Genomic DNA, 50,569 nt, shown 5'->3' with positions numbered 1-50,569 from the left:
AGCTGTCATTTAAGTATTAGTTCTTGCAAAAACTTTCATAAGCATGTAATGAAAAGCAACACATACAACATACATTCATCACACACACTAATCCGTCCAATTTTCTCCACATCTGGGGGTTGGAATTATGTAGGGTTGCCAGATATAGTATTTTATTTTTCGCCATAAAACCTTTTAAATGAGGGGGAAAAACCTGAATTTTTATTAGCTATTACGTGAATTACGTCATGAAAAGTAAATTCTTATTATGAACTTATTTTAGTGAAGATTGGTGTATATTTTTATAAATTAAAGGTTAAAAAACTAAATCAAATAGTAGTCAAAACTTTGCTTAAGTTTCAGTGCTACCACAATTTAATACGAAGAAATGTATTAATTGAAGGGTTTTTTATGCTTTCAAAAATAAATTTCATAGGTAACTAAAAGCTGACGAATATGGTTTTGGAGTTTCTAAATTTCAACAGTATTTCTATCACGTGATAAATTTTTGGCACTGTTGTTACGTCTTGCCAAACTTAGGATAAAGATTTATCTACCAAAGCTACCGCAATCTGATTCTTAAGAGTCAAAAATCAAGAAAGACCTTATATTTTAAAAGTTATTAAGTCCTCCACTATTTTACACAAACAAATATTATATTTACAATGTTAGGTGGATCATACTTCCATTAGTATATTGTGTGAAACATGTGTTGGGCAAATAAAAATGAGACTGTCAGTATCCGCTATATAACTATTGACCTTTATCGGAAAAATATTGTCTTCGATAAATAAAAACAAAGGATTAAAGATGGAATTCACTAGACTTTCCTCTTAGTTAAGCGGTGTGACACTTTAAAAATAGTACTTTTTCGTTTTAAAAATTATCTACAATATTATACAAATTACATTGAATGCGGTTTATAGTGTTTTTCTGATAATAAAAAACAGTAAATTACCGTTAAAACCAAACTAAAATGACCGAGGATTTATTATTATGTCAATAAAAAAGATATCCACTGCTGTTACGGCCCTAAGTCACGGATAATTATTTAAAAATGGCAACTCGAGCAATGAAGACATTCCTCATGTAGAGAGTACGTATCAAGACGGATTATGAAGTATGACATTGTTTGCCTATCCGCCTGCCTCGACTTGAATATTGTATGCAAACTATAATACTATATAGCTTTTAGAATTGTATAACACATAGAATGTTAAATGTTTCTTGTATTACATTCTCGAAGAGCTTCCTACGGAAAATAAATTGTCTAGATTCTAAATAAAAACAGACGTTTTTAATGGAAAATTACAAAACGGAAAAAGTAGGTTACCGCGATTTAATAAAATTATAATTAATGTATTGTTAATAGTCAATTGGAGCAGTGAGGTCGTTCCGTGAAGCCGGTGAAGTACCCAGGTAACTTATGTGCTTCTGGAAGGAGCCAGGCTAAATTAGCGAGGACTTTACGCACAACGGACCAATTATGAGTCTAAGTGCGGAAACTGAGTCCACCAACCTATACCTTGTTGATAATGTGCACAATTTCGTGTCAAGCGTAAGTTTAGATTAATGTTTATTGTACGTTATAATAGAGAGGATTAGTATGAACAGACCATAATTGCCTAATTAGCCTATATTGGCATCGCGTGTCACCTGATATTTCACAAATGTGACATACTGCCTTTCTTTGCGTCGACACACTCGCGTAATTGACGCATTATAGACACAAAATTACACCATAATTTAATCTAAATATAAATGAAATTGAAAATCATTGAATATGCGTAATGCGCTTACATTAAAGCTAAGTTGAATACAATTAACCCAAAGAGTTGTATAACAACATTTTTTTTAGTATTCCTCTGTTTTAGAATTGTGTTATTAAAGACCAATACATCAGTGAACTAAAACCGACATATTTTAGTATGTTTATTATATTTTGTATTATGTTTGTTTGTTATTACGTAATTTTGGTTAGACACCTCTATTGGAGCCAATTTCTCATCGAAATGTTTTCGCCAAGCGATGCGTAAAATAATTTTGGGTAACGAGTTTTTTATTTCGTCGAATTGAAGGCTTCGCTGACCTTGCGGGGTTTTTTCGTTAGTTTTACTAAAGACAAAAGGGTAGCTTCAATTAAAGGTACTCGGACCACAATTTGGTTCACCGTACTGACTCTGAGCGTAGTTTAAGTATGTATAAGCTATTTTAGGGAAAATACATTTGAGAATTTTCATTATGCCACTCACTTTTATTTAAAAATTATCCATAACTATCCGGAGCGGGAACACATGTGTCGCCGTTCCCGCTCTAAACTACGCTCAGAGTTAGTACGGTGAACCAAATTGTGGTCCGAGTGCAAAGCATGAATTTTCAAGATTAATGTCACAAACATTATTTTATCAATATAATAACTCCGATCGAAGCATGTGTTTCAAACGATGTTCATTTTTCTTACATCCTCTTTGACGACACTTGAAGCACGCGTTCTATCAATGCTAGGTCAAACGCTATTGGGTTACATGAAAACGTTTGAATTGTAAAAGCGCTATGCACTGAAAAAAATAGTTATCGTAACAATAGTCATGATTACTTAATAAGTATTCTTAAATTTTCTAATTTTCCGCTCTATTTTCTTATTTTTTTCTGTCATAAGAACCTTCTCCTGACAATAACAAACACAAAAAATTGAAATAGGGATTCATTTATATATATATTTGAAATCACATTATATCATAACTTATTTGTAGTAGTTCTTGTTGCCTACAAAGACCTAAAAGAACTTGATAATGGGTATTACGACGTCTAGCAGTCTCTGCTGAATTGTAATTCAATGTGCATTATTTATTATATTTAAAAAAAATTAACTGTTATCAGGTTTTTACGACACTGATAAATGTACAAATAAGCTGTCAGAAACAATGGGTTTCTGTTTGTATTCCCCTTTGGCAATTCGCAAATTGGTAAACGTCTATTTTACCTGAACTTATGTTTGATTTATAGTATTATTGAATAGGATTCCTGTACTAGAAACCCTATAGCTACTTTGATTTTCTCCAATTCACTATACTTCCGAAAGGAAATATAAAACAAAAGTTTAAACGATGCCGTGTTTTGTTTTATGATGATTAGACTACGACATTTCAAGTATATTAGACATACAAAACGATATGTTTAACTAATTAAAGTATCCGCCTTGATATCTGTTAATACTTACTTAAATATCCTAAACTTTATAGAACGAATATATATAACTATTACAAATATCTATAGTCTATAGCAAAATATTAAACATTTAAAGTAAATGATAAAAATATCACGTCCCATTAAAGGTATTCACAATGTTAGTAAAAATTATAACAAGCGCCCTTCAGTTCTCGTTATAATTAGCAGTTTCAAAAACAGTGTATTCACAAAAGTTGGTCGTGTGCCAGATTTGTGTTACATGAATGGCTCGAGTTTAAACTTTATCATTGTCCCTTATTGGGAAGTTATTATGTACTTTCCCCGATTATGGAGAAAGTATTATTTTTACGTTAATTAGTATTACAGTCAAAGAGTTTGATTTGTCAGACACGCTGGAGATTCTTGATCAACCAAACTGGGGCGTGGCTATAGCGCCTCGATAATTGTTTTATTATAGTCGTCGAGTAGTCCACCGATAATATGATAAAGAATAGGAGTGACGCCTGACAAAAGGTCATAAGCTGACTCGGAGATTAAAAGTAACTCTCGGTATACTGATGAAGCTAAAACAAATTATGAATAGGAAAATTGAAACAAATGTGAGAACTAAATAACTTTTATTGTCTAATTAATATTCGTACTATGAAATGTGTACCTACAATTCGTATACCAACATTAAACTATACAACCACAAAGCACAGCGCCAACGTAGATTTATATAAAATTTGAAATACATTTAATGACAGCAATAAACTCGCCGATAGCAGGTGCTAAATTAAATCAATTAACACTAATATAATTAATGTACGTGTGATGAACTAATCTTATTACATAATTATATAGATCTATAACAGCTCATCATTTAGACAATTGATATATAGGTATAGTACCAGGAGATCTAAATTGAATTGGGATATTACAGGAGTTCACCTTAATTAAGATTGTTATAATACACGTAGCAGAACACTAAGTAGTGGTTTTAGGATGACATACCTATATGAGTATATACCTGTGGCTTCAGAAGCAACGCAAGTTTTTTTTTGGATAGATAAAAGCTTGCCAGCGCTCTGCACACTGATACATAGGTTAAAAAATCACAATGTACAATTGTTAATGTGACAAACACTTTTAGTTATAGTTTAGTAGTTAGAAGAGATAGTTTAGAAATACATGTTATATGTATAGAATAAGCATAATTAGATTAAGTAAACGTTAGTTAGTGTTATCTCAGGATTTAAATACACATTGTTCATGGCCGAGGGACTCGTGACTTCTACGGATGATCGCGTGGCGGGATGCCGACGGGCGCCGTGCGTTGTGGAGTTTTAGTGGGTTTGCACAGAAATAAGTCCTACAAAACCCTCCACCACAAAAAATACTGCCGCGGGAGGGTATGAATGTATGAGGGTACCCGCAGAAAAATAAGAAGATTCGATTAACCAGTACTTATGGGCAAATTTTGAAAGATGTTTGTATATTTTTTTTTACCTTGTTGTCTTAATTTAAAGTTATTTTAACGAGTGCATACTTGTAAGCGTATAGTTATTAACTTTTTGCCGTTTTATGGCACGATGAAATAAAATAGCTATCGTAGAGTGGATAGTTTTGGTCATAAGGTTTCCGGCTAAATTTCGGAAATGGCCAGAAGTAACTAAATTTATACTAACTTGTTACACAAAGTGGATTTTAAAGTTTACTTCAGATATGACGACAAAAATAATATTAAACAGCGTACTACCCACTCAAAGGCAGGGAACGCACCCAACTTTAAGCCCTTTTTAGGCAACCCGTAGGCTCGTTAGCCACCTAATAATAATATAAATATAATATATTTATAAACGTATTTATTACGTCTGAATATAGGTTGTGAAGAAACTCTTTAAAGTAAAAATATATTAAAGGCAGAGCTTCAGAATATAAATTATTATAAATTCTACTCCTCCGATCTTTGCCAGTAGAATTATGTTAATGTTTACTTGTGACAATAGTTAACGTGTAAGTTTGTTCTGATAATATATTCTAATGTATGCGAGGTAAATACGAGCACTTGTGTTTGTATGAGAAATATTATGTAGAGGGTGTTACCTGAGTGAATTGTCTAAATCTCCAAAGGGAACAGTGACGCCACGCTCAATAACACTCAAGCGTTAGGCAAACAATTCGAAACTATATCGATAAAACACATACTAAATTTGTTATCAATGCACACAGAATTTCATCTAAATTTAGATGAAATGTTTTTAATTAATGCTTAGTGATTCGGCCAATAACGGTACGGACGAGTTGACAACCGGTTTCGGTTCGCGCCAACCTGGTTTCCGAGATCGTTCACACGTCAAAGTTTAAAATAACTTAAACGTAGAATAATCTCTTTATCTCAACTGGGCTCTAACTCAACTTTTTGTCATACAATCCCTCATGAATCATTTAATCATGCTACATATGTATAATTTGTATTTACAATTTTCATAAACTACAAAGTAATAATAAAAATTAAATGAAACAAATTTAAAAAGTTTGGCCTCTGTGGCAGTGTACCTTTAACGCTGGCAGCATTTCCTCGCTGTATTGCGATACTAATTCGTTGAGCCAGGAAAGCACTAGCAGGGGTCACTGGTACTATCTACCAGGCGCCAACTTAAATCTTTAATAGGTGCCTGTGCACTAGAATGTCTCAATAGTGACTCTTATGTTGGTGCCTTTTTTTATTTTCCACCTGCTCTGCGACTGCCCCAGATTTTTTGCTTGTAGGAGATGTGACGGGGCAAACTTATCCACACAAATATATAAAATATAATCCCTTAGATTTTAAAGTGAATCAAAAAGTTGTTTGATGAATTTAGTCTAGATTTAAATCTGATTCCTTTAAAATTTAGAATAACTTTTTAAATAAAAATATGCAAAATTATTTTATTTAATAATAAATTAACACGGCCTGTATACACCTGGTAACTTAGCAGTGTTTAAATAACGCACGTGTGGCAAGGTAACGCCTATTTACATTTTATAATGCTTATACAGGGTGCTTCGCATTGTACTGAGATGTATACTATAACAAAAGGAAAATAAAAATATATTAAGTCCTGACTTAATATATCGAATCAAATGTATATACGTAGATACGTCATAAAGTATATCTGCTGATTTTCTTATGACATTATTTGTATTAATCATACCGAGAGACGTTGTCCTGTCTTAACTAATTATGAATATGGATTTCAAATTGGTATAATTAACTAAAAACATTCTTTGTTTGTTTTTCTGGCGCGTACATAAATAGTGTTGTTTGTATTCGGACGTGGGACATATAATTGGCCATGTGAAAGACATGGATCTTGAAGATGCACAAACAATTAGCGACTGTAATTATTTTACATGTATTTTTATATATATTAGCTCCAATCAAAGCATTTGTTTTAAACGATATTTATTTTTCTTACATCCTCTTTGACGATATTAGCGGCATGCATTCTGTCAATGTTATGTCAAAGGCCACAAGGTAACATGAAAAAAGTTTGAATTGTAAAACCGGCACTGAAAAAAAAATCTATCGTAACAAGTCAAGACAAGTATTCTCAAATTTTCTATTTTTCCGCGCTATTTTCTTCTTTCATAAGAACCTTCTCCTGATAATAACAAAGACAGCAAAAAGAGAATTAGCAAAATCAGTCCAGCCGTTCACGCGTTATGCCATGATCAAGGGAAATAGGGATTTATATATATATATTCATTCATGTATAGCCCTGGTAAGAACGCAAGACCTCAATTGACAATGACACACTTAATACGTCCTTATGGAAATAAATTGTACAGTTGTGACTAAAGTTCTCATCAGTTTCAGCGACAACGCAATTTGAAAGAAAAAGGCGAAACACAAATACGTCGAAATCCAATACGTTTTTGACATATGAGAGTAATACTTAGTAATAGAGTCTCGACTTATCCTTCCCCTTATGCTAACACTGTTCATTCAATGTTTGTGTTGGATAAACTCAAAACTATTTAACTGATATCAGTAAATACTCGCTTTTAATATTTTAAGTATTGAAGATATTATCAGTGAGTAACATACGTTATATTTATTATCAAGTAAATCGATATTATTAAATTAATTCAAAAGCTTATATTGTTGAAATTAACCCTAAATTATTTAGTGTTTTAAAAAAGTCAGTACAACATTAAGACTTAGTTATTTAGAATTCCTTTACATAAATTGGGGTAAGTTAAGTTCTTTGATATTTAACCTAACGTGCGTTAACCTCTTAGGGTGAGATTCAGAAACGTAATGAAAATGACGCCCGTATGTCAAATTTTTAAATAGGGAGTTAGACTTAGCGCTGTTCTGAATCTTCTTCTTCTTCTGAATCGCTTCGCGATGTGAGAGCGATGTAGGGCTATGAGGAGCAGTGTTGGCCTAGTGGCTTGAGCATGTGACCCTCATACCTATGGCCCATCCCCGGCTGTGTACGAATGGGCTCACCGTCTTTGTTTAATATTCTTCTCCTTCAGTGGAACCCTGTATGCCATACACCCAACAAAATCGACGGCTTGTGTCGGGCACAGAAGATTTATGTGTGAAATAATCACGAAACAAATACAGAAATCTGAGGCCCATACCGAAAAGGCTTTTTGAATTCCTAACATTTATCAGCTTATTATTATCAGATATTTCACTGTCTTATACTTTGAAACGGACGTTAACTAATCGGAAATTCAGATCAGTTATATAGAAGCTTAAATTATGAATTGCGTTGTACCATTAGAGATAATGTAATCAACGACTAGAACGGCTACGTACAGCTGTTTGACCGCCGCGCTTTTAGAAAATTAGAAAGAGAACTTCCAAAATTACCTTTTTCTGATGCTGACAACACTGTTGCGGCTTTATAGGCCATCTTATTAATACTTAATATATATAAACTGATAAGCAAAATAACGGGCACTTCAAAAAATTTACGAACAATGTTCGATTTCAGTTATTTAAATTAAATATTATTGTCTGACGTACTCTGTATTCTTTTAATCGTGTAAATTAATACGTGTGAAGTGTACTCTTGGAATGTTTTTTCAATTTTTTATTAATTCCTTAAAACCGTATATGGGTTAATGGCCAAATAAAAATAAGTGGTCGTTAATAAATACATTTTTTTTTATTAAATAAAATTACAAATGTAAATACCTAGTAACCTGCGTGTGACGACCTCTCGCTAAAATCATAGCTTTGTTCTATTAACGTTGTGAGGAATACCTTCACAACCTTTAGCAATTACTAAGGCAAGTAGCCTTATCTTACTTGTCTCTTTAAAACTCCCAGACATGCACAATTTCGGTTGCGGTCAGGACTTCAAGCTGGCAAATCTAAACGATCCCAAGTTCTTGCATACGCTTCCGCGTCGCCAGAAACGGTGCGGTCAAGCATTCTCGTCCATAAAAATGGAATCTTCCTCAAGCGTTATCAATGTGCGTCACTAGTATAGAGAATGTAGATATAGTCACTGTACTTGAAAATAAATTGTTATCAAAGATGTCAAAATGGTATCGCGGACTAATCGCGAACATAAAACCATCAAAACTTAACCCTTCTGTCACAAATCAAATAGTTTTATTTCAAACTTGAACTTTAAAGTGGACATTTTTCAAGCATAACGACAAAAGCGGACACAGATAAATGGCGGGAAAGAGTAATGGGCTGGCGTTTATTTCGGAGACGAATTAATGTTCCGCCCTTATCGGTGACGTCACAACCCTTCAAGTATAATCTGTGCTCTCGAACTAGAATTGTTCTAGGAAATGCAGAGAATCTTCTGAACTTTTTGCTTTTTAATTTTAGAAACATATTTTAAATATATTCAGCAAATAGAATATAACTGACGTACACTTATATACAATAAGCTACCAAATTGTAGACTTATAAATATATGAAAATAATTAATAGTTAAATTTACATAATTGACTTGGTTTGAGTGCTAAACCAAGGTCGTACAAAGGATTGATTCTGCAAGAGCTGCATAAAAAATAAAAATAAAAAACTAATGCCAAACTCTCAAACAATGAGTCCCTTAAAATGTATAAAATTTACAGAATTTCCTAACCATTATTTTTCTAATTATATTGTAAACATTTGAAGCCTTAACAAATAATATAAGATCTTTTTACCTCATAAGCCTCATTTTACGATAATCTAAAAACATTCGCAATATAAAAGGGGGAAAATCAGCAGAAAAACCCCGAAGCGTTAAATAAAAAGCTGGCAACAATGGGAAATGGTACAACAAATACCACTTACGTTCTTTTGTCGCTAACCGTACTCACATAAGCCCTTTATATGGCAACCTTTATGCTGTATGCAAGATAAAAATATTGCTAATTTCTGCAGGCGGTTTCCCTCGCAGAACGTAAAATTGCCGATATTGTTAACTTTGGTCAGAATTTACTTACTTATAAAGTATAAAATTATTTTGTTATTATAATACTTTATAACTGCTTCTTGTTCTAGCTAGAATCAGTTTTAAAGTATAAGTTAGTTAAACTTAAATGCCACCTAAGAGTTTTGTTTTAAATATACGTATATATACCATAAGGGACTTTTATTTTATTGGTACCCACAATGGTGCATCACAAATTGTGAAACAAAAATCTTAAAATTCACAATTAATTTTGGTTCATATCATCCTATTTGGATTTGGATTTCTTATTTAGAGATCACATCGAATCCTGCAAGAAAAGAACTAAAACTTTGGGATTCGAATATGTTATTTAAACCAAACAACATTTGAGCAAAATTATTACAAAATAGATTACAGCGCGGTTGAATCGAAAGTCAATTAACTCGATTCAGTCAATCGTGACCTGTGGTCGTTCAACGTTCATTCATTCCTCATTCTTCATTCACCTATGCCCTAGGAATATACCTCATAATATTTTAATTATTCTTCCGGGTGTATCACCCTAATATTTAATTGTAGACTTACACAAAATGTTTAGTTCAATGATTTTAAGTATACGCAGATATTCGTGGTTAATAGCTTTAGAAGCTTATAAATATTTAAAACTTTTTTAAATAATAGCTTAAACGATGTTTTACTTTCATTGTAGACAAGTTATCTGCTACAGATGTATCAACAACATCGGATAGTAATTGGGAAGATAAAGTGAAATTAAAAATCAAAAAGTAGTAGTAAAACCAAAGTTATTTATCAAGTTACAGAAAAACTCAACGTAATAAATAAAATATGAGAGCTGAGCAGATAATACAAATATTTAATAGGATAACACAGATTTCAAAGCTACCACGAGATTTTCCCAAAATTCTTAAGCAATGAATTTCCTCGAACACAATATTATTCTTATAAATGGAATAATCAAAAAAAAAATATGTCGCGCTTTGAAAAGATGATGGATTTTCGAAATCCCTGTGAATACACATTATACACATTTTATGTGCTTGATTTAGTAAATGTTCATACATTATTAATCGTAAATATACGTTAAAATGGCAATGTCTTATATAGTTACGGCATAATCAATGTATGAAGATTTTTTTCAAATAAAAGTAAGAAAGATAAACTGGATATATGCCTAATGCATTAAAGAACTTTATTTACAAGTAAGGTTTAATCTCATGAAGGTATATAGTCACATGAATCTACAAGTATACATTAACATAGAAACCTAGGAACACAAGAATATGTAAAAGACGATAGAAAAAGTTAATTTTGTTGAAAAGTTCACCTAAATAAAAATACAATAAATTTATTATTTTAACTACCACTTTCGCTTAGACTTCCAAATATTCCAATTCTAAGTTTGACACTTATTCAGTTGAATATCAATAGCCTTAGTTCATAAAGGCGTAGAGCAATAACCTGTTAATCAAAGTCCATAAAAACTCTTTCATAATGCATCCATAAATAATGGAAATAAAAATAAACTCTGACATTTAGTGGTTCTCTGCTCCCGCCGCATCCGCGGCGAAATGACAGTTGACAGCTGTTGAAAAAATGTTTTACTAGAAAATATGCGCAATTACCACCGTGGAAGATGATTAACATGTTACGCAAAAAGGAATTTATTTTTTATTTCAAAATAAAAATATATACGCCCAATAAAATCTAGTCAGATGGATGGATTGCTATATTTTTATTTGAAAATAAGATAATAGTTTATGCCGTCTTTATTTATGTTTGTTCAACTTAGCCTGTATTTTTTTTAATTTGTTCTTATTTCAGAACCAATAAATATAAGGACCACCGCCACCAAATTCACCTTAGGAAACAAAACGTTGCCGTCTTACTAAATAATTCTAGTTAAGTAAGTACTAAGTTCTAGTTATTCTTAATAAGTTTGATATAAGGGGAAAGAGGAAAATAAATTTTGTAAATCAAGAATCCTGGTACCATGTACAAAGAAAATCCTCACGGATTACCCCTAAAGTCAGGTTAGTTGCACGGTTAACAATATTACCTTCTTAACCTTTATCTGTAATACCTTACACAATTACAAAGATATATAATAATAATAGATAAACGTATTACTCGTTGACAAAAATTTATTTTATTCTAAATCAATAGAAACCGTAAAAATCTGTGATTTTTATTATATAATATTTTACCTGAAATTCTATAAACCAATTTAATCAGACGCCTTCTAAAATATATCCCCAAGTATTCTTACAATTCTCACAATACTAACCACTTGAAATCCCAATGCAAATATCTAGAATTCCCAAGCTGAAACTAGTCCAAACTTCCTTATTAATTACCGCGGCCGACACTGTACTGACTTCTATTGAAATTCACTCTAAGAAAGAATGGCTTCCAAGTTTATTTGAACAGGGTTGGATCTGCTCCATATTATACTTAAGCCTCTTTGATTTATATTATTTTAATAGTAGAATCAGCATTTTTGTCACAATATTAGATAACCTTAAAATTGTTGAGATCTTTTTTACCGATATAAAGAGGAAGTATTAGGGGAACATTTTTTTAGGATCATATAAGGAGTAAGATTCTAAGTAATAATAAGGTAAAACTAAGTAGAATTATTAAGGAAAATCTTTCATTAAAAACTTATCAAACAAGCAAAAAACATAGATAATATATATGACAGAATACCTAGCTCATTAAAAACTAAAGTAGTAAACTAAACTATAGAAATACTGTATACTGTCACACCACTGATTACTGTTTAAGTTTTCGTCAACTCTTGAATCCGTGTCTGTCAGATTTTATTTCTTTTTTACTCCTCCCAGTTAAAATTGGCAAATAGATTTAAACCGACTAACAACTGATTAAAGCAATTCCAATTAGTAAACAACTCCTCCATATTAATTAATTAGTGTAATGAAAGTACCTTTGTGAGATAAAATTTTTAAATTATCGTGCTAGGGTTTGTGTATTACAGCCATAGAGAAAGAATTTGATTTTTTTCCTGACATAAATTACAATGTACCGAATTCTATTCTATTTCAAATGTATTCTGTTTACATATATTTAGATTTTTTGTAATTCTCGCAATGTTAAAGACAGCAGAAGGCAGATTGAATTTTACGAGAAAATTAAAATAAAACGAAAGCTAATAAAGGATGCCTTCAACAGATCGATTCGAGATAATGCCATGATAGTTATATTAAATTGACATTTCTGTTTATTTTGATTACAATAACTTTAAATGTTATAAATTAATAAATTATATAATTCGATTTTATACATGTTATGAAATAAACATTTGTTTTTTTATCAAAAGGGTCGTTTATATATTATAGTACATAATTTTTGAGTAAAATAAACTAATATTAGTGCCGTAGTTTTATGATAGTTGAAGTGGTTTAATACTAACCATAAAAATCAATTATAATATTTCATCAATTTTTATTACTATGTAGGTTGAGAATGTTGTAAATACTCTATATTTGTGTGTAAATATAAATTTAAATGAAGCTCATGGTTGTAATATATAAATGTTGGTTGGTTTGTGTTACTTATGGCCCATTTAGACGGAGAGAAATCGTACGCGATCGCCAGCAATAATCGCCATAGCATTATCATATCAAAATGTTTACATACAGGCAAGAACTAAATTCTCGCCTACGATTGTGTCATACGAGAATCGCCAGTGATTTAACGCTAGGCGATAATATCCTGCGTCATGTGGACACATCGACATTTTAGTAAGAAGATTCTTACTTACGAGAAACTCAACTAGTATTAACACGATCTCGTAGGACATTTTTTTATGTTCATACGAGTATCGTTCAAATCGGTTTGAACCGTTTTGAGTGCGAGATATTTCTTTCGAGTTTAGTGATTACTAGGCTATTGATCTCAAAAATGACACAAAAATCCTTAAATTTTGGCGCTGCCGATAATATTAAGTTCATTGAAGTTTATAGAAGTTGCGAGTGTTTGTGGAACACGGAAAATAAAAAGTATAAAAACCGTGATGCAAGAAATACAGCTCTTAATGCAAATAGGAGAGAATTGTGTGTTCAGGGATTTACTCCCAAATAAATGAGTGCAATAATTAAAAATAGAAGAAGTCAGTATTTATAAGAAATAAAAAAGTAAAACCATCTTTGAGGCTGGAGCTGGGGCCGAAGTAAAATTATTTTGACTAATTTTTAATAAATACTTCAGAATTTCGTACCAAAATTGTTTCTCCTAACCAACATTTTTTAAATATAATTAAAACACACTCACATACTGTACGCATGGTAACAACTGGCATAAAACCTTGAAATATGATTATTACTTTTGAAATTCTGTTTACACGGACATAATAAATTTTCCATTGCGAGGCAATTGTCGCGAAAGAGGAAGAGCGAGAGGTGTGAATGTTTAGACGAAGAAACTTTTTTATATTCTTTCGATAATCATACAACCAACACGAGAAACTTCTTAAAAATCCTTTCCATCTGCAGCTGCAAGAGATCTTATACAAATATTTTACGCAGACAAGGCAACCCCAAATCCATGGAAAAGCTTGTGAAAGCAAAGTATACCATTTACTTAATTGCAGAGCTAAAAAAGTTGAGGACATCGAGTACTGAAAATAGCCCGAATAACATTTAGTGTTGCGGTCTATTTCTGTTTTATATTTGAATGGGAGCTTTGTTGTAAACAGACGAGCGTGCTTCAAATTTGACGAGATGCTCGAGTGGCCTATGTAGATAATTCACAACTATTTTACAAAGAGAAAATAGCCATGGCGCCCGCTTCATGTCTAAGTATTTTTACAGTGATATTTTAGTATAACATTTAGCTTCATATACAGGACAGTGACGACGAAACAAAAGATTAAAGTTTGCGATAAACTAGTATCTAATATATAAACACATGAACGACATACCACCACCTTGTAAAGCCTTTAATTTTTTTTAGGAATGGGTACTTTAAGCCTATGTGTTTCCTAAAATTTTACTTACATGTCTACTTATTCAGAGTTTCTTAAAAAAAACAATACCGTTACAACCTTCTAGGTCTGGGCATCATATTGCTGTATCTGTTTCGTGATCATTTATTTTATTTCATATAGCCCAGTAGGCGGTCAACCTTCTATGCCCGGCGACTTTCTGTATATAAGGCATGCCGGATGCTCACGATGCTTAAAATAACGAGCGAGCACGACCTCAGAGATGAGAGTCGCAGGCTGTTTTCACTAGAACATCACTGCTCTAAGCAACACATTTCTACAAGTGTAAGCTTCAAACTTTCTTACAATTGGCACTGCCTTACGAGTTTTAATAAAAATTTAACTTTATTTTCATAAAGCACTAAATACTCATAAGACTCATAAAAATATTCTCGTTCAGTGATATTTTTAATTATTTTCAGTGCTATGAAACAATTTTAATTAGAAAAGTACAGTCGGTACGTAGAAGTTTTAGTCTTCGTTGGGGACATTATTAAAACTTTCCCCACAGTTTTATAATTAAAAAAAACGATCGCCCTCTACGACAAGACTTTGATTTATTGCTTCTTTCTAGCCTACTGCCCTTAAAATGTTCTGTTTTGTTTCTTACTGAAACAGTTTGTTGTTGTCTAGTAAATATAGCTGGCTAGTTTTATGTTAGAAAGTTGTTTTGAAGCCCCATTTCTCACATTCATATCCGGGCATTTTTCGTTGAACATTTTTAAAGTAAAAGATGATCGAACTCAAGTGTCTATTACTGAAAATAATAATGATAGAATTGAATCCAGATCTATTGGTGTTATATATTATCAACTGAAATAATACAAACATAGTATTTTAATGTAGTTCTTTTTTCATTGTGGAGGAAGGCATCCACAATCAATGCTATTTTTACAATTGTTTGTTCTGCTTTAACGAGTCCTTCGCGATTTGTACTTGTATATAGAAAAATATGAAATTGGTTGTAATGTAGTTTAAGATCTATTCAATGTGATAGTTGAAATATATTAACCAAAACTAAAATTATGACAAATTAACAACTATATGTTAATAGCATCTGTATTTTAATTTAAAAATAATTAAATAATTCTCTCCAAGTTTATGATTTTAAAAAATCCAACACACCATGAGCGAGTTCGCTTATCTTGCCGAAGCCGCCTACAAATTATTTCAAGTCTATGAGGGTGTGCAATTATTTAATCAATTACCGTATAAATTTCGTAATATAGGTATTTTACCAATCTAAAAGGACATTAAAGATATATATCAGAACTAGCCTAGTAGACTAAATTTGGGTCGTCTGATGTCGATGTGTATCTCGTTCGAATATACATATTCTATCTTAATATAAATACATTTGTTGGAATGAGAAATAAAGTTCTTTAAACATGTATAAAAAAACACGTAATTTCGCATTTTCATGTATTAAGGTGTAAATAATTACTTTTCAATAGATTGAAGAAGGTCAGCTCGTCTATTCTTTATGGTATAAAAGAAAAAGGCGAGTTTGTGAATATACCTTACGTAGAAATGTTTTAGTAATCTTGCATTGTACTTGAAATACAAGGCACTAGGCAGGAGATTTAGGAAATATATTTGGAGCTAAGCTGTCTACAATTGGTGCAATCATTCATATGACATCTTTAGTCGACGGAACAGTGCACACGAAATAATAGTGGAAATAACGTAAATATAACTAAAGTAGTACAATCTCTCAGTATATAAAGATTAAACTTTATTTTGGAAAAAGACTCCTACTGATAAGTATAGTTTAACCAATTATTTTGCCTCCAAAAATAGAAAACTGGTACTATTTTATAAGATTGTGACAGGTTCAATGTTAAAAATCTTAAAAGTGTTCTGAAAATTAAATTAATTAAAATTTACTTACACAGTAATAATAAAAGTAATAAAAAAGAATCAAAATCGAAATGTGATCTAATAAGTAAAAAACACTTAAAATTGTAGTTGTTAGTTGAATATACATTCAATCGAGTATTTGCGTTAAATGGCCACGAATAAGTTGATAGCATGAAAAATCCCACGGCATTTCTCAGTACGTATAAAACACTGAACATTAATATAAAAGCAAATTATTTCAGCGCGCACAGTTCACAATTTGAAACGGAATAAACAAGAACAAAAAAATGTAAACAGCCGCTCTGTTTAAAACCGTTAAAGTAGGAATGTTTCATATACGCCAACTTTGTTTGTGCCCGTTTTTGTGAAACTTTTTCAAAGTGAAAACTTTGGGGCCATTTAATAAATAAGTTTCGAGTTTCGCTCACGCTTAACTTGTTTTGTTAATTTTAAGTGGTGTGTCGAAGAAACTGTCTGTCAACAGGTAATTTGTATATGTAAAATAGCATAGTTCTAGAATATCTAATAACTTTGCCAGCATGATACATTTGTATGTATCGCTGTATTAATGTCTTTGATCATCTATCATTATTTTTAATCTGGGGATCCGTCAAAAGATCAATGTTTCAAATTATATCAAAAAACAGATTGGTTTATCCGGGACGGACCGGGCTTAAATATAAAGATACGAAATAATGACCTAAGCGACCGGGTCAGTGGTCATAAAGATCGTCGTGTAGTACGAGATATGCTATAGATAATTTGAATTAACCTAATCTAAATGTAATTCATACTCTAGACAGCACACTGCCTCATTACATAACGTATATTAAAAGTAAAAACTACATTAGATTATGTGTTATATCATAAAAAATCCATTCAAAACAATTTATATTTTTAATACTTCACGTAGCATACATATAGTTTTAAAGGGCATTCCTGTGATATTTTAATGTATATATTTGAACTCTTTTGATTTATTTGTATCTTGGCCATAGCTTGAGTGTGATGCTCATTCCTTAGGGCGCAGCCTAAAATGGATGACCGCGGTCCAGGGTAAATAAATCTGGATTAGTCTAAGTGCATGAGATACTGCTGCTATCGTTACTAATCACTTTACTCCACATTGATGTTGAAAATATAAGCTACATACCTCAAGGTATATATATATATATATATATATATATATATATATATTGATGATATTGTTTTGTTTTTACTATAATATGATACTATTTTGCCTTCTGATAAGCGTTAGTTTCTTTCTTGTTAAGAAATTTCGTCTAGGAAATGGAAGTAAATGTTAACTTCGTTTTTAAAGTGTACTTAGTTACCAATATGAATAAAGAAATGTTGATTTGCTATTTAAAAGCTGAAGAGGGCCAGCGTCTATCTTGCCTCTCTATATTGCCAATCACGGCGCTTATAAAACTAAGTATTACTCGAAACTACAAGAACTTCTGCGTAATTATACTTTATTTAGAACTAGCTGACCCGGCGAACTTTGTTCCGCCTTAGAAGCAATAAATGATAAGATTTTTTATTTTAAGTACATTTTTTTATTAGTAATGTGTGTCATAAAATCATGTGCTTTAATGATTACTTTATAGCTAAGTATTTTAATGCATACTTGGTGCACTCTTCAGTGAAGCACCTTGTGATAGATGAATTTTTTTGTTTTATTTTCACGCGACAAATTTTTCCTTTGTTGCGTTTTGTAATACCACGTCACGTCCCACGGAAACAGGAAAAAAGTATCTAATTTCGTCTCCTGGTTATAAGCACTAATTTCCAAATCGATTCAGCTATTCTTCAGAATTAAATAGTATAACTAACATGACTTTATTTTATACAAAGATAACACGGTTTATGTCGTGTGTACAAATAATGATTGTAAATTGTTTACTTGAAAAATTTAATTTTTACATTTTGTAATCTGAACCTTATTAAACCAATTGCAAGCTATAAACTGATAGAATTATATCAAGTATGGCTGTAAAGAAGCAATATATCTCACTTGGGATTCGCTATAAAAAACAAAGATACAGAACAAACATAAAGAAACATAACCATAAAATGTTTTGTCCAAATTAATATGATGTGAGGATATTAAACCTGGGTAAATTATAGCACATTAGATTAGGTATATTACCCAAGTTGAAACATCAAAGTTATAACAGGTAATTGGGACTAAGTACTAGGTATGGGTACCGGTATTTAGTGACGTTCAATTGACATCGATAAACACATATCATAATGTTTTGTTAGTTACCTATTTTTTGACTATGCGAAAATATTTCAGTCACATACCATAAACATAGTTTTTATTATGTAATGAAAGAACTGCAAAGACATGTTTAAGTATGTCATAGTGTATGTTAAATAAATATTTAATTGTTATATGCATATTGCATTTGTATGCAGATGTACATCAACCCAAATTAATTTTTTTTTTCAAAACTTTTATAAGAAATAAACTTAAAAACGAAAGTTGAAAGGAATAAAATGTAGATCAAAGTCCGAAGTCTTTATCTCTGAAATGAAGTAAATCATTAAAATTCTAAGACGAACATCGTGAATTTTTCAATTCTGCAAAAAACTTTGTGAGTTGTAAACTTTTAACTTCGCCTCTTTGAACTTAAATCGCTTGGAATAATTTCTCTTGTTTGATCTAAAATATCGATATCTGGGCGCTGCACTAGCATTTTCCACATATCCCAAAAGTTTAACAAGTTGAGTGTTACAAGGGTCGAACTTTGTAACGTTCTTAAACAAAAAATGGTTAAATTTTGATAATTTATCTCAAGTTACTTCATAGTCATATAAGTTTATTTGTTTAGAAACCTCATCTTTAATCTCATACTTGAGGGCTTATTATACCCCTTACTTTGTACGACTTTATAGACCTCATTTTCTTAGTAATACCAACTAAGATAAGATATATTTTACTAGAACAACAATATATGTGTTATATTTATAGTTATTTTAAACCAAGAACGACAAACACAATTTTCTCATTATTGTTACGCATTTTTTATTACTAATTTTCATACTTTTTTATAGTAATTAACCTTGCAATAAGTTCGTTATTGTAATTCTTAATTAACTGAACATAAATTGCGAAATAAAAACGTTAAGGATCGTTAAAATTTAATGAATATCTTACGTTAAAACTTTTTTACGCAGCATTAAAACTTACAAAACTGCAATCAACAGTTTATAGTTACTCGAATCTGCTAAAAGTCTGTAACCAAAGAAGTTTCGACCCCGTAAGTTTGATAACACAATCATATCAACACGCAAACCTGCTTTTATTTTTACAAATTGCCTGTGCACAAAGATACAATTTTACATTACGATTTAGCCTAACTTAACTTAACTAACTTACCTTAAGACGAATAAGTAATTTAAAACTTGTATTATCTTTGGTTAACATAGCTTTTACACATTGAAAGAAAACAATTTTTTTACCAGATTAAAGCTATCCTAATTTATTAAAAAGGATATTAAACCTAAGAAAGTGCCCAATAACACTACATACAAATTATATAGAGGGAAAGACCTCTGTTCTTGAGTAAAAATCATTTTATTTGAATAGTAAGTCCAAAACATTTATGTATATCTAAATAATGGTTAAGACAAGGCATTATTGCCATGTCTCGTAATGAACCTGAATGTAATACAAATTATAGTTATCATTTGCCTAGAAGATCTTATCAATTTCCAAAGATACAATTATTCTAGTCGACTATACAATTATTAAACTATTCAATAATTGTTAAATTAAAATGTCTAAACGATAACTATTCAACAGCGTTCTGAGTATGTATTTCAATTTCTGAGTCCAAAAAAGAATTATATGATAAGCCTAATAAAATATTCTCAATTTTTTTTTTTTGTAAATTCGGTACTGGGGTCTCTGTCAAGATGCCTTAACCTGTGTATGTAAAAAGTCGAAAACTGGGGCTAAGCCCTCCGATTTAATAATGTACTTTTACTAAGCAATCGTCAAAATCATTTTCATAATGCAAATCAATTGGGAAACAGTAAGATTTTTAATAACAATATTAACAGCACGACCTAATAATAATCATAAATAATTCAGTGACGCTTAACCCATACATTGCATCCGTTTCTTTGATCATTTTCATTTCAAAGACAAGTATGTTATCAGCCTTCTGTCTGACACGTGTCATCGATTTTTGGATTTGAGACATGCCGGATTCCTCACGCTGTTTTCCTTTAAGGTACGAGCGAGGGCGCAACTAGTAATATTATTGTTCGAGCAATCCTTTATTACATTACCATAGTTCACACCATGAAGTTTTCTTACTCTGTGGTAGCAAACTCACGTTTCATCACAGATAAGAGTATTCACGTTCGTAAATTACGCACGTAAAGGTAAGTTTACCGTGACGCGGTAATTATTTATTGCTATCGCTAAACCGTCTTATCCGCTACCGGTCGTATACCACTCATTATATCTACAAGGTCTTACCAGATTTTTCTTATTTAGGTACGAAATACGGATAGATTGATTAGATTATGTTTTAGTCTGATTTTTACTTTACATGCTATATATTTAAACAATTAGCAAGTTTATAAGAACAGTAGCACAGTTAATTAAAGTGGTACAGATTTCAAAATATATCTATTTATACCCATATTTGACGGATCTTTAATCGTTTCAGTTTAGACTGCTAATTATTTGTATGTTAGTTGAGTTGGCGCTAAATCGCTAACAGTGAAAAGGGATGGCGATTGTCAGTTTGCTGTTGACATGCACGAGCTTAGATGTTTGACATTTGACGTGTTAGTGCATAGAATTAGTTATCTATGGAATGAGACATTATAGAGATTTAACCGCGCAAACGTGCCTATTTCGTTGTTTTTTTTTATAATTTACCCACAATTGCATTTTCACTATCTTCCCATATAAGAGAATTATCGGGAACAAGTACACTCGAAAAAGAAACCTAGCATATCGGAAAATGTGTAGCCTTGGAGTAAAACTTATTAAAACCTTATACGACTTAATTTCTGTTAAGTAATTTATACAATAAGAGACTTCAAAATAAAATCAGAAATATGTCTATATTTATTATGAGTCTTCATAATAATACGATAAAGTATAATAAAATCAGAATAGATGCTGACAATGGAGTTTACCTTTTTCTATTAAAAATTCTTGCTACAATATATAACAAACTCTAATCTTATTTAGCTATATAACAAATACCTGCTAGTTCTCTGGAATTCCTTTATCTAAAGATTCTGAGGAATTAATAGTTCTACAATCCAGACGGAGCCTGTCCAATTTGCACTTGTGTACACTTCACTACACGGGTGTATTACACACATTGTGTGGTGTGTTACATATTGAATTGGGGCTTATTGAGAAAGGCATTATGAACAGCATTTAAACCGGTCAGTGCTTATTTATTACTTAAAATTATTATTCGCTCTCTTGTATATGATTGAGAAAAAGTCTTAAATGTAAACCTACGTAATTTACACTCCTTTAAGCGTACTACGGTACGACATATTTGATTATCACATTACAATATTACGTATATCGTTATTTATTTTTGGTAATTGAGGTTTATTATTGAAAAAGATGTAAATAAAATATAAGTAGTTCTAAGATTCCATTTGTTTCTGTGAGTAAGAAAATTAATCTTAATTGAATACTAAACACTTTACACAGAAAATATACAAATAAATTAAAACTTGAACTCAAATTAAAAATAATAAATAAAATATATTTGAATAAAATATTTCATTTCTTTATTTTGAAAAATATTTGCGATGTATATGTTTATTACAGTTTTTAATTATATATGAATACCGTTAGATTATAATTTATCCCGACATATTGTATGACACAGTCTGACGCTCGGTTTTCGATAGATTCTAAGATTTCCGGCAATAAATAAGTTATCTGACAGAAGGCAATGGTTAAAGCTATGAGACAACATAAAAACACAATTTTTTTAATCATCTTTAAAAAGCGTGTAGAGTGAATAACTTGTAAATTATTATTGAGTTATCACACAAAAAATCCATTATTAAAAACATTGATTTCATACGTTGGCCATATAACGCAATACGGTAATATTAGTCAAATCGACGCCATCTTGCCTCGAAGAGCGTTTCGGCGGTTTCTTGAAATTATGCATTTTTTTTACATAACAATTGAATAGCTTCTTTAGTCAGTTATAATCAGTCAGTAATCCGAAATAGTATTTTCAATTTTGTCAAATAGCACATTCTGATTTGTACACAATATCTCGACAGTTTATAATTGTATGGAATATTGTAATGAATATATGTAGTGAAATTTATAGTTCAACGGCGGCATATTATATACAGGCAGTGTGGTACATAAGTGGACGGAATGATGAACCAAACCAACTAAGCATTTACTTGCGTAAATGCTTAGTTGGTTTGGCCATGTAGAACGGATAAATGAAAAGCGGTATACAAGGCAACCGTGGCTAGTGAAATCGGGTGGAATAGGCCTTGTCCTACATACCTGGATCAAATCCAGAAGGTATAGAGAAGAAGAAGTTAAAAGTACTTATAACCAAGGAGTATGCATTATGAATGTCATGGGAGTGGATGAAGCCTCCGTCGATGTCAGGACTGTAGGAAGTACATGTGAAGATCAGTGGTCTCTACATACATAAATAAAAATTATATACACGTACTAACGATTGCAATCACTTCCTTTATGTTTGGGCAAAGCCTTTGGATTGAAAACCCAACCAAACCATATTTGTTTTTCTACTGCGCAAAGCTTACAATTTGCAAAACATCTTTTTTGAACATCCGAGATGTACACAGAGTTAACATATGTATACTCTGTGTCAATACCGCCGGAATATTATTAATACTAAGAGCTTGTAGGAATTAGTGCAATCATGCTTTCACAAGCAATTTGCTCTTGCAAACACACCGAGTGTAATAGCTCAATCAACAATTTCACTATTCACAAGCAAAGTAACTCGGAAAATAAAATTTCTGTTGGATTAGGGATTGTTAAGAAACGTGTATTTTTAGTGCCCCTTTGATCACCACAACACATGACATATAAATGATTTTCTTAGTAACTCATTTATTTAAGTGTTAGAAGCTATTTCGTTTCTCCTGCGTAAGACTGCAATTAAATTAATTGTTGTGCAGATATTATTACTACCACATATTTATTTAAATTTAGTAATAACTAAAAAAACCTGAAGTCGTATCGAAAAAAAGATAATAATCTCGTTCTTAGAAGTGGAAATATCCCTATTGTTTAATTAGGGGTGACAATTATTTCCCTGATTTGTAACTGGAACCAGCAGTATTCCATTGTCTTAACCGATTAAGCCTCACAGGCGATATTTTTAAAATATTCACATCTGTACATTGATAGAACTACTGGCGTCAGCTAATATATAATATTTAAATCAATTTTAGTTAAAGATAGCTCACGAAAGGTCAAGTATAATTTGCTATCCGGTAACGGATTTAATTCTAATGAATGTTTCGTCGCTATCGTTTAGATTTAATGGAGTTGCATGATGAATTTATTCCATTAGCTCTTAATTAAAAACATCAATCAATATAGTTTTGCGTTAAAATAAAAATTTATATTTTTTCCTATAATATTTATTTTGGGTAATTAATTATTATGTTGATTATCGCGTGTTTATGTTTAAGAAATATAAACTTCGTAATTTCTGATCGTGATCTTTAATGTGAGTTGTTTTAATAGTTTACAAAGATTATGTAATAAGGTGATTATGATAGATAATTACTAATAAGATGGTCGATATCGCTACTAAGCGACTTCGATTTTTTCGTCTATGAAAAACATAAAACATATAAACAGAAAGTGCAAAGGTGCATTACCTATATCTTTGACATTTAATGGATTTATTAAATCTTCTGTAGAGTCTTCTCCGGAAAATTTAACGTCTGTAATTTATTAAAAAATAAATAAATCAATGGCGCTACAACCTTTTAGGTCTGGGCCTCAGATTTCTGTATCTGTTTCATGGTCATTTGTCAATCGAATAGGCAAGTAGGTGATCAGCCTTCTGTGCCTGACACACGCCGTCGACTTTTTTGTGTTTTTGATGTTTTTCTTCACCGTTCGAGCTAATGTTAAATGCGTACATAGAAAGAAAATCCATTGGTGCACAGCCGGGGATCGAACCTACGACCTCAGGGATGAGAGGAGAGAGAGTTAACTTACTTACTTTTACATATTATAGAACAAGTTATAACCCGCGGTAATTTGGTCTTAACGTGACATAGTCCAATAAATTCGTCCGAAAACTAACACAAAAAAATTAAACAAAGTGAATCATTTCATACCAGTTCTTGAGATATGCTCGTTAAACCAAACAAACGCCTTCACTATAATTTATAGAATTAAATAATATAGTACTACTACTGTCACTCCGTGATGGCATTAGCGCGCAACTCTCATCTCTGAGATCGTACTTTCGATGTCTGGCTGAGCACCAATGGACTTTCTGTCAATTTGCGCATTCAACACTCGCTCATACGGTGAAGGAACAAAAACCAAAACATCATGAGGAAACCGGCATGTCTCTAATACAAAAATTGACTTGGGTCAGATAGAAGACTCTTACAATTTGTCTTTAAAATAAAATTCAATTTGAGGTCCATACCCATTAAAGATTTAGCGCCTCTGGTTATTATTTTAATATTATTACTGCCACTACTGTATATCATATCGTATTCAGTTATTGAGTACTATTTTTTCATATAAATATTTACAATGTCAATATCGCGGTGTCTTCCTAGGATAAAATAAAAAAATATCGGTATCTGAATTACTAATGCGAATCTCGACAGGCGCTACATTTTAAACCCAAAAATACAACTTACAAAAGAATAATTACCCACATAGCATAAAGCAATATTATTAGGTAATAAAACACGCAAAAATGTGAGACTAGACTAACCAAATGTACCCAACATTTGGTAATTACGAAATTATATGTTCTATCCACTTATACGAAGCTAGAACCCAGTACTAGTAATATTATTCTACTTGCGAAAGGCCGAAGATTTGCAAGGTTCTTATGTGTATACCGATAAACGGTATTATGATTATCGGAAATTATTACTCTCAGGTCGGTTATTCAGATTGATAGTAAGAGTCACTTAAACCATTTAACCCAATTGTATTGTTAGTATGTTCGCTCGTACCAGGTTGTTGGCTTTTTAAACATCACTAAGAGATATGCATTTAGAATTTAGTAGATATTGTTAACCGAAATATTTTGCAATAAACAACTGTCAATATTTGAAGTTCAATTCCGCTCAAACGAAATTGTGTTTTGCATCGCTTATTTCATTGTGTAAAATTAAACTTCCGTTTATATAACATTGCCTATATAAAAATTTGATTTAGTACAAAACCTTTTAGGTTTTAACCCACTTAAGCGTTTATTTTTAATGATATTAACGATTAAATATTTATGAATTGGGAATACACAACGTATTTTTCGTGCTCTAATTTCCATACGAAAAGGAATGTCACTCATAGGGGTTTTATTAATATTTATCAACCAGATAACTTATGAGACATATTTTATATCGGTATTACGTATACAACATTGATCCTTTTTTATTGTAATCGTATACATATATTTTATATTGTAATAAATTAAAAGTCAAAAGATAGAAAAACCATTTAAATCTAGCTTTACACAAAGGTGTATAAAATCTTTTAGATACTTTCTAAACAATTGAAGTAAAACTCACTTATGATACAGTTTTTTATAATTATGTTGTTAAATATTAAAAAGTTATGTTGTTAAATTATTAGGCATAACACAATTTTAATTCGATCCTCCTGTCTTTCTCTTTCTATGGTGTTATACTATAAAGTCACTACTTGAACAAGACGCGATATTGAATTATTTTCTAATCGGATAACTTACCAAAATGTGTCTGCCAAATTAGAGGTTATGAGGCCTATATACAGGAATTCTATTTTATTTTTTAAACAAAAGCAAATATAAACTTAAAGTCCACACAAAAATTCGGATCGGATCCCCAGTAATAAAGGAATGTAATTCATTTTTAATATATCCTGAAATCAATTTAAATTCCTCCAAAATGCATGTTATTTTTTAAAAATATATATCAAATACTCACACGTTTTTGCAGTGTTAATGTTCGAATACACACACAAAACAACACAAGCATGGCCACAATCACGTATTTTTTAATTTATTTTGATTTTAATAACGTATGGAGCGTGGTAAAGCCGTGATCGCGCGACGGTAGCACGTTTACTACTGAAAGTACGGGATCATTGGGTTGGGAGACGGGACGTCTAGGTTGCTATCGTGAAAATTGGGACACCCTATTCAGAAAATTATTTCGCGTACGTATTTATGAGAATTATAATAAGTTTGTTTACTCATTATAATATCTCTACTCTTTTATTAGCGTAAATATAGACAGAATTTTACAACCTCACGTAACCTCATATATTCTGACCGCAACGGTCTATGGCATACAAATACTCGGGAACCTTTCATTAGGGAATTTTTAGGGAAAGATGTTAAATTGATTCAAAATTTACATTTACTACTATTTTGCATATCAATGGCGTAGAGTGGGTTAGAAGAACTGGCAAGAAACTGTCCACCACTCTCTAACCACGAATTTTATATCTAAAATCAGTGCTGGCGTTGGTTTTTATAAGATCACTAATTGAGTGTCAATATTCAGTGTTGGAATTACTTTAAATCTTTTTTCAATAATGCGTAAGGTAAAATGAAACAAAATAACCCTAAATATAGATAACGAAGGCAAATTCTTAAGGGTGGCAACCCAATAATGAGAAAATGGCGGGAAATGGCGCCTGCGTGGACCCGTCCCTCCCTCCGGTGACGAAAACTTACCGCCAATCGACGTGACGAATTAGGCTTGCAGGCTGCATTCACTTTCTATTGCCTCTATTTCGACTCTATTAGTTTCAACTTCGAAAATCAACTTAAACAATTTTTTAAGCTTAAAAATTATATATATCTTCAAAAAAGGTAGATAAAAATATGAAAATATCGCTTAAATAACCATTGCGTTTTTTAACATTTTTATGTAAAGCTAATATAGTATTTTAAGCTCTCTCACTTCTATATACTTGTCCACTAGCTAACCCGCCTGTATTATAATACAATAGATATTTGGAAGCCGTTGCGATTTGTTCCGTTTTTTTAGCTACGCGCCTACCGTAGCACTTACCGAACCGTAGAGCCTACTGTAGCTTAACCGTAGCACATATTTTCCTCGTAGACGCATCGTAGCACCCTTATCGTGCGTAACGAGAACTTATATAGACTGTTTAAAAATATTCCCTCTTACTTCTATACAAATCTTAAATTCTGGTTATACTGGGTTAAAAGTGTTATTTGTGCGTTCTAGGTATCGTAAATAATATAAAATAAACATCCGTCAAACTTATGAGGCGAAAACAAGTAGGGTTTGCAATGCAGTATATACTTAAATATTAAGTAATAAATTTTGCGGGGTAAAGATATTAAATAAGAAATATTTATATATTATTCTAGTTTATCATATTTTGTTTATATATTAGTATAATAGTATGTGTATTTTTATGAATCATCGAAACACTTTTCGTTTTTAACGACTCTGAACACTTGTATTTGGTCTATATTTATACTTTTATTATTCATCGCTTATCTCTTTCTTTAATTAATTGTTAGGCATTAAAGACTTCAGTATAAGTGATTTTATTTAATGTTCAATATACTGAAGAAGCCGATAAAAAGTTTACATCGTAAAAAACCAAGAGTCACAAACTATTGCAAGGAAACAAATCAGAGTTAAGTCACCACTAAGGTAATTATTTTGCTAACGATACACCGGGCTGCGGTCACGGTAACATCAAAACGAAACAATGGTTATGTGTGGTTTTTTTTGCTGACTGTACGAAAGCTCCGCCAGCCGAAATTGTTTCCAGCGAGCACGTATTTCGTGAACTTTTTTGGCTTAGAGAAAAATATTGAACAAAAACTTGACGCGAACAGATTTTATAGTTAGTCTATTCTCTATTATACTCATAGTTATGTTAACAAAGTATAGTCCAATGTCTCATACCACCCCAATAAGGACATAGATACCTTGCATATATGTTTCGTCAGTTTAGATAATAAAATAAAAATGTATGGTAATTGCGGTTTTGGTGTTAATCAAATCTGGATATATTCAGTACTTTACTAACCGACTCAAGGTTTATAATAGATCTTTGCTATACGTATTAAGTAGAAATCTTGAAAAAGACTTATTTAGTTTTTTTACTATTCGGCTACAATGTGATAAATAGCATACATCGTTTTGTGAATTCAAATGTGATAAGATTATATAATATATATTGTGAAATTGAAGCGAGCTGCTAATACAATATACTATTAATTATTCCTTTCAGAGAAAATTTTCTTTGAAGTTGATAAGATTAATCAAAATTATAATATTCCTTTTGATTATAATTTTAATTTGAATATGATAATATGCTGCAAGGAAGCACGTCCTAGGAAAGTAGTTTCTAACATTTACTTTACTTTTTCAGTCAATTTTATTTTTGTTCTTAACTACATAAATATATATATATATATATATATATATATGTTATTTTTTTTTATTGAAGCAGAATCGCCATAAATCAAGCACTAATTAAGATCAAAATTTAGTTATTTATTTTATTTAACCTTACACAATATGAATAAATTTGATACAAAAATTGATATTTCGTTTCTCTTCTGTGTAAGTCCATGGCATCTCTATAAATTAAATAAACCAGTTCTGGACCAATTGGCTACGGACACTGTTAATAAGTTAGTATGCAATATCAAAGTTATTCGGCGTAGCAACAGTGCACCCAGCTCAGTGTCAAACGAACAACGCCCCGTCGTTATCTTAGTGTCAGTTGGCAAGTTACACTTTGAGTGTAACTTTGCAACTTGAACAATTACACCAACTCTGACGGTCAACTATATTTAAATCGAGTTTTAAAAGTTTTATATACATAAGTTTTGGATTTATTGTTTCTTTACCTTCATTAAGAGAAAATAATTTTACTACTTTATACAAAAGTATATAGTTATTTCGAGAAGAGACCTGTCATGCAGACATCATCCGCAAAAATATTCCTAAAGTCAGGAGATTACGTGGTCGCAACGTTTTTGCAATATGAAATGTGAGAATACCGAAAAGACTTTAGCGTCCGGTAAGTAGGTTTGCAGCTCTCGTGACGGTGCCAGGAGCCAATATTTAGTGTATTTTGGTAGCAGTATTTGAGCAGTTTCTTTCTGACCATGATTGCTGAAAGGCACTCGAAATTTTGTGTTGCGTATATAATGTAATAAAATAACTATTATACAAGACTGTGGCTTCGGTCACGCATGAAATTGTGTACCTACTTTGAAAATTATGCGTTTCCAGACAATTTATACTCACTTCATTAGACGCGGAACTATCAAATGTTATGGATTTGTTATAATTTTTTTTATTACTAATGTTCTAACATCTTTGTCTGAAAGATATATTTTGGACAAACCGTTCACTCAGCGTTTACTGCTTGTAATAAAAAAATATTTAACTTATCTGATATTTTCGTCTGTGTTCATAATATTATTGAGTTGTTTAAAACTTCAAAGTAGTAATTAATAGATCATCATATTAGAACCCTCTGTAAAGCTTATTTTAGATGCAGTCATAATGGCAAATTATAAAAGAAGAGAGCTCTCGCATTTTTATAAATCGCATTATGAAGAACAAAGCCAAACGGAATAAAGTATGCAGAAAACAAAAACTTACAACACTTCGAACAAATTCACTTTAAGTTGCTCTATGTAGAGCAAAATAAAATTTGTAGCGACACAACTTGTTCAAAGGAATGGCGGGAAAATATTGAGAGGATTGGAAAGAAAAAAGCGGACGACTATTACACCGGGACGTAATAAAACTTATTATATTATATTAAAATTATTAATTAAAATAACTTCGATTTTAACAAAAAAAAACGTGTGTGTACTTATGTACATGGGTTAGAATTCATACTTCTTTGGCGTAACAAAATAAAAATCTTTTCAAAAATTTTATTCTACGTCTTAAAATTTTATTCACTAACAATAGAAAAAATGTATTATAGAAAATAGGTATATAAAGTTAACTTAAATATAACAAAATAATACATACCGTCAACTCATCCCAAACTCTGCAAACGTACTCAAAGTAATATGTAAAAACAATTATTAATTAAAATAAAAATTATCCTTTATAATCACATTTTTAATTTTATTTGTGAAATTATATATTTATGTATAGTTGTATATATTTTATTCGGATTGATACAAAACACGTGTGGGAGGTTCAGAAACACTTGAATAAATAAATATTGTGAATACAGTTGTCAGTTCTCACGCAAACATACGTAGATGTCCTTACTTTTACTTTGTTGGTAACTTTTTTTGAAAAACTAAAATGTTGACTATAGCTGACTTCAGGGTGTCGGTTTTTTATAACGGTGTGTGCACGTTTTTTAGAGTCACAAACAACAATGATCAATAAACTGGTGTTTGTTATCAAATCGAGAAATTATAACCCAAGTATAACTTACAATGGATGTTATTGATGCTAGTTGACCGGACGGGTTCCTATAATAGAAGTAAATCGACACCTGACTGATTTAGCCAACTACGATGTTATAAAAAAAATAATTTATTAATGTTAAATATTAAACAATATAACCAATCATTGATTAACACTGTTTTATGTTTCATATAATACACGCATATGTACAATTATAGCAACTTTATTAATTTCTGAGCATGGTGTTATATATTAAATATTTATTATACACAGACATCTATATTATACAGAGTTACAATTTTTAAGACGAATATTTCGGTCACAAGGTCATTTTACTATTTACGAGCGAAAATTTAGTTAATTGTTTACGACTAATTAGCAAATACAACAACAGTTGAAAGGACATAAATAGTCACAAAGCATAAATAATACTAAAAATAAACGTAATTTTCTTGAGCGTACTTCTATAAGTAATTAGCTATGTAAATTTATCGTGAAAAGGCACAATTATTACATGAAATCGTTGCTTTTATTCGTAATTACACAGCTTGAATTAGGTTAGTGAGTTATTTTATGGCTTAAATACAATATTTATTTTTAATTGCAAAAATACAGAAGGTGGTTGTCAAATTTATTTAACAATTACCAATGTTCTATTGTGTTTAGAATTACATCATTTATTTTAGTTTTTTGTTTTCGTATAATATTTATAGAGATATAGATTTGTCCTAACAGAACTTACATAGATTTATTTGGTCTATTAATTGAAGCCTTTTAGCCCCTGCAACGAAAACTGAAAAGTAATTGCATTCAAACAGCGGCTCTTTCGTCGTTGGACCAAATTCAATGATGTTTAAACATTCACGCCATATTAATAAACTAATCAATACTTTGTACATTTCTCATCGGTAAACGAATTCAAATTTTGTATGTGATGCTTATATTTTTTAATTTATATTAATTTTCTAAATAAATTTATAATGTTCTATAATTCCTAATTACATTTCGGTGTATTAACAAACTGTGTGTAGTGAATCCTAATGACGTTTCATGCTTTGAATGGTAGTGAATTGCCTTCATTGCATATCTGAATGTACTTAAATTGATGGACATTTGAAGGGGTACCTTTTCTTACTTAGGTCTTACTTCCCTATTTGTTATAGAAGCCGCACGTCGTCCCCTATGTTAAAAAAAATTATACGTCAATTTGATAACCTTCGTAATATAATGCCTGATTAGTTCGGGCTTTTAAGGAAGCATAGGGCAGGGCACAAGACCCACTTTGTTTCCGTTTGTCGACAGCCTAACAAATCTTAATCAAAGAGTCGTTTAAGCTTTTTATCAACAACTGTGTATATACCTGTTTGTAATGTAATGCATTTATCTATCACAATTTACAGTGTTCAGATTTCATTTGAACATTGCCCAACTGCTGACACGGCTCCCGTGTGTTCCAAATCTTAAGTGTGAATAGGTGTAAATAGTATTTAAGATATTGTTTTATAACTATAAATCAGATTTGAATATTGATGTCTTATTCATTTCTCGTTCCTCGTTCCCAAAGTGGCGAAGACTACCTTAAGCCCTTAATTATCATGGTGAGTCTGCCCTATAGCTTTGAGATAATCCCATCACCTCGAACCTTTGATATTGTAGATCTCCGTCTGTTACCTTAGGTATTTTACCTGTATGTATATTGATATAATGTTTTGGTTGTCTGAAGAAACTGCGTTTAGCATTAAAACCGCCTATTTACCTAGTTTGTCTTCATTTAGCTATTTTCATTTTCTCCTGTCTTGTGTTATAGTGATGTTATAGTGTTATTATTAATATTATTATTGCTTACCAATTAAAAATTAAAATCCGAGGACATCTACCGTTATGTCATGTCAGTAGTCAATGCGTAATTATGGGGCAAGAGACATTTCTCTATATACGTCATCATCCTATAGCTCTAAGGGGATCAGCCTTCTACCCGAAACAATTTTCGATACAATAAACTAGTACGCCATTGTCCTCCCCAAGCACTAAGCCACGCTTTTAAGTGATAAAAGGCATTATGAGAATAAACTTTTCATTAGCAATTATTATGACTGCACATTAATTTGAATCCCTACTATATTTGATTATCTATTTTATATCCGTGCTTTTTATTTCCTGAATTTTATATTAAATGCTCAGTGTTTTCAATTGTTTTTATTGAAATAATTTTCTGTGGTCTCCATAAAAACCATATTATATCTGTAAAATACAGTTGTCAGAAACGCTAATAAAATTTCATAACATTTATTATCAATTATTATAGTATTTCTTTGACATAATTAGTTCATAAGATAAAAACACACTCATTACTCTAAATTATATATTTTTTCATAAGATTTTGTTTAGCTGTTACAATTTAGGTTTTCTTAAGTAAATGTTTCGTGTTATCGAGTATTAAGTTAATTTATTTTATAGTAAACGTAACTAAGGTAAGAAAGTCCATGGAAATGTGTCCGACGTTATTGAAAAAATCATGGACTTATACCATTTTGAGTCAGTTATTAATATTAGCCTATGGTACAATGTTCTGTGCGTACAAAAATAAAAAAAATATTGATTTGGTAGGAATAGAACAATTTGATTTAATAGAAAAATACGCGACCAACTGGACTCATTGTCCAGTGACGAATTCAATATTAGGACTTTAGACTAAACATTTAATCGAGTAGGTTTCGATATCGACAATCAAATATTTTTATATTTTACACTAATCAAAATGGAAGTAACATCAGAACATAGTAATGATTTAGAAGTTATAAAGAAAATGGAAGATGAACACTTGCGCTTACAAAGACAGGTTAAATCTTTTTGGTAGAATTATATAGTTTAGTAAATACATAACTTTGTGTCTTACGCAATATTAATAACAAACGGAAAGGCAAAAGTGAGCTTTGTTATTAAGTTTCACTTTGGTGAATCAATGATAATCATATTATTCAAATTCTTTTTGAGGCTTCGGTAAATACTTTATCCGTATTAGGACGACAGCTTTCGGTAGTTATTATAAAACGGATGTTGCTGATTTTCGTAATATTTTTGTATATTTTTGTTATTCATTCGAAATTTAATAAATATTAGTATAGTATAGTATTTTTTTTTTGTGAAACTAAGCTAATTATTAAAAGCTATTCAGGTTCGGATGATACAAGTGGACAGACAAAACCGAATCATGGGGGTTCACCCGAAGTTCCGAAGACAAGATCAGTTGCTAAGGATCCTTAGAAAAGACTATAATAATTTACGTACAGACTTAAAGGTATATAGGCCTTTGTAAATTAACATAACATTTTTTTTATATAAAGCTCATTTTAATTATTGATTAACACAAATCGATACACTAAAATGAAATATCCTCTTACCGAATCTATTTATATTTGATCTGTTTTATAAAATGTCATGATTAAAGAAATTATTTGTTACACACACATAAAAAATCAATTTCGAAAGTATTCTACGTTCTTTAGAACTTTTTAGCTTTAATTCCATGAATCACTTTAAAGATATAAGAATTATTTTAATAAAAGAGTACTCGCCTCTGCTAGTTTATAAAGTCGTTGTGTTTTACCTATAAGATAAGTAATACTTTTCAGATTGCAAGATCTGGCGCTCATAAAAAGAATGATAAAATAATGAAGAATAACTTAGAAAGGGCACTCTTACTTCACACTCGAACCCAGCAAGAATGTGATGGTGTGTATAGCCCGATTAGTTAATTCATAATTTGTTCCTTTGTTAGTTTTTTCTTTTTAGGAAATAGGTAGTCCTTATGTCCCTGATTATTGTTGGGTTGGAAAACTGTACTATGCTGGCGTATTTAATAATTCAATGCATTTTCTTTTTCGCTATCAGGTTTATGTTATATAGAGTAAGGATATCTGCCCTGCAGGTGGCGTTAAAAATTCCATATGAATCCGGAATAGTCTACCAACATATGTAAGCGTTTATTCAGATGCAAGTCTGCATTTCCATTAGCCCACTAGCCCAGAACTTATCCCTGAGGAATAGCGTTCATTAAAGCACTTTTAGGTGAAGGCTAGACATTCACAAAAGTATGCGTAGAAATTATTCGGGTTTCTTACTAAATTTTTGGGTCAAATATTTACGCCTATTTTGACAAAATTTTGTTTACGATTACGTAACTTTTAACGAAGCTATTAAAAACGTATAATATATTTTTAGGTTTTGTCTTGCAATTAATGGGTACACATAAGTTACATTAAACTCTCATGATTTTAATGAATTATCCTTTCACCAATAGGTAGCTAATAATGAATAAGATATTAAAAAGGTCAAACGCTTGAGGGTATCATTGTAATATTTTCTCTAAACTTTTAGAAGGAATATTTCTTATGACCCAAGTCAACGAATTATTGCTTCGTAAAAAGAAACAACTCCTGCGATTCAAGAAAATTGTTAACGCCAATAATGGACAAGTAAGTTTATTAAAAAAATATGTTTAGATAAATATTTGGATTAATATCTATTAAAAGCTTATTTTTATCATTGAAACTATATTAAACATATCGCATATAATTTAGTCCTAATATTTGTAAATATTTTTATTGATAATATTACATTTATAATAATAATTTATTTATTTTCTCCCATATAACATTTGCAATATAAATACATTTTTCGAACGATAGATAGAACATTTACAGATGACAGTAATGCGTTACTAAAATAGAAGTAATATTTACGTAATTACTAAACTGAAAAGATATATGGTTATCCGATGGCAAAACACCTAGGTAGCCTATAATTCTGACTCATGATCAAATTAAGATAAATCACGGATTTAACAACTGTTATGACTGCTAGTTTGGTTGACACAATACATAAACACGTTAATTACGTACTACGCTAACCACTGTATACGTGGAATCGATTTTAATAGAGCTTATTAGAATATCGTGAAAATTATTTTATTACTGTGTTTGTTCCATTTGAATGGCACAGACATGTTTCATTTATATTTTAAGGCAACATAGCCATCTTTCGCCTTTACGTGAACTAATCATTTCTAAACCAGGATTCAGATTACACCACTAAGATATAAAGAGTTTACTTTAAAATATCTCACTTCTTCGGATAACTTTCTAACCATAGCGTTACGCCCTAAAATACGAAACGACAAGTAACAATAACGAACATATTGGATATAAAACCTGGTTTTATTACTCCCCTTAATATCATGTCATCATAATACTTGTTCGTATATTTACTTTATTTATTTCTATGAACATCAAAATCGGTTCATAATTATTCACACGGAAATTCGTTAATTGTGTTTAATTTTATTTAAGAATATTATCTACGACGCTCAGAATTCTGTATCTGTTACGTGATCATTTAATAACGAACCCTCTCCGTAATGTTTTCTCACATACTTTATAAGGGTAAGAGGATTACGAAATTGTATGTACCACACAACTTTAACATTAAGGCGAGTATAGAAGTTTTTTCTAGCGACTAGATCATATAGGTATGGTACTTTGAATGAAACAGGGTGTTTTGACCACTGATAATATTTTTACAGTTGGAAGAACGTCGTCTCCTTTGTGAAAACCGTCTAGCTTCCACTGAGAATAGACTAGAAGTCGCAACATTAAGGTTTAACGCCATCCAGAGTGAGAATAAGAAGATTCGAAAAGAGATCGAGCACATGCTTAAGGACCGGTAATTATTTTTCTTTTAGTATCTTTACAAATACATACATATACTAATAAAAAGATTTATCATAGGGTTTATAGTATTTTAAAATGATACCTATTGTTTGTTTTCAAACAATAGAGTGAAGAACTCCATTTTCAACCATAGATGGGAGTTTCACACAAAATTGATTAACTTATTTTCTACAAATAAATTATTTTCAGAGCAATATTCAATGAAGCATGGGCAAAATTGCTGAATGCTCTAAAACGAGGTAAAAAATTCCTCACTGATCTTTTCGAGTCCTCGACTCTTGCGTACGACCAGAGAGACGAGTGGTGCGCGAAGCTACGCTCTGTGCATGAGAAGGGGAATCTGGATCAAATGGTTCAAGTTCAGGTATATGGTTTATTATCGAATGAAGTTCCTCATTTCTATAGACATCACAGAACTTATACATTAAGGGAAAATAAAAGATGAACGAATAATTATAAAAAGCCCAATATGATTGATGATGAACAATAAGTTGTCAACTCATACATTCTGATAATTAATAGGATTCAAAATACTTTTTAATTTGTGATGGTTTATTTATCCTCATATAACAATGAAAAACGTATCTTTGTTACTTAATTAACGAAGTTTAAAGTGGTATTAATACTACGAAATAGGTGAACCATTAAGGTTTGAAAACAACAAACAATCTGGTACAACGCATTTATAATTGCAGTTCTGCCGACTGCTTCGACAAAAAGTTAGTAGATAGCTCAATTTAAAACTTCAATCTAATGCAATTACATACTATAGCGTGCCTCACGTTTTTTGTTTTTGAATATTTAAATAATTTCCTGCATTCATTAATCATGTCTGATGACAACCGATATGAGTCATCAACATTAGTCGCTTATCATGGCACTCTTACAACTTTTAGTAAAGATATTCAGAAATTGCAGCATAATTTTATAAGTTTTTACTATATGTTTTTTTTTTAGAAAAAGGGAAAAAAATCCTTCGCAATTTGGTTCTTCCATCGACACATATTATGGGACAATTTGTCTTATTACTAATATATTCCATTTGATGTAAATATATATATTATTAACTTAAAATTACATTTAAATTCATTGTTTTAAAATATTTATCGAGTTTTTTAATGTTTCAGGAAATGCGTGACCTACAAAAAGCTTTTGATCATGAGATGAAGCTCTATAATTTCTTGGCGCGAAAAGGAGTGATCCGGGTTAATCGGAAGCAAGAGGAGAGGGAAGAGGAAATGGAACAAAAAGAAGAGGAAGATTTGAAAAAAGAATTCGATGAACATGTTAAATTTATTGACGAAATAACGGTAATGTTTTGTTTTTGTGCATATGTCGGTGATAAAAATACCGATATACCAAAGGTGTTAGAATTCCAGAGCTATGAACGAACATACAAATTTCTAGCTAGAAATCAACAATATATACGAAAGTTATAAGATTTTTATAAGAAATATTAATCGTGTATTAACATCGCTATGTGGACTAAGATAACTTTATAATTTATTAGGACTATGCAAAACAGGAAGACATAAACAAAATAATAGATGAATTCAATAGAGTAGAACAAGAGAATTTTTCTATATACAAACTTCTTACTAACTTCTGCGCTCAGAATGAAGTACTAAGTCGAGATCTTAAGAACATACAGAGGGATATTGGTAAGTTTTTTTTTAAATACCTACTTTAACCATTTATATATAAACAGCTTGCATGGACATCATGGCATTTTTATTAATGGTTTTCTTATACTTGTTCTGATATTTAGATAAGTAGAGGTTGTATAGGATGAAATATGTGGAGGTTAATGCCTAATAGAAGTAAAAGGGAGGATTGACATCCTGTATATTTACTCTACCTTTAAAAGGCACCAACTAACCCATGGGATACAGTAGTCATTTCTACCAGATGAATTACATCAATTAACGCCTGAATCATTTTAAAAAGAAAATCAATTTTTATATTGCCAGAGGACAGAAGAGATTGGAACGAAATGATGGAAGAAAAAAGACAACGAAAACTAGATATATTGAGAAAAAGGTTGGTAGAGCAGAAGCTTAAAACAGAAGAAAAGAGAAATATATACAAAGAGAAGGAAGACCTTTTGAAGAACACATTGGAAAGTGTACGGGAGATATTTAAGTAAGTAATTGTAATTTTACTATGAGGCCGTTCAAGTATTACGTAAGCAGATTTACTGCAATTTACCTCCCCCCCCTACCCTCTTGTTTGCAAAAGTAAGCAAATCTCTCTTTGTAGAAATCCTCGAAAATATATTTCGTTTTCAAGCATAGACAATGTGTGGGTAATATGTGTATAAAAATAATTACTTTTGACGTCATCACTAAATCAGAAAATCAAAGACTATCTATATTGCTTACATAATACTTGAACGGCCCTTAATGCCTGATTTTTTTATTTCCTTTATGTATCGCGACATTAACTTTAGCAGAAAACGCCGTAGATCTCTTCAATGGTTTCACATCACAAATACGCGCAAAATACACTAATTACCACACACAAAATACGGTCACTAGCTACTTCCATTTCGCGCACTTCAGGCAGTACTTTATCACTTGTCTTCACAACACGCACTTTATCTCTACGATGTTAATCTCTTAGAATCGCACTCGAAACTCAATTGATAGGTCGCGTTTCGGCTCAGTTATATATCCCGGGAAATAATCATGATCACGAGAAGCTTCTAGGCATGATTGGTACTGAGTACTGGTTGAACTATCCTTATCGCATAATTCTAGAATGTACGTACTCTTTATCTCTTTCGAAAATTACTCCGTTCTAGAATGTTCTCTTTGGCGTCGAGAAGGTTCCGATCCTTCCTCTTTTTCACATATCATTCCATCCTTGTCTTTCTTCATCAAAGAGGCATAACCAATCCTGAAAACGCCTGAAAACGGTTTTCGTAACAATATCAACAAAACAAAATATCGTCAGAAAAAAGTAGCCGAAGAGTATATAACACTTTGTCACGAGCTGACAGTGTCAAATAAAAACAAAACTTGATCTTCTACCATGAAATACCATTATTTTAAGATAGTCGAGTAAAGCAACGTATTTATTGTTTATACATGAAATTTACCATACTATTGATGGTATACTCACAAAACTGCTTGCCAAGCACTCCATAATAACAATATCATCAACAAATCATAGTAGGTAAACGCGCCGTCAGCATTATGCATGATCGCATTAAGAGCCCATTAGAGATGTCACTCACGGCTGACGCGACGTCATCACTACAATAAATTAATTATTCTCTTCTCATTAATTGAATCCAATTGTAACTGGATTAATTTGGCTTCTGGAAGATGTGAGGAAATGTTTGGGTGTTGGTACCTATGTAATTGATAACCGATTGCAAATAGGAGGTTTACTAGCATAATATATTATGCGTGTTGGACATGTCGTATCCAAATATACAGGAGATATATTTTGAAGTCATTTATTGTCTTTGAACTTCTTAATTTCTTAGCTAAGCATTTATAATGTATGTAATTTTACCTGCTGACAGTAAACGTTTGTTACTTTATTATGATGTTTTGTTTCAATATATCAAAGTAAAGCAGGGCGTAATGCTTGCATTTTCTTAGAATTTCCTTGTTCATCTATGCGGTTGACAGTGTGACGGAGAGTGTCTTGCCAGTTCACCTCTTCTTTCTTGCTTCTACGCCCTTGATTTGGGAACTGGTAGCAAATGTGAATTTAGATCACCTTTTTTTAGATATTGACGTTCATTATTGTCACCAATAAGATTATGTAAATTTTGATTTTATATAGTATTTGAAAGCTATAATATTATATTATTAAGTATCAAAACAAAGATAATATAATATTTGTTAGTAATCTTCTAACATTTTACTCTTTAACAGTAAACATCTCCATTATATCCGCATTAAGTTTCAGTTAAAAGAGTTTCAATAGATTTATGGGACCGACTTAGCCAAATAATGCTGCTCTAAAGCTGCATTTACTTTATTTTCAGCTTTCACCTAGACGGTATTCTTAATTCCACGGGGTGTACGATTTAAAAACAATGCTTACTCGTATTGTCTTTTGCTATAAAAATTGCGTGATTACTAGATTTATAGTACAAACTCTTTATTGGACTTTCTATTTAGAAGATGCTTTAAAGCCATTTCAACCTCGGACATATGCCGTAGTCGTCACTCCATCGATATGAACATCGACATTAGCAGGCTTAGTGGGTAAAGTGCGAGCACAAAAGACACGCATAATAATGGTACAATATATAATTTACATAACATATATAAATCGCGCATCGATTCCACTCGCATTTGCTCTGCTCTGATTGGTCGTAACAATATTATATATATAGTACTATAGTACTTTTATTCGTTAAGTAACGATTCCGAACTTATAAAACAGTTAAATAATAACAAAACAAATCGAATCAAAATAAATTATGATTCTTCAAAGTGATAGAAGGAATCTTAACTTAAGGATTAACCAAAGCATAAATAAAAATTATCGGTTAATTGACTCGATCAGAACATTTCCTGATAATCACAGCATTCCCTGACATGTATAACGACGAATAGTTCCGACGACCTCTCTCGTTATTAACTGACTTATAAGACCATTAACAATTCCACATATAATTTATTTTACAAAGAAATGAACTAGAATTTAATTTCACGACCTGGCCTTTGTCACAACTATTTCTATTTACATATTACGAACCTAAATTATCTAGAAAGCATATTTTCGAATAGTTTACTTTGTAAAACAACAAGCGACTTATAATTTAAATATTGAATCCTAATGGTGACAATTTAAAATTAATTCAGATTTAATTGTTTCCAGTATGCTAGAATGCAGCCTGGAGCCATTTGTCAATCTTCTTGGCGACAAGGAACCTTCACTACACAGATTGGATTTGACCTTTCGTCTAATAGCTGAGAAAATAAAGGAGCACATACAAATTACGTATTACTATGTAAGTTAGTGATATCCCGAATATATCCCGTTTTGGGTTCGACTTTCCATACCACCTGGATTTAAAAATGTTAAAAGGATGAAGAAATGCGCATTGCCAGAGCTGTTTTGTCTATTGTCTATTGGTTCAAAGTTGGTTATGACATTTTTTTTTAATAATAATTCTAGATATTCCCCGACTATGTAGTCGTCGGAGGTATTTAATAGCTGAGGTTTGGTATTCCTAACCCGGATGATTAAACACTACTATCTATTTCTATTAACAACTTTTTTATGACTTTTACATCAAATCCCAAAAATATGCCTCTTATGGGATAGTTATGACATTATAATAATACTTAATAATTATTTTAGGAGAGACACGTGATCAAAAAAGGTGATAAGAGTTCCTCCCGCCTCAAAACCTACACCATCCACCCACAGCCACCGAGCTTCTGTCCAGGACTACCAATAAACATTTTAGTGCCAGCTGATCCTTGCCCAGCGTAAGTATGAACGAGTATTATTAGTGTCAGATCAGAAGTCTCCAATTTCCTTCCAATTCCTCTAATTTCAAGAGCTGTCACCAATTTATACTCAATCCAATAAAGTTTGAAATTTATGACTTTGTGCAAAATAATGGCTACAAAACAATAATAATGTCATAAGACAGTTTTAACGTCACCAATTACAATACGTACAAGGTACAATCAAACAAAACAACATCCATTTTACAGCTGCATAGAAGCGCGCTGGCTTTCCCGAGTGACAGAGTCCCTTGAAACACCATTTACTACTGAAATGGCATTAACAGCACTACATGAGTTGGCTGAAGATCCAGCTTTTGAAAGGAGTGACAGAATCCATCAACTCACTGACTGCAGGGTTCCACAAAGTCGAAATATTTTGGCGCGACGATACTTACAATACTCATAAACAAAAGATATCTAGACTACATGTAGTCTGTTAAATAAAATTATATGAGATATTACTTTATTAAACTACTTACCACAAAGAGAATTAATATAAATCATTTTTTATACGCAAAGATCATGTTGTAATGTCGTAGCAGTGAGGCAAATATTTGCGTCCCTTTTTCCGTATTATTTTTAACAAGGCAAACCAATACGAAACAATAATATTTCCGTGATATATCACGTTCATATACGCCACTAGCGTAAATCAATCTTAGTGAGCAAGCGCAAATTTTAAAATCGAACGGCTATAATTACGTGTTCTTATGGCCACATTTTAAAGATAAAGGTAATATGTTATAGGTCAACTATGTCTAGTCAAGATGAAAATATTTCCGTGAGAGTAAAAGCTAACAACGAGAGTATAAACTAAGGCACGGGCGACAAAGCTCGACTTTTTGTTACAGTACAATACAAAGGCTTTAAAAATAGAGTGTTACAGTTTTTCACTCTGCAAACATTAGGATCCGTTGACTTTTATAACGACAGAAATAAAACTATTTCCTTTGCTTAACTGAATACGTGTGGGTTTATTTTCTACAACTCCTCTGTTTATATAAAATTACAGATCTTCAACAGTGCTTTAAACAGGAAATCTTTATCAAATTACTTTATTACTAAAAAAAGCTTTCAAATTAAGATTACGAAGTTAATAATATCTGAATATGTTTATTTTATCTTGATTATGTTTGTTTTGTTTGGCGTTAATCTCTAAAATCCCAGTTTAACAAATATTTAAAAAAAATTGATGCACTTTTATAAAATGTAGATAACAATTATAATATGTCAACAATTATTCAATTGAATATTATAAAATTTACCACTAGTAAAAGTTTATGGTAAATTAAAAATTAAAATAATGCTAAACAGAAGTTGGCACAAGTAATGGTGGCGCGTCGTGCGAAACGGACATCCGGTTGACATCGCGCGACTACTTCCGGTATGCTCACACTCACAAGCGGCGCGATAGCGAGATAAAAATACTATAATAAAAGAAAGATAAATTTTATTTTGTCATAGGTTGTTATGCCCTACTCTGTTATTATAATGAGCCGCCACAAGCATACATGAATACAAATAGGCGATCATATCCATGAATTGTAATTATTTTAAAGGGGTTTTTATATTATCCTGCAACGAGAATTTACAAGTGTCGAATAGTCATTATGTATGTTCATTTCAGAATGCCCACAGGAGCATAATTTAAAAAGGGTTTATTAAACTCGTTTTTCGTTATTAAAAACTACCAAATTTATGATATTATTGAAGCGCGATTGTTCCTATACAAAAAGAAAATATCCGCTGTTCTCGTAAACAAAGCCTATATTTGTGCAACCATTTAGCTGTATACAAACACATTGATAGATGGTGCATTTGCAATATGTCTTACTGCTTACACTACATTTCGCTACTTTGCTTTTACAAAACATTATATTTTGGTTTCGTGTTACAAACTTCACGTACTTAGTAGCTGAGCTTTGACTTCATAGCCTTCGTAGATTTTAACACAATAATGGCCTATAAAACACTCTTTTTACTAAAAAAAAACATTCACCATTTTTAAATTTACATTTGATCTATTTTATTGTTCTGTGAATGCATTACTGCGAACTGCCCTTGTTTGATTTATTTTTACAGTAACACCAAACTGAATTATCACTTTTTTTTAGTTTCTCTGTGTACAATATTATCGCTGCTTGGACTGAATGGCTGATTTATAGTTCATAAAATGAACAGTTTGTCCCTGAACTTGATGGAAGCCGACCTTTGTCAACGATAAATAACAGGACGTGTCAATACTACCATATTGGTAATATATTACTTAACTATTGATGGCTCGGTCGGGATTACCTCAACAAACTCCAATGAGTTTCTAAACCTCACACCACCTAATCTGACACTTTAATGATAGATAAGTCGTAAAAATTCACTTGCAACAAAGAACCTGTATTTAAAGGTTGAAATTAGACTGTAAATCAGTAAAACTGTTCTTATATAATTATAGGTTTTTTTTTCCTTTCATGGCCTGCTCAGTTTGTGCGTCAGCCATGCAAAAAAGTTAGGAAGTGTCTTATTCCATTTATTTAATTGGATTGGAAATTGGATCGGAATTTGGAAAAGGATCATATAAATTTAGTATATAATTAGTAAATAAATGATTATAACTTTATATTGTTATGAAAAATGAAACTGGCTTAAATTCTATATGTACATCAATATTTAAATTCGATATAATAATTTATGTTGTCGATTATTGTGGTAGTGTCAAAGACTTGAATGGAGGTATGTTGTTAATATTACTTGCGTCTAGATTAAATTATGCATTGACGCCGTTAGCACTAATATGCAACGCATTAAATCCAATATATATTGAGCACTATAATATTACAGCGTTATTATTAAATTCATTTTGTTCCTCGTCATACCCTAAACATTTTTATAAATTTTAAAAGTATGACCTAACCATTAATCATAGTTCACTAGACTACAAAATGTAATATTCTTAATTCACTTCTTCGAAAGTACTAAAGAAATTCAGTCCGTAGCATGAATAATAAATTAAATAAGCGAGACGATTTAATTCTAACCTAATAACTATTACTGAATTGAAATTCGCCTCCAAGTCTTCGTTTAAGAAGAATTCTCAACAATTAATGTTATTATAAAAATTGTTACGCAGTTTCACATTTAAATAATTTATATGTACATATTTCGTAGACTTAAAATATGCCAGAATATAAATTGCTATATTGTTTGAAGTCACGAAATGTTTGAGTTTGACTGATTTTCAAACTAATCCCCCATCATAATTTTAAAGGAAATATGAATTAAGGGTACTATTGCACACCCCTGAGAACCTAATCTTAATTAATAATTAACACTTGACGCAATAGCAAAGAACTTTAAAAACGCCTTGGAATTAATAAGCTTACTAATTAAATAATTTAAGCTAATTACTGTCAAATTACGTTAATTCCTTCTCAAGATTGTCAAAAAGCGTATTGCTCGAGAGGTCACTTTCGTCAAAACATCTCTGCACTTAAGTGGCGAACTTTCAATTCGACTTAACGTTTCGAGTGTTTAGAGTATGTTGTCCACAATTTCAGCTACTGAAGGATATAATTTTATAGCTTCCAAGATTTTTTAAAGGTAGTAAGTATATTTAAAAAAAGGAAAAATTGATATATTGGAGCGTAAAAAGTAACAACGACCACAAATAATTGGGGTTGAGTCATTTCTCTTTCTTGATCTGTTTCATTAGTTTTCATTCAATTTTCATTAAAATAATAATAAAAAAAAACTTTCACGTTCGCTTTGTATAGTTCACCAGTAATTCTTAATCTCCGAGTCCGATTTATATACATTATGCTAAGATTTTTTCAATTTTTGAAAACAAATAAAGGTTAATTATTTTTCTTATATTGATCGCAGTAAACCGGATAAGAATCTAAACAATAATCCCATGTTCTATTAATAAAAATATCAAATGCCATTTTATCAAAAAACGTAGACAACATCAAATAATCGTCAAGATTCTCGACAAGTAGGGCGTCCTTAAAGGAATAAGATTAAAAAAGTTACATCCTTGTCACCGTGACAATATCAGAGTAAAACTTGTCACACGAAATGACCGTATCGTCATCAGCTGTTTAACGAAAGTGTTTAACTTGCAAACTGTAGTATGAACTGATTAAAAACAAAACGAGTTCTGTCGTTTGACTAAAAATTTATTTGTGGGTGCCGCATGGACGGATGGAAAGATAAAAGAAGATGCAGATGGCACCTCATTGCATAAGCATCTTCTACCGCAGTTATCATGGAGAGTGTTTAGAGGAGTTGTTCAGCTTAATACCTCTAGCTGAATTTCGTCATCGGACGTCGAGACAGAATATGAAACTCCACCCGTATCACCTCGACGTCCGCCGTTCCACAACTGAGCGTTTTTCAGAGCAGTTTTTCACAGGCCACTGAAGTATTTCCGAAACAATTCGATTTACGGTCATTGAGAGTGTCCATGGCCGACGGGGCGGTATCACTTAACATCAGATGAGCCCCCTGCCAGCTTTTCAGTTTTGTTCAGTGCCTGGAACTGTTCTGTGAATAAATTATCAAATTTGTAAAGGAGGCAAACAAAAATGAAAGAACGGGTCTTGTAAGCAATAGCGCCCCGCCTCACCCATAAATATTGTAAATATTAGATAATATTACCGATGTAGCCGAGATGAATCTCGCGTGACGCGCAACAGGAATGAGTATGATTTTATTTTGTGTATCTTTTTAGTTAAAAAAAATAAGAGATGAAAAAAGTCCTTGGGCACTTGGCAGAGGAGTAGATAGGAAACCAATTTCAAATACCCCGAAACATCGATTAAAAATCCCTAAAGGTTTTGTTGTACACTCGGTTTGAAATATAATTTCAAATATGCATCAAAAATACATTCAAGTAGTATACAATTTCGATATTGGAGTATTATAGCTTTTCGATATTTCAGTTGCTTTGAGTTTATATTTGGTTTTATATATAAATTGTAGAAAACCGTGGGTTTTTTAAGAATAAAAATTCTTGTAACTCCTATAAACCACTCAAGACATCTGGTTTCCCCCTAAATTTGATATCACTATTTCTCTGGTATTTTACTTACTTGTGATTAAGAACGTACATTTCTTAAGTAAAGTTTTCGCTCCCGGTTCTAACTCGATATTTTTGCGGCTGCCTACCAAAATCTTTTTGGGAGGTACCAATTGTTTTTCTGGAAAATATATATTTTAAAAAATATTAAGTCCACATTACGTATTTTAGTTTCGATATTAAAATTTCGTTGACTAATTGTGAACTATCCTATGCTCTTTACAATTCAAATACTAACCATATACCGTCCAACCAATGCGATACATACCCAGAATGTTAGTTAGCGTTGTAGTTTAGGAAGATTTTTCGTAAACTATTTAAAAAAATAAATAAAAGAAAGCCAAACATTCTTAATTTTCCTCACAAAACTTTTAACTCCTCTCTTAAACGCAGTTGGTAAAGTGAACTAATTTCGAACTGTCCTGAACTCTAATTATGCATCTCAACTATTTCCATAATCTATTCAATTATGTGACATTAAGATACGCCTCTCCTCTGCAGTACGCCAACTTTTAACTTTAAATAGTGTTACTGTCATTGCGAGATTGCCTACCTTGCTTAAAACTGTCAAGTTGATTCTTAGGCATTTTTTGTTATGAGTTATTTCCAGTAATTATAGAATTCCTAGTATTATATTTGAATATAAACAAGGCTTTTCTTACCTTTGTTACAATATATTAGATTCTGAATATTGTGACTGAAGCTATTAAACTATTACATTTACGTATAATGTCAAAATATTAAGCTATACTCTGATTTTAAATTCCGTAGAATTCTGACATTTCATAAGTGTTGCTACTAAAAAAGTTCTCCAACGAAAAAGGGGCAAATTTTACCAAATTTAGGGCAATAAAATAAAATGATATATATATATATATATATATATATATATATATATATATGTATGTATGTATGTATGTATGTATTTTTTATGTTTTATATACAAAAAGGTAAATCTTTATATTTACTTACTCAAGTGACCTATTACAAAAATAACAAATATTTCAGTATCACGATCAATATAGCATTAACTTTAATTACTTCATTTTATTCTTTTGCTGGCATCACTGCCTATTAATTCCAGGTTTAGTAAACCTTTTTAGAAAAATAAAATGTTATCTTTGCTTGTACGTTTTTTACTGTTTGTGATCAAAAGGGTCCTAATTATCACTCGCCGGAAATCCACCTTGAATGTGGAGGACCGCACTTAATAAAATGGATACATTCACTAACAAATAAAATGTATGCATAGACTAAGATGTTCTCTCGTATTAAAATTTAAAAATGTGCCCGGCAAAAAAGGTTTGTTATCTCTGGACATGTCAAAAAATGATAGCTGTCAGAATTCTACGGAAATAAAAATCTGATATAGGCCTAAAACGTAATCATTTGGTGGGTCGTGCCCACTTTAGAGTAGCCTAGTGACCTTCCCAGGATGTTAGGCAACACGATACCTAATTTATATTACTATTTAAACGGGGGGCCAATTTTTATAAATCACTAACTAAGATACAACTTACGCATTGCGACGCTTTGTAAAATACAGGGGTTGAAATATTCGAAGAAACATTGTTTCCAAGTTGTCTAGAGTTAATGGCCTCAGGCTTAATATTTCAATTTATTCTTGTGTGTGACAGAAACGTAAATTGCGCATGAAAACTTAGGCACTTTGTTGAGGATAATTTGATAAATAATAATAAGATAATTAAGTTTTATTTGTTTTATTTATAAACTATTATTGTCGCTATTTCTCTTAAATTTTTCGCTTAATTCGTCGGCATATAAAGTGGATAAAAATACTAATGCGAGCTCGGATCCTTAAGTATCGTCAAGTGTAAAAAATACCTTCAAAGTATTTTTATTATTGTTAAGGGCTTCAGAACCCATAACTATATTTAGCCCTTGCTACACTTCCCTGTTAAAATGACTCCACTCATAGGCTTAAAACTAATTAAATAAATTACATGTGAAATATATACACTTGAATCATTTAATCATGCTACATACGTATAAAAAGAAATTTAAAACTATCTACCAGGTGCCAACTTAACTGTTTGATTAGCGTCTTTGCACTTTGAACCCTACGGTCCAAAAGTCTAATTTCCCAAGGAATCAACAACATCCCATCCGGCCGCTTGCCATCGTTATTTGCGACGCCTGTTGCCTGCAAAATTGCTGGAGCAAGAGAGCGGCGTATAATGTCGTTGATCAAGGCGTGGCGAGAAAAACCACCTACACTCTTTTGGCAATGTAGGTCATGGTGTCTAAGTACTTCAAAGCCCATATGTGTATATGGGGACTACATATGGGCACACCTAAGCGGAGGCTGAGGGCAATGATTCAGGGTCCAAAGGGGTGCCAGTACTTGCAATGACCGACCTTGCGCGGTCTGTTATTAAAATGTGACTATTCACTTTCAAGGATCATCCAAGCTCCTATGAAAGTTGACGCGTCCAACCGACAAACCACGCGTCTGTTAAATTTGCAACGTCGTACTTTGTAGAATAAGATCTAAGGATTTTACCTACCAGACTGCTAAAGAGCAGCAGTTGTGAGCAGATGAGAGAAACGCTGGAACAGCTACACTTGTTATCTTGCGTACTCCTAATGCACCAAAGGGAAAAATAAACAATAAAAAATTAAATATATTAGTTCCGATGAGCAAACATATTTTAACAAGCTTGACTTTTATATATGATTCCCAGACAGGTTTTTTGTTAATTTAAGTTAAACCCGTTAAGTTTAAAGGGTAAATAAAATGTTTCATTACCATTTTTGAAGCAAGTAACAAACTAATTTCGTTCTCTTCGGCTATACGCCCTTGACTTGCGAACTGGTAGTATATGTAAATTTAAAATCAATTTAACATCAACTCCGTTGACGCTCATAAGTGTACTTAGTTACCTCTATGTATAAAGTTATTTTAAGTTTGAGTTTCCCCTGGATTCAATTCAGAGGATTTTCTTTGAATTTATGCATTAACTGGAAGTTGTCTATGGAATCAGTCGACTTAGGGCACTTTAGTAGTAGAATGTCCATTCAGGTCATCGATTCCTCCGTAAACTCTGTAGGTTAATCTATAAAACTAGTAACTGGACCTGACACTCAAAATAATATTTATTATAGAATTTAAATTAATTATGAGGTACGAGTTAATTACATATATGCGGTTTAAATTCAACCGATATGATCGCCATTTC

At 31.5% G+C, this 50,569-nt stretch overlaps 1 protein-coding gene across 1 annotated transcript; it reads left to right on the top strand.

Moving 5' to 3' along the window:
• Window positions 1-33,771: 33,771 nt before the first annotated feature.
• LOC123709948 (trichohyalin-like) lies at window positions 33,772-42,756 on the top strand. Its single transcript, XM_045661581.1, has 12 exons — window positions 33,772-33,919; window positions 34,256-34,378; window positions 34,713-34,812; window positions 35,458-35,555; window positions 36,662-36,801; window positions 36,999-37,173; window positions 37,937-38,119; window positions 38,320-38,470; window positions 38,780-38,951; window positions 41,655-41,787; window positions 42,141-42,271; window positions 42,503-42,756. The coding sequence occupies exons 1-12, from the start codon at window positions 33,839-33,841 to the stop codon at window positions 42,699-42,701; spliced, it is 1,686 nt and encodes a 561-aa protein (XP_045517537.1). The 5' UTR covers window positions 33,772-33,838; the 3' UTR covers window positions 42,702-42,756.
• Window positions 42,757-50,569: the final 7,813 nt, after the last annotated feature.

The sequence above is a fragment of the Pieris brassicae genome, chromosome 1, assembly GCF_905147105.1.
Source record: "Pieris brassicae chromosome 1, ilPieBrab1.1, whole genome shotgun sequence".
Lineage (NCBI taxonomy): Eukaryota > Metazoa > Arthropoda > Insecta > Lepidoptera > Pieridae > Pieris > Pieris brassicae.
Note: the sequence above shows the minus strand (reverse complement) of the source record. Positions and strands in the feature narration are given on the sequence as shown.

What these genes read in the sequence shown, in the direction of transcription:
- LOC123709948 (XM_045661581.1), top strand. Translation starts at nt 33,839, where the DNA reads ATGGAAGTAACATCAGAACATAGTAATGATTTAGAAGTTATAAAGAAA. An exon ending in ACTTGCGCTTACAAAGACAG is followed by an intron (nt 33,920 to 34,255) that starts GTTAAATCTTTT and finishes AAAGCTATTCAG; the next exon opens with GTTCGGATGATACAAGTGGA. An exon ending in GAGCACATGCTTAAGGACCG is followed by an intron (nt 36,802 to 36,998) that starts GTAATTATTTTT and finishes AATTATTTTCAG; the next exon opens with AGCAATATTCAATGAAGCAT.